At 45.7% G+C, this 59,824-nt stretch overlaps 1 protein-coding gene across 1 annotated transcript; it reads left to right on the forward strand.

Moving 5' to 3' along the window:
• The first annotated feature begins 1,433 nt into the window (after positions 1-1,433).
• ELOVL2 (ELOVL fatty acid elongase 2) lies at positions 1,434-53,998 on the forward strand. Its single transcript, XM_069563070.1, has 8 exons — positions 1,434-1,532; positions 33,149-33,212; positions 39,028-39,215; positions 43,207-43,284; positions 45,756-45,927; positions 48,382-48,506; positions 48,945-49,079; positions 50,894-53,998. The coding sequence occupies exons 1-8, from the start codon at positions 1,530-1,532 to the stop codon at positions 51,011-51,013; spliced, it is 885 nt and encodes a 294-aa protein (XP_069419171.1). The 5' UTR covers positions 1,434-1,529; the 3' UTR covers positions 51,014-53,998.
• The last annotated feature ends 5,826 nt before the right edge of the window (positions 53,999-59,824 follow it).

Genomic DNA, 59,824 nt, shown 5'->3' on the forward strand with positions numbered 1-59,824 from the left:
AGGAGTATGTCAAGGCTGTATATTGTCACCCTGCTTATTTAACTTATATGCAGAGTACATCATGAGAAATGCTGGACAGGAAGAAACACAAGCTGGAATCCAGATTGCCAGGAGAAATATCAATCACCTCAGATATGCAGATGACACCACCCTTATGGCAGAAAGTGAAGAGGAACTCAAAAGCCTCTTGATGAAAGTGAAAGAGGAGAGTGAAAAAGTTGGCTTAAAGCTCAACATTCAGAAAATGAAGATCATGGCATCCGGTCCCATCACTTCATGGGCAATAGATGGAGAAACAGTGGAAACAGTGTCAGACTTTATTTTTCTGGGCTCCAAAATCACTGGAGATGGTGACTGCAGCCATGAAATTAAAAGACGCTTACTCCTTGGAAGGAAAGCTATGATCAACCTAGATAGCATATTCAAAAGCAGAGACATTACTTTGCCGACTAAGGTCGGTCTAGTCAAGGCTATGGTTTTTCCTGTGGTCATGTATGGATGTGAGAGTTGGACTGTGAAGAAGGCTGAGCGCCGAAGAATTGATGCTTTTGAACTGTGGTGTTGGAGAAGACTCTTGAGTCCCTTGGACTGCAAGGAGATCCAACCAGTCCATTCTGAAGGAGATCAGCCCTGGGATTTCTTTGGAAGGAATGATGCTGAAGCTGAAACTCCAGTACTTTGGCCACCTCATGCGAAGAGTTGACTCACTGGAAAAGACTCTGATGCTGGGAGGGATTGGGGGCAGGAGGAGAAGGGGACGACAGAAGATGAGATGGCTGAATGGCATCACTGACTCGATGTACGTGAGTCTGAGTGAACTCCGGGAGTTTCTGATGGACAGGGAGGCCTGGCGTGCTGCAATTCATGGGGTCGCAGAGTCGGACACGACTGAGTGGCTGAACTGAACTGAACATGTGCTTGAAAGCCCCGGAGCCGAGTCAGCGAAGGACGACGTCCTGGCCTCCTGCAGCCCCTTCTTCCCCCAGATCAGCTGCGCTCGCAGCCTCAGGGCTGGGGTCGGGGAGATCGGGGTACACGGGGCTGGCGATGCCTAGAGTCCTGGCCGAGCCTCCGCGAACGTTGAGCAGCCAAGCGCAGCGGGCACCCGCAGGGCCTGCACCTCGCCGCCCGGTCGGTAGGGGGCGCCGGTGTACCGGTGTACGTGTGTGTTTGTGGCGGGAGCCGGGCCTGTACATCGCCGCCCGGCCGGCAGGGGGCGCCGGTGGCGGGGGTAGCCGCCGCCGCCTGGCCCGCGCGCCCCTCCCCCGCCGGCCCGCACGCGCGGCGTTCCGCGAAGCCCGGGAGAGGGGCAGGGGCGGGGCGCGGCGGGCGCCCGAAACGGCTCTGCAGCGGGGGGCGCGCGCGCGAGCCCGAGGGGGCGGGGCGCGGGGGCGGGGGCGAGGCGGGGCGCGGGCGGGGGCGGGGGCGGGGACGGGGCGGCGGGCGCGCGCGGCGGGAGCGCGGGCAGAGGGACGCTGGCTACCCTGGACAGCGCATCGCCGGCCGCCGGGGTCGCCGCGCCGCCGGCCATGGTGAGTGGGCGTCGCGCGCCTCCCGCCTCCGCCGCCGCCGCCCCTTCCTCCTCTCCGCCACCGACGCGCCGGGCGGGAAGGGGGCCGAGCGGCCGGCGGCGGCGGCGCGGGGGGCTGCGGGTTCGGCCGCTGGAACCCGTCGCTGTCGGCGGGCCGGGCCGCGCGGGCCTGGGGAGGGGGCGGCGGACGTTTGCGGGCGGGGGGCGCGCGGGCCGCGCTCGGGCTCCTGTGTCGCCGGCTCCGCGGTACTGCCCGGCTCCTCCGGGCGCCGGCCGCCGCGTCCAGCCCCCTGTTGCATGCACGTGCCCGCCGCGCCGCCCCCCTCGTCTCGCGGCGGCCGCTCCACGCTCCCGGTCCGGTCCGGCCCGGTGGACGGCGCCCCTCTTCGCGCGGGACCGGCCCCGCCGCGGGACTCACGCCGGCTCCGGGGCGCTAACGGTTGAATTCCCGCCTGCACGGAGCCTGCAAGAGCCGGGGGTGTGTCTGCGCGCGGCCTCCCCGGGTTTGCACGGCGGGGTCGGGGTGGGGTGTCCCCGTGTGAACCGGGGTGAGCGGGCCTCTCTGCTCCATTCTCTCCCCCCCCCCCGCCCCGCCCCGCCCCGCCCCGCAACCGCTGTCTCCGCAGGCTCCGGCTCATTTCTCGGTTTACGAGGCTTTCTGCTGGATCTTAGGCTCAGTTCCCGGAGAGAAAGGGGCGTGCGTGCGTGTGTGTGTCCCCGCGTGTCCCTGACCCAGACATCGCCCGAGAGTGTCGGTGGCAGAACCCGATTCCGTGACTTCAAAAAAAAGGAAAGTGTGTGCGGAGCTCAGATGTGAAGTCGCGTACGTCCTCGGTGGCCCCTGTTCTATCTTTGCTTCTCTCCTTCCTCCCAGATGGTCCCCTCTCCCCACTTCAGGTGTCCTTAAAAGAACGCGTATCTCCTTTACCCCCGCTCCAGCTGACACCAGTCAGTCCTAGATTTTTGTCCACCCTCCGCACGCAGTCTCCCTGTGGACGGAGGAGCCTTCTTGCTTGGCCACTCTTCCTAAAAATCCAGTCTTTCCCACTCCACTCACCGCAGTTCGTATGACCCTAGTCAGCTTCATTTTTTTTTCCCCCTGGAGCATCTCTGTTGTTTAACACACTCTCTATTTAGTTTATGGACTTTATTGAGTGCGTTCCCCACCGGACTGTCAGTTTCAGTAGGGCAGAGTTGGGCTTTTTAATTTTTATTTTTCGTCATTTTGTTCACTGCTCCATTCCTGGTACCTGCACCGATGCCTGGCCAATCGCTAGTGCTCCATAAACTGAAAAAAGTAGCCAGCGCGATTATAGATTTATGTATTCAATTAATAGTTGTAATGATGAGAATCACGGGTGATGTTGAGAGGAGACATGTTCTTGGGTGAGAGGGGCTCGGTGTGGTGGCCCTTGACGATAAGAGGAGAGATGGCTGTGCTTTTGGCAGCTTGGCACCTGGGTGGACAAAGTGTTTTTAGGGCTAACTGGCTGTGTCCTTCAGGTTCTGAACCTTTACTCCAAATTATTATGAATTACAACGAGTAAGGGAAATGTCCAAGAAAGTCTCCTTACCTGAATGGAACAGTCAAGGGAACCTAAAAAAGTCAGAATAAAGGGCAAGCCGATACTGCCTGAAGACAAGCATTTTTCAGAAACTTTGGGTCTTCAGAGGAGAATTATTTCACTTGTAAATGTCCAAATCCGAGTCTTCCCACTTGGAAAAAAAAAAAAAAAGCAGTGATGCAGAGTGTGTGAAACTTCAGGGTTTATAAGGTAGTGGTTCGGTTCAGAGACACCCCTCTGGATCCAAGTCCAACATGAACAGTCTCTCAAGGTGTCTCTGCTAATTTGTCTTACTCCAAAACCCATTTTTGTTTCAAGTTCCCTTTTTCCACTTCCAGAGTATAAATTTATGGTAATCCTTTGTTTAAAGCCTGGGAAAGTGTGCTTTTATAATCTGAGCCAAATTGGTTGATAAAATCTACCTGGTAAAGTTTCTGTAAATGATGTGATTTTAACCATCATTGTACAAGTTTGTGGTTCTGACTACGGTCTTGCCCAGATAGGTAGTAAAAAATTAAAGATAAAAAGGAAAGAAAATTTTCTTTCTAATTAAAAACAAGCAACCAACCAAACCAAATGTAAGATATCTCATTTTAATGCAAGTTTATATTTTTAGGAGATTTTGCTATGTATGCCTCCAGTCAAAATATCAAGTCATTTTTTTCTTTTCTTCAAAAGTGTATCAAATCCATTTTTAACGCATCCAGTTGGGTAAGCTTACTTTTTGGCTCTTCAACAAAAGGCTGAAATTTTAGCTCCCTTCAAGACATGTTTTTTTTTTTTTTTCAGTTGAGATATAATTTATCCCTTCAAAACATGTTAATCACAGTTTAGGAGTCTTGTCTATCTAGTCATCTTCAGGAGGCAGGGCCCTTCTGGTTAGAGTTGCGTCCAGGATCACCTCCCTTAGACAGCCGGCTGTGTACCACCTAAGTCATCAGGTTTGGGTGTTAGGAGTGGACGTTGACTGAAGGCACGGAGCTGCACTGGAAGCTCTTCTTTAGGCTCAACATAGCCAAAGTAGGTCAACATTAGTAGTTCCCATAATTCTGAAGTTACAAATTTGCTCACTTGTATTTTTTCTTAACCTTGGAATTAGGACAATGCTGGTATTTCACTACCTCTTAACAATGAACCATTATAATAAATTGCTAGTTTAAATACAGCCATTTAAAATTTAACAGTTTAATAGCAGAATGTCAATTGTTCTGGGGTGGATGTAGCAATTTGGAACCTGAGGCTCGGACTCAACTTCTGGTTTGAATTCCAGCACAGCAGTTAACTGCGACCTTGGGCAGATTAACTTCTCTTGGCTCCAGCTTTTTCTTCTGTGAAAAACAAGATGCTAACGTTATTTCATAAGGTTGTTTGAGGAACAAATAAGATAATGCACTTGGTGCGGCTCATTTAGTGCTGCGAGTGTTCAGTAAATGTTAACTGTTATAATGACATGTTTTTTTCCTTTCTCGCATATGTGTTTGCAGTTGAGACCCTTCTAAATGATGTCTGTGATTCTTCCCAGAATTCTCGTCCCCTTATGTGGTCCTAAAACATTCCTAGTATTGCTCTATATCCATGCCTTCCAGGAGAAATATAATGCAGGCCATATGTGTGATTTAAAATTTTCTAGTAGTCACTTTAAAAAGTAAAAAGAGACAGGTGAAATTAATTTTTAACATACTTTTAACCTAATTCACAAAAATAGTATTTCAACATGTAGTAAGCGTAGAAAACAGTGGGTACTTTTTTTTTTTTTCTGTGTGTAATCTTTAAAATCTGGTATGTGTTTTATGCTTGGAACTTGTTCCATTCAGCCTCACCACGATTTCTCAATAGACACATGTGGTTCGAGGTCAAGGTTACTATGTTAGACAGAACAGCTCTGGGGTGATCCACACCTTCCAGATGTACCTCCTATCTGCTGGGCCCTTTGCACTCGCAAGAACCTCCCTGCCACCTTAAACCCAGCGTTACTGAAAGAGAGCTACTCGCCTTTCAGACTTGCCTCTGGTCCCTCTTGCTGTTAGTAATTCCACCAGCTCTGGCATCTACGGTGTCAGAAATCTGATTCTTAGTTTTTCTCTCTTCTTTGTGTTGTTTATCATCGAATCTCATATTTTAAGTTGAAAATGTCGTTTACTGTCTCCAGCCCCTTTTCCACTATTGCTTTTTCTCCAGGTTTCTTCTTTTGTTGTCTGATTGTTTCTTTACTTGAAGCTTGTTCTTTCATCATCGTTTTCACGTAGCTCAGTGCTGGGGGCTCTCTCCTGGTATTTTCACTCCCTCCCACCTCCCCAGCCCCCTGCTTCCCTTCCCCCAGCCTGCCTCTCTCTCCAAACCACCAGCCTCCACACTCTGTCCATTCCTTCACTGGCTGTTTGTCGTGCGTCACAAATGCTTTCCATTTGATTGCTTCTTTCTGTGTTCAACATCTTTTCCTTTATCAAATATCCAAAGAAATATACTTGCTTTACCTGACAATGTGATACTAAAATGAACCACCCAAGAAAAGCAGCACAGGAAGAGAGAGGGAGGAGAAATATCAACCACCAGCAGCGAAAAGGAAGTTATTTTTGAGCTTCATCTACTTTCTAAGAACTGTCAATGGACCCGGTTAATAATAATAGCAGCAACCAGCACATCAGTGATAACACCCTGAGTTTCTCAGTGCCCTAGCAGGACAGGGCCCCGCCCTCTGTGCCTGGTGATCGAGGCCGCAAAGCAGAAGGAAGGCCTGAATCGGGAGCCAGGAGCCCTGGCCTCTCGTCCTGGGTCTGTCGTGGACCAGCTCTGTGCCCTTGACCGGGTTACTCTGGGGCACTGGTTACTCATCAGCGAAATGGGCTCCTCTTGTTTTCACAAGATGATTTTGTCAGAAGCAAATGGGGCCTTTACACTGGCCGTTCTCTCTGGCTGGGTGTTTCCCCTGCGAGCTGTGTGGTTGTCTTCCTAATACCTTCTTAGTTGGGCTTACCCTAACATCGCTATTTAAAACTGGAGCCTGCTCTCGGCCATGTTACATGCATCTCCTTACGGCTCTCTGCTTTTTCCATAACACTATAACTTTAAAATTTACTCATTTACATAGCCCTGGGAACCTTCTGATCATTTATTACGTTCTGTGCTTTCTTGTCCTTCCTATGTGAAGGCAAGCTTCGCAAGGGCAGGTGTCTGTCGCCGTTGCTCAGTGATGTAGCTCAGGCACCGAGCCTCACCCCTGATGGTCGGTGAATGCTGAGCAGCTGTTGACCAAGTGCTGGCAGGTTCTGCTGGCTCCCCGAGCAGTGCTCCTGTCTCCTTATGTCCCATTTCCCACCTGCAGAGGACAAATTGGGAAACGAACTTTTGCTTTGCAGACATATCCACAGTAACTTCCTTCAAAGGACAGTCTCTCAATGCGTTTTAAATCACCACCATTCATTCAGTTTAGGCCTGTTTGGGTAATATAGATAGTTCACCAAGGCCCAGACGCCCGAGTGACTGTTAGTAAGTGATCCTGTGTGTGTATTCCCACATCTGTATTATACTTCATAATCATTATATTTAAGGGAGGTTAGGTTGTTATTTTTAAATAGGGAAACCTGTAATTTCATAAGTTCTTATTGAAATCAAAATGTGTATGCATTTCTGTAATTCTACTTGCATTTCATAATTTGTAGACCAGGCCAGATTATATTGTTTTTATATAATGAAATCTATAATTATAGATTTAAGTTCTATAATTATATAATTAAGTTCTTTAAAGATGAATAGTTTAATAATAATATAAACAAAGTTGTTATTCATACATTTACTGAATAATTACTTTACATATGTTGCCTTTTTTTGGCTTTGAATTATCACTTCAGTGCACTACAAGTATAGTAATATTTTATAGTTATTAATCAGTAAGATTTTTTAAATGCATTTTTACACACATTATCTGTTTTGAAGCCTCACAAAAGACTTTTGAGAGAGACAAGTCCTGTAGACTACCAATTTACAGGTGAGAAAATTGAGTTTCAAACAAGATAAATGATTTACTCAGGATCACATACTATAGGTAACAAAACCAGGCACAAGCCTTCTGACTCCAAAAATGTCATCTCTTTTGCTAATCCTTATAGCCTTATCCTAGAACCAGTGCAAATGTACTCTTCTCATACAAATATGATGAAAGAAGACCTATTTCTTGTTACTATAGATGAGAAGGGAAAAATCAGAATGACTTCCCCATGTAATTTCTTTCTCATAAATTAAAAGAATAGGTAGCTAGATGGACAGAGATATACATACACACATACATTTAAAAGTAATGAATATACATAAAATCTAAAAGTCTGTTTCATTTGTATGGAAATGGAGCATATAAGGGAAAGACATTTTAAATGGAGGTGATCATGAACAATATATGTGCATGTCAAACCTAATCTACTTACCAGTATAATAAATATGGAAACCCTGAATAGTAGGTAATTCATTTACAAAGGAAGTAAAGTCTGTTTTTTAGTAGAATGAGTGCAGTATTGAGACATTACTCAGACCAACAGCAGCTCTGCACAAGAAGTTTTGGTTCATAATGAGAGTTCACTATTTGAGTTTTTTTCCAATGCTTAAAAGATGTACTGATTTTTCTATAAGGCTCAGTAGAATTTGGTTACTAGAATCTTCGAGTTTAATAACAGATGCTATGGCAACTTGGGAGACCGTAACTTTTTTTTTTGACCAGGTTCAAAAAGTTTATTGACCATTATGCAGATAATCACGATGGTGTGATCACTCACCTAGAGCCAGACATCCTGGAATGTGAAGTCAAGTGGGCCTTAGAAAGCATCACTACGAACAAAGCTAGTGGAGGTGATGGAATTCCAGTGGAGCTATTTCAAATCCTGAAAGATGATGCTGTGAAAGTGCTGCACTCAATATGCCAGCAAATTTGGAAAACTCAGCAGTGGCCACAGGACTGGAAAAGGTCAGTTTTCATTCCAATCCCAAAGAAAGGCAATGCCAAAGAATACTCAAACTACTGCACAGTTTCACTCATCTCACATGCTAGTAAAGTAATGCTCAAAATTCTCCAAGCCAGGCTTCAGCAATACATGAACCATGAACTTCCTGATGTTCAAACTGGTTTTAGAAAAGGTGGAGGAACCAGAGATCCAATTGCCAACATCTGCTGGATTATGAAAAAAGCAAGAGAGTTCCAGAAAAACATCTATTTCTGCTTTATGGACTATGCCAAAGCCTTTGACTGTGTGGTTCACAATAAACTGGAAAATTCTGAAAGAGATGGGAATACCAGCCCACCTAACCTGCCTCTTGAGAAATCTGTATGCAGGTCAGGAAGCAACAGTAGGAACTGGACATGGAACAACAGACTGGTTCCAAATAGAAAAAGGAGTACGTCAAGGCGGTATATTGTCACCCTGCTTATTTAACTTCTATGCAGAGTACATCATGAGAAACACAGGACTGGAAGAAACACAAGCTGGAATCCAGATTGCCAGAAGAAATATCAATCACCTCAGATATGCAGATGACACCACCCTTTTGGCAGAAAGTGAAGAGGAACTCAAAAGCCTCTTAATGAAAGTGAAAGAGGAGAGTGAAAAAGTTGGCTTAAAACTCAACATTCAGCAAACGAAGATCATGGCATCCGGTCCCATCACTTCATGGGCAATAGATGGGGAAACAGTGGAAATAGTGTCAGACTTTATTTTGTGGGGCTCCAAAATCACTGGAGATGGTGACTGCAGCCATGAAACTACAAGACGCTTACTCCTTGGAAGAAAAGTTATGACCAACCTAGATAGTGTATTCAAAAGCAGAGACATTACTTTGCCGACTAAGGACTGTCTAGTCAAGGCTATGGTTTTTCCTGTCGTAATGTATGGATGTGAGAGTTGGACTGTGAAGAAGGCTGAGCGCCAAAGAATTGATGCTTTTGAACTGTGGTGTTGGAGAAGAGTCTTGAGATTCCCTTGGACTGCAAGGAGATCCAACCAGTCCATTCTGAAGGAGATCAGCCCTGGGATTTCTTTGGAAGGAATGATGCTAAAGCTGAAACTCCAGTACTTTGGCCACCTCATGCGAAGAGTTGACTCATTGGAAAAGACTCTGGTGCTGGGAGGGATTAGGGAGCAGGAGGAGAGGGGATGACAGAGGATGAGATGGCTGGATGGCATCATGTACTCGATGGACGTGAGTGTGAGTGAACTCCGGGAGATGGTAATGGACAGGGAGGCCTGGCGTGCTGCGATTCATGGGGTCGGGAAGAGTCGGACACAACTGAGCGACTGAACTGAACTGATGCTGAAGAGTTAGATTAAAAATTAACTCGTGCCTTTCAAGAAGAAATCAGAAGGTGTGCATAAGGCAAAAATCAGTGAGGCCACTTGGAGATTTCTGGAGGGCTCAGCCTGAAAGCGACTCTCCTCTCTGCCTCTGGGGGGTCCATGCGGGGGCTCTCCAGGCACCTTGGGAAGGAGGGCTGCTGCGCTTCCACTTTCTCAAAGGCTTTCATCCCAGGAAGACGCCCTCTCTTGGAGCCAGCAGCTTGCTAGATTTTTTGAAATTACAGATTTCCTGGCTGTTTAATGTTGGTGAAGTTATGCCCGAGAGAGGGTGTCTTGGGTTGTCAGCAAAATACTCTGCTGTCAGAATTGTACCTGGAGGCTGTTTAACATCCCTTTTCTCCACGGGCTGGAGAGTTGTTAGTTCTTTGTATATTCAAGGAAAGCATTGCTGTCCTTTGGCCTCTTATCTATTCCGATTCCTAAGAAGAAATGGCGTGTGTCCCAAGCCATCTTGGGATTTACTGGCTAAAGTCTGTTTCAGACTCAAAGCGTACTGCCTTCACTGCCGTGTTTCTTCAGCAACGGTGTGGTGCTTACCTTGACCCCTTCAAGATCCTCCCTCTCCTACTAAAATGTTTCTGTGGTGTTTTTGGTTTCTTTGTAAATTATATTTACTGTACCATAAATCTTTTTCACTTTATAATTTAAAAGTAAGTGGGTTTGTCCCTGTTGTAACAGATTTCTGAAAAGAACACTGATCTTAGTGGTGCTTGCTTTATGTAAGATAGAACAGGTGTCTGTCATAGTCGTAAGTCCTTGGTACACACTTTGGGAATTGATAGAATTGCATTAACTTTTGGAATTGCGATAATTTTTCTTTTGATGGAAAGAGAACTGTTCTCTACGTTGAGTACCATGTTCTTTGAAATTGACATCAAGGAGATGTAGTACACGCCTCAGTAAGCCTTTGAGTAGGTGTGCCCACTGGTTCATTCATCTGGCACGTGGTTGGTAACAGGCAGTACGCTTGGCACTGTCAGTTTCCATCGAAAAGACAGTTCCTGCTTCAGGAAGTCAGACGTGCAGCGAGAGACTCTTGGGTCCTCCAGCAGGAGCATATGCACAAGTCAGCAGCCGAGATGACCAGTCACTCAGGCCAGTAAATGTGCTTTATGTCTGTGTAACATTTTACCCAGTAAGACGACTTACATGATACGGTGACTAGTTGTCTTCTTTTTAAAAAAAATCTAAACCCTGCAATACAAGGCACGTTTGCTTCAATATCAGGCCAAGAATGTGGTCGGGACCAGGAGGTGGCTGGTAACTGAAGAGCCAGAAATCATCAGGGTCGATAAAGCTGAGGTCAAGATTTGAGTCTGTGACAGCAGCCTACTCAGAAGAGGAGGCAATTCAGTGAGAGGGAAAAACATCAAACCCGTCCTTGGAGAGTTAGCACGGGTGGAAGGAGCAGGAATTTTAAATGTACATCCCCAGACTTGGTGAAGCCACACGTGCGGACTCAGAATCGGAATGCTGGGCTGCGGAATCTGTTCACTTGGAATCCCATGTACATGAATGTGGAAGCTAGTGTTCTAGATGGGGTTCTCAAGGAACGAGGGACACTTTCTAGCAAAGATGGTTAGTGTGTGATCATAAAGGTGTTGGGGGTCAACACTGGATGTTGAGTAGGTCGGATTTTAGTAGGTAGGAAAAAGGAAGGTAGAATTGAACATTCCATTTAGGGATATAACTTGGTAAGGAAGCAGAAAGCATAAACAGGTACATTTGAGTTAAAGCTGTATGCTATGAAACTCCAGTACTTTGGCCACCTCATGCGAAGAGTTGACTCTTTGGAAAAGACTCTGATGCTGGGAGGGATTGGGGGCAGGAGGAGAAGGGGATGACAGAGGATGAGATGGCTGGATGGCATCACGGACTCGATGGACGTGAGTCTGAGTGAACTCCGGGAGTTGGTGATGGACAGGGAGGCCTGGTGTGCTGCAATGCATGGGGTCGCAAAGAGTCAGACACGACTGAGCGACTGAACTGAACTGTATGCTATGAGCAGCTTGTGACAGACAAGGACACATCTTTGCCGAGCCTAGCACAGAATAGGTGCTCAAAAAAGAGTTGAGTTGGAAGGTTAGAGACCAAGGGGATTATGGGATGAATTGAGCCAGATTTTGAAGAGTCTTGAATCTGAGGCTGGAAAGTGTCTTCTAGGTTTTGTAAACTGGATTTTGGAATGGAGAGCCAAATGATGAAAGCATTGTTTAGGAAGAGTAAGCTGGTTTCCATAACAGCTGGGGCTGGAAGAGCCTGGATAAGAGGTTATAAGGGGGCTAGTTCAGTGTGTTAGTTCTCTTATTTTCATGTTGTCAACTTTTGAAAACAACTCTTTCACCACACACTCCTAGGTTCAATTCTCTACTCCATTTATCTCATCTATAAAATATATAGTAACATAAGGTGAATATTAGATCAAGTAAGATAATATATAAGGCCCCTCATAATAGATAAGCTAGCCAAGAGTAAATACTCAAAACTGGTGGCCCACAGAAACTTCATCATATTCATATTTACAAACCTAACTTTTCTCTATGCCCAGGATAGAGATCTTTAAAAATCTAACTTGATTGATATATTTACATTAAAAAGTTTTTCATATTCCTGAGATTTTAGTTTTGACATTCAGGACTTTTTCTGGGGAGAATGAAAAAGTGATAAAGACTTTATTCTTTGTCCTTTTCTTTAGGCTGCATGAATTCTGTTAAATAGTGAAAAATGAAAGGCTAAACTGTGTTCTCATTTCAGAGCAGTTTTTCTCACTGAATGATTCTCACCAACAGATGCAGTCACATAACTGAATGTATTTTGAAAATTGTTTAATGGATTTGAAGTACCATTTTGGAACCTTCTAAGAGTGCCACGTAATCAGATTAAACTTCAGCTATTTTCCCAACTGCCCACATCAAATTGCCTTTGTCTTGAGCCTCTTAATTGTGCTTAATCTAATGGCTTAACCCTTACAAATGTGCAAGAAAACAGATCTTCCGTGCTCTGCCTTTGCCACCAGATTGCCATTACTTCGCATACTAGAACCCTAAATATAGCTGATTCTTAGATTGGTATGTTGTATTGCAAATCATGAGGAAAGAATATATCATATATATATATATGATATACATGATTTTATATATTTACTGCTGCTTTTCCTACTTTTCCCCTATCAGTTTAGTAGTGGAAATTGATTATAAATTTTAGTGTATGTGTAAAACCAAACGAAATAGGTGGATGATATGGGGCTTATTACTTTTCATGATCTAGGAGAGGACAGTGTTAGAAGAGGCTAAGATTGGGTGAGAAAAGTCGAAGATGCGTTGGATATGTTGCGGGCAGGGGACAGACCCGTCTTCCTGGCATGAAGTTGTTGCTTAGAGGACTGGTTCAGGCAAGGCTGGAGGAGGACTTTGAACCAAGTGGAGGGAAGTCTCCAGGTTGCTGGTCAAAGTCCATGATGCCCTTGCACATAAAACCCTTTCCTACCTAGTAGTTGCTTTGCGTTGTATGGTTCATTCTTTTTTAAAAAGAAAAAATAGGATAATTATACCTTCAGTGTGTGAGCAACCTTAGAAGAACTTTCCACAATGTCCCTCTTAGTGATAATCATAGCACCACACGTTTGTATGCTTTTCAGTTTACAGGACATGTTCACGGCATCTCAGTTATAGGTTAATTGCTTAGTTCATGATCTGCCTTCCCCTCTGCAGTGTAAGGTCTGCAAGGGCAAGAACTTTGTACATCTTGCTTACCGCTGCAGTTTCCACACTAGGATGGTGCTAGTGTGCAACAGACACCCAAAGAATACTCACTGGATAAATGGTCAGACGTGTCCAGCAAGAAGAAACAGACTCGGGTTGTTTTATTCAGAGTCCTATGACTAGTACGTGGTGGTTTGAGGATTCAAGCCCACTCTATACCTGTGTCTCATTCTTCTACCATCGCTTGTTTCATTATAGTAATTGACTTTCCTGCTACCCATGGTAATTTCAGCAAGACTGAAAAATCACCAACCATAAAAAGTGACAGATTTGATCACATCAAAATGTTAAATTTTGACATGGCAGAAGACACTATTAGATAGAGATTTTAAAAACAAGCAACAGACCAGGAGAAGGTATTTGCCGTCTGTGTAAGAGTACAGATTGTTATATAGATGACTTTTATAAAATCAGTAGATGGAAAGGCTTCCCAGGCGGCTCAGTGGTAAGGAATCCACCTACCATTGCAGAAGACACAGGAGATACGAGTTCAGTCCCTGGGTCGGGAAGATCCCCTGGAGGAGGAAATGGCAACCCACTCCAGTGATCTTGCCTGGAAAATCTCATGGACAGAGGAGCGTGGCGGGCTACAGTCCATGGGATTGTAAATAATGGTACATGACTGACCACACACACATAAATGCAAACAGCAGATAAGCAACCTGTTAGAAGCGTGGATGGGCAGCCGTTATTAATGGCAGCTCACTGCAGGGGAAACCACAAGTCAATAAACATTGAGAGGCGTGCACAACCGCAGGAGCAATAAGGAAATGCAAATTAAAGCCATGCCACACACATGAACTTGACAAAAACTTTAGGATGCTGACAGCAGCAAATCCTGTAACTTCTCTTAGAGCACTATGGCAGTTTTTACCAAAATTAGACATTTTAATAAACAACATAGCAATTCCCAGAGAAATTCTCACTTATGAACACAAGGAGACTTGGATAAAGCATCATCATTTGTAATAGCCCCCAAACTGGAAATAACCTATAAAGCCTAAAAAACCTATAATGCATAACATTGTAGACTCTTCATAGGATGCGATCCATAACAGCAGTTTCAGTGAGTGAACTGGAATAGATGAAGCTGCAGAAATCAAGTATAATTTATATGCAACCTTACGATGTACAAAAGCAATGTGATTTTTGTTTGAATATCTGTATGTAAATATATAAAAATGGACAAGAAGGCCTTATATCAAAATGATTGCAGTGGTTATATCTGAGGAGGGAATAAGGGACACGGCGTCAGGGAGGCATGCAAAGGCAAGGGCGACTTGATCAATTATGTTTTATTTCTCTGTTCCCAGCACCTGCTAGATGTATTCAGGGAATAGTGAATTAATTTTAAAAGATATGAAACAAATGTAATAGAGTTTTGACATGTGGTACTTATTTTACTCTTCTTTACCTTTTTATGCCTTTCTGTTTTTTTCTTAAGTTGAAAATGGATGTGGGATCTGCATTAGAGATCTGATATGAATAGCTCATGTAGGACAGATGAGCCTCAAGACAGGATGGTCTTCTGTTTGCTGAGACCCTAGTCCATCCTTTTTTGTCTGGCGGAACCAACTCTGAAAGAAAGACCTTACAGGGTCAGACTCGGTCGCCATGCGGTTTTAGAGGACTAAAGGATAAACGGTAGATGGGCCTGTTTGTCGTTCTCAACATTCATCAGAGGAAGAAGGGTGTTTTCCTAGGCGCCATAGAGAGACAATAGCCAGACACCAACAATAGCACCTGATCACCCTTAGTAAGCCAGAGCTCCAGGAACTCTCAGGGGAACCTTTCCTGTATTTACTCATCCTCAGGGCAGACCTGGGAGTTGGTACCAACACCTCCTTTTAGCAGACAGGGAAACAGAGGCAGGCTGGGGAGAGACGCTCGTGTGTCCTCGCAGGAGGCCGTGGGGACGGACTCTGAACGCCTGCGTGCAGCAGCTGTTCACTCTAACTGCTAACTTAGGCAGTGCTGTCTCTGCGAATATTCATGTTGAATATCCCTTGGGTCCTTTTCCTGTGTTATAACTCAAACTAGAATTTCGTTACTCTCCTTTTTACACTACTGCACTTCCTCTTCTAATTTTTTGAAAAAGGACCATAGAAAAAAAAATTTTTTTTTTAAGACATCACTGTTGAGATAAGCCTAAATTCAAGAAGGGACATTTCTCCTATGACGTCACTCCCTCTAAATGATCCAAGGGTGATGGTGGAAAAGAGACACAGACATGACTGTGCTGCTCAGCGGGGGCCTGAAAATGCAGGGAATGAATGAACACCTGTTCAGCGTCTGCTTTGGGCACAGGCCGGTCATAGATGCTTTCACAGATATGACATCCTCTAAGCTTCACGTAAGTTAGGATGCTTATTTTATAGATAGCAAAGATATTACTCCCAGATGATTATCTTGCCCAAGGTTATACAGCTACTTACTGTCAGAACCAAGACTAAAACCCTTGTAAAACCCCCATTCTTTCCAAGGAACCACCCTGAATGCCATGCCGTCTCCTTTAACATAACTCCCACACACACCAGACCCAGGATTGGCTAAAAATAATCACCAGCTGAGTGGGTGGCAAGAAGGCACAACATTCCTCTAAGCGGAGGGTAGTGGTTCATTATTTATTAGCTCATGGAAGTTAGACAAGTTGCTTTATTTCTCAAAGCCTCACTTTCCTGCTCTGTTGAAGGAGGTGAAAATATCTATTTTATAGAGTAGCTGAAAGAATTAAGTGAGATAATAGTATCTAATATGCCCAATAAATATGACAGCTGATTCCTGATAAACACATTCCATTTTCATTTATTATTGCAATTATTGTCTGTGTGTGTGCTATATGCTCAGTCCTGTCTGACTCTCTGTGACCCCGTGGACTGTACCCCACCACGCTCCTCTGTTCATGGGATTTCCCAGGCGACAATACTGGAGTGGGTTGCCATTTTGGGTTGCCATTCCCTCCTCCAGGGGATCTTCCCGACCCAGGGATCAAACCCACGTCTCTTACGTTGGCAGGCAGATTCCTTACCACTAGCGCCACCTGGGAAGATCATTGTCATCTAGTTTCTATGATGAAGAAATCAGTGACATTGGAGGTTAATTCTGAAATTAGGAATTCCTGATTGTTTTAAAATTCAAAAAACATTTTTTTTTTAAAGAAAAGCTCGCTTCCTGACAGCTGTAGGTAACTAATGAAGGAGAATTAATGCTTTCTTTATGAACCAGTCAGTATGTAAAAAGAAAAGAAGAAAAGAGAATCTATACCCATTTTTACAACTCGTAGGCAGTTCTCTGCTGATGGAAATAGTTACTCTGGGCTAAAGCCATTCAATCACAGATCAGCCTGTTTGTTGCTACCAGCTTCTTGCCAAGAGTAAAATCTATAAAAAGTGGCCAAACTGAAGAGTCAGATAAATGTAAAGTTAAATGAAGCTGGAGCTTATCAGAGCAGCCACCGCAAGGGAGGTGTATAGTATATAGCATTCTAGGGCAAAAAGCTATTCTATTCCGGAGTTAAAGCGCTACATCCAAATCTAAAGCAAAACCAAATCCCCAGAGACTAAGCAACTCACACACTGCATTAAGAAGCTCTGTAGTCATCATTTAGTTGATGAAAGAGAAGAGAAATCTATGTCGGTAGATTCTCCCCAACAAAAGTCCAAATTTGGCCCATTTGGAGGGATGGTATTGGGGGAAGTTTTTAGGCACAGGCAAAAGGAATTGGTTATATCAATGGAAATTGGTTACTCTTATTCACAGTAAGGAAATGACAATCCACTCCAGGACTATTGCCTGGAAAATCCCATGGACAGAGGAGCCTGGTAGGCTACAGTCCATGGGATCGCAAAGAGTCGGACACGACTGAGCGACTTCACTTTCACTTTCATTCACAGTAAGAGGTAATAGTTCTATCAAGTTCTGAAAATGTTCACTTCTGAAGGCTCTGTATTTTGCAAAGATATTGACAGACTAACTGGAATAAATCCAGAAGAGGAGGCTGAAGAAAGCGAGGGTCAAGAGTGCCTGTCACATCTGTGGATGGGTGTCTGATAGTTTATGAATTAATGCTAGTGGGAGGAGGAAGAAGGGAGCAGGAAAGGCCAGACAACAAAGTCGGGAGGGAGAACGGGAAAGAGGAGTTTACTGAGGCTTTTGGAAGAAGTGATGGCTTGATATGAAATGTCAAGTATGTTCAGGGCTCTCAGGTGAAAGGAAAACGGTCCTGGTCGTGTGTGATTTTAGAGGAGAGAACTAGGACTGGTGGGTAACTGTTGGATGGAGAAAGATTTTTAACCCAAAATAAGGAATGGTTTCCTAAAAATGAGAAACATTCTAAAAATAGACTGTGCTACCTTGCCAAGCAGTGAGAAGTGTTTCACTAGAGGTTTTCCAGTAGGGTGGGTGGGTTTCTATTGGAATTATTGTGGAAATCAAGCATTTCCGACTTGGCTGCAAAGTTGAATTAGATGCCTTTTCCCCCCCCATATTTTGTGAATGAGGTTCACGGCCACAGTACTTCGTGGTGCCGGTGTCCGGGCAAGAACGGGGTCCCTTAACTCGTGTTCCAGTGCTTTCTGCCACATGAAGATGGTTGCTGACTTTATAGGGAAGCAGTCGTTTTTACTGAGTAAATAAATGTGTGGGCATCTCCTTTAAGAGATCCCGCTGAACTAGGAAAGCCCCTTCTGGGAGCTTTAATTAATAATGTGTGTAACACTGAGTTAGTCCTACATTCTGACACTCTGCTAAGTGCATGCAAGTTACCCTTATGAGACTGACATGAATATGTTTTATTCTAAAAGATTTTATCCTAAGCTAAAATAACTATTGGAAGGACTGATGTTGAAGCTGAAATTCCAATACTTTGGCCACCTGATGCGAAGAGCAGACTCATTTGAAAAGACCCTGATGCTGGGAAAGATTGAGGGCAGGAGGAGAAGGGGACGACAGAGGATGAGATGGTTGGATAGCATCACCGACTCAACGGACATGGGTTTGGGTAGACTCCGGCAATTGGTGATGGACAGGGAGGCCTGGCGTGCTGCGGTTCATGGGGTCGCAAAGAGGTGGACACGACTGAACTGAACTGAAAATAACCGTTGCTGTCATGGAGTTACATAGCTTTGTCTGTGAACATATTTAAGTGACTCTATTAGGAAATTCTTGAGATTGAAGGAATAGCAAGCTAGAATAAGTCCCTGGTAGCTCAGTCGGTGAAGAATCTGCCTGCAGTACAGGAGACCCAGGTTCAGTCCCTGGGTTGGGAAGATCCCCTGAAGAAGGAAATGAAAAACCACCCCAGTATCCTTGCCTGGAAAATCCCATAGACAGAGGAACCTGGTGGGCTGCAGTCCACTGGGTCACAGAGTCAGGCACAACTGAATGACTAACATTTAGGCTTATAAACAGTTAGGTGAAAATAGGACTCCTGCTCACTCAGAGAGAAGAGAGAACCGGCGAAAGCGTGTGTGTGTTGTAAGGGTTTCCCTTTGATTGTTAGCAGCTGCTGCCTCATGCTGCGTGTCCTGGTGGGCTTCAGAGCTCTGTTTTACTGAGACAGTGGACATGAAGAAAATAAACTGCTTCCATTTCCCCGCAATTTCTAGCTTTTCTGGTGAAGAAACCAAGGAGACTTGCTATTTAAGAATCAGCTGCTTGGTGGCTGTCCCAGGGATCTGTAATATAACACCTAACTCGAGTCCAGGATTAACGCGGAAAAGTTGGCTGGTCTCTCGTGTTACAGCCGGGAAGGATTGCTAAGGATTTCCCACCACGTGCTGTGCAGCAGAAGCTCACAGCCCCGCCGGCGTCTTCTGACCTTTTCGCCCAGCCTGCTGCTGGCTGCGGTGGTCTTTCCATTTCCAGCCTCGGGGCTGTTTAAAGCCATGCAAATTAGTTGGTCAGACTTTCTTTTTGAAAAAAAAAAAAAAAAAAACAAAAAACCCAAAAAACAAAACCCTGTCTAACATCTCCGGCTTTGACTTTCCACCTTTATGTAAATCCAACACCCGTTTTCACACAGTCAGACCGCGGAGCTTTTTCTGTCTCTTACGGCTCTAGAGACTAAGTTGGGCCACAACTTGAGAAATAACTAGAAACAACTAGAATCAAGTAAGGTCACTAGTGAACTTCACGTGCTCACATAATCTTCCCGAAAACCGAGCGGCATCCGGTACCTTCTTAAATAGAACTCTGGAATGTGGCTCACCCCTACTTCTACTGCCCAGAGGCGGTACCCTTAGCATTACTGAATTTATCTTTTCTCTTTTAAAGACTGGGAGGGAAAACACTGTGAGCCTGTTATAGCTGCTTTAGCTGGGTTGCGATGATCCCCTGGAGAAGGGAATGGCTGCTCACTCCAGTATTCTGGCCTGGAGAATGCCATGGACTATACAGTCTGTAGGGTCACAAAGAGTCAGACACGACTGAGAGACGTTGACTTCTTCAGTCATGTATTCACTTTAAATATTTCTTCTACTCTATTAAAAGTTACATGGCAGATAAGCATTCAAAAGACCTTGGTTGCATGAAGTTAAACTAAAAAATTATTGAATGAAAATGAGTGAAGTAACCCAGCTTGCTGGAGAAATGATTCAGTGTTCCTCTGAAAGGCTGTAGATTCACTTTCACCGACTTCAGTCCTGTCTGCCCAGTTCATTTCCAAATTACCCTTTGGGCCAACATACTTCAGACACTGGCACCATATATGAAGTTAAAAATATTTTTATTTAGTTATCTAATAAAGTAAATTTTAAACATGTTTTATGTTGATCTCCAGTAGTAGCTTCAAAGTTCTTATATAGGCAAAGAAGAGGACAGCTGTCTTAATTGGAAGCAGAGATAGAGGGTGCGGACCACAGAGAGGGCTTGAAGCATCTGTTGTTTAGCACTTTAGAGAAAATTGAGAAAACACGCTGCAAAATGCTTTCTATTCTCCACTGAATAGAAGCGACTGGTCAATAAGATTAAGGATAGTGAGCCTTCTCTGGTGGTCCAGTGGTTAAAAGACCTTTCCACTGCAGGGGACTGAGGTGCTCTGGGAACTAAGCTACCACATGCCATGAGGCTAAAAACAACAAAAAAAAATTAAGGATGGTAATACTTCATAAAAGTGTTCATCTAACAGACTCAAAACAATAGCTTGGGAAGAACTAGGAGAGATTTGTGATGCAATGCTGTTTTAAAAAACATGGGTGTCAGACTTCTATTTGTGTAATTTTCTTTATTTTGACATGGTATCTTGGCAGAGATAATCGGCTTAGCCATGCATGATGTATAGTTGTAGTCATTTTATCTTCTGCCTTATCTCATCTGTCAAATAGATAATACTTCTCACGGCTCTCTTCTCTCCACACCCCGCATAGAGTTGTCTTGTTTATTTCCTCAGCCCAGTGGTTTGGGAGGCAGTGTTGGCCTGATGGTTGAATGTTGATTGATTAATTAAGGTGACATCCAGAAGGTGTTCAGAATAACATGAGGTACCTAAAATCAGTGTGTAAAATTCTGACGCCATCATAAATACCAGTTCAGTTCAGTTCAGTCACTCAGTCGTGTCTGACTCTTTGCGACCCCATGAATCACAGCACGCCAGGCCTCCCTGTCCATCACCAACTCCCGGAGTTCACTCAAACTCATGTCCATCAAGTCGGTGATGCCATCCAGCCATCTCATCCTCTGTCGTCCCCTTCTCCTCCTGCCCCCAATCCCTCCCAGCATCAGGGTCTTTTCCAGTGAGTTAACTCTTCTCATGAGGTGACCAAAGTATTGGAATTTCAGCTTCATAATCAATCCTTCCAATGAACACCCAGGACTGATCTGCTTTAGGATGGACTGGTTGGATCTCCTTGCAGTCCAAGGGACTCTCAAGACTCTTCTCCAACACCGCCGTTCAAAAGCATCAATTCTTCAGCACTCAGCCTTCTTCACAGTCCAACTCTCACATCCATACATGACCACTGGAAAAACCATAGCCTTGACTAGATGGACCTTTGTTGGCAAAGTAATGTCTCTGCTTTTTAATACACTATCTAGGTTGGTCATAACTGTCCTTCCAAGGAGTAAGCATCTTTTAGTTTCATGGCTGCAGTCACCAATTGCAGTGATTTTGGAGCCCCCAAAAATAAAGTCAGCAACTGTTTCCACGGTTTCCCCATCTCTTTGCCATGAAGTAATGGGACTGGATGCCATGATCTTCGTTTTCTGAATGTTGAGCTTTAAGCCAACTTTTTTACTCTCCTCTTTCACTTTCAACAAGAGGCTTTTGAGTTCCTCTTCACTTTCTGCCATAAGGGTGGTGTCATCTGCATATCTGAGGTGATTGATATTTCTCCTGGCAATCTGGATTCCAGCTTGTGCTTCTTCCAGCCTAGCGTTTCTCATGATGTACTCTGCATAGAAGTTAAATAAGCAGGATGACAATATACAGCCTTGACATACTCCTTTTCCTATTTGGAACCAGTCTGTTGTTCTATGTCCAGTTTTAACTGTTGCTTCCTGACCTGCGTACAGATTTCTCAAGAGGCAGGTCAGGTGGGCTGGTATTCCCATCTCTTTCAGAATTTTCCAGTTTATTGTGATCCACACAGTCAAAGGCTTTGGCATAGTCATGATCCAGCGGATGTTGGCAATTCGATCTCTGGTTCCTCTGGCTTCTCTAAAACCAGCTTCAACATCTGGAAGTTCATGGTTCACATATTGCTAAAGCCTGGCTTGGAGAATTTTGAGCATTATTTTACTAGTGTGTGAGATGAGTGCAATTGTGTGGTAGTTTGAGCATTCTTTGCCATTGCCTTTCTTTGGGATTGGAATGAAAACTGACCTTTTCCAGTCCTGTGGCCACTGCTGAGTTTTCCAAATTTGCTGGCATATTGAGTGCAACACTTTCACAGCATCATCTTTCAGGATTTGAAATAGCTCCACTGGAATTCCATCACCTCCCCTAGCTTTGTTCGTAGTGATGCTTTCTAAGGCCCACTTGACTTCACATTCCAGGATATCTGGCTCTAGGTGAGTGATCACACCATCGTGATTATCTGGGTCATGAAGATCTTTTTGTACAGTTCTTCTGTGTATTCTTGCCACCTCTTCTTAATATCTTCTGCTTCTGTTAGGTCCCTACCATTTCTGTCCTGTATCGAGCCCATATTTGCATGAAGTGTTCCCTTGGTATCTATAATTTTCTTGAAGAGGTCTCTAGTCTTTCCCATTTTGTTGTTTTCCTCTATTTCTTTGCATTGATTGCTGAGGAAGGCTTTCTTATCTCTCCTTGCTATTCTTTGAACTCTGCATTCAGATGCTTATATCTTTCCTTTTCTCCTTTGCTTTTCGCCTCTCTTTCCACAGCTATTTGTAAGGCCTCCTCAGACAGCCATTTTGCTTTTGTGCATTTCTTTTCCATGGGGATGGTCTTGATCCCTGTCTCCTGTACAATGTCACGAACCTCCGTCCATAGTTCATCAGGCACTCTATCTATCAGAATTAGGCCCTTAAATCTATTTCTCACTTCCACTGTATAATCATAAGGGATTTGATTTAGGTCATACCTGACTGGTCTAGTGGTTTTTCCCATTTTCTTCAATTTAAGTCTGAATTTGGCAATAAGGAGTTCATGATCTGAGCCACAGTCAGCTCCCTGTCTTGTTTTTGCTGACTGTATAGAGCTTCTCCATCTTTGGCCGCAAAGAATATAATCAGTCTGATCTCAGTGTTGACCATCTGGTGATGTCCATGTGTAGAGTCTTCTCTTGTGTCGTTGGAAGTGGGTGTTTGCTAGGACCAGTGTGTAACCATCAAAAAAAGCCGTTTTTTTTTCTTCACATACAGCTCAGACTGCATTTTGCCTTTCTGTGACTTCTTTTCCCCTTAGAGCCAGCTAATGGTGCTCAGTTTGCCTTGACATCTGGATTGAAATGTTAAGGAAAAGGTATGATTTTCCTTCACCTTTTAGAAAAGGCTTTACAGGGTGGAGTGTGAAGTAAGTGTCACTGACACTAATGCTTGAAACAAAGAGGATGTGAGTAGGGCTTCATTCAGCAGGAGAGACTCTGCATTGCTCAGTAACTCCCACTATTGGTTTGTTTCTATAGCTTGAAAGAAGGAGAATATAATATAGTCTATCCATGTGACTCATAGACTGTCTCCTAGGATTAGCAGTACACATCTTTTGATGTTACCAAGAATTTACTGAAATGCTGTGGGTATTGTTTTTAAGGTGGTTTTTTTTTTTTTTTGATGTGGACCATTTTTAAAGTCTTTATTAAGTCTGCTACAATATTGTTTCTGTTTTAAGTTTTGATTTTTTGGGCCTAAGGCATGTGGGATCTTAGCCCCCCAACCAGGGATCAAATCTACACGCCCTGCGTTGGAAGGCAAAGTCCTAACCACTGGAGTTCCAGGGAAGTCCCTGTAGATATTTTTAGACCATATAGAAATAGAATACAGATGTAAAAATAGGTAGAAAACAAAGGTGTGATTATCACTTAAAAATGGAAATAAAGTCTGGCCCATGTCTTTTAGAAGAAACCATTGAAAGCTTTGCTTTGTTTTCACTTTGGGAAGGATAGCGCTTGTACATGCAGAACAGCCAACCTGCCTCCCCTCCGGTCAGCACTTGATAACCAGAGCACATACAAACAGAATCTCCTTTCATCACTGCTGTTAATTGTGAAAGAGCTTCATTCTTCCCCATGTGCCCAAACACAGAAGCTGGTACTGTTCCAAGGTGTCCTGAATACAACTATCTGGCCTTGGGTTAAATCTCCAAGGAGTTTGGTATTCACTGACAACTTCCTGGGGAAATAGAAGTTGTAGCAATCATTGCAAATATCTTGCATCGCAGCCTTAGCAGCTTTCCTGGCTCCTCACATACCCAGTATAGAATCCCTGAATGGCTGTATTTTCTAACTGTGAGATTGACTCTTTTTCTGTATAGCAGATTTCATTTTATACACTTGAAATTAAGGCAAGTTATTTAATAATATCTTTTAATGAGACCAGAATATTGTAAAAGAAATAATGTTGGTTCAGTTTTCTTTCCTTATTCTTGGAGAGAAGGCAACAACTTGCAAAATGACTGGCAGGGGAACCTAATATAATCAGGGCACTAATCCGATCATGAAGACCCACCCTCATCAGGTCATCAAAATCTAATTATCTCCCAAAGGCCCTGTCACTGGGGGAGAGGCTTCAACGTACAAATATGAGAGAAACAAACATTCAGTTCGTAACATGCAGACTATGTCACTTGTTTTAATTAGTAATTTGAATAAAGGTGCCGGCACTTTAAAAGTGACTAAGCCCAAAGGGAAAATAAATATTTGGAGTTTGCATAATCTTCAGAGTATAAGGTGGGGCTGGAAATGAAGATAAATTCAAAAGGGATAAAGGTCTAAATTCCATTCAAGTAAAAAAAAATCAGTTGTCTAAGTATAGAAAGGGTAAAGCTTGAATTTGATAGCAATTAACATGAAACATAATGGCAACCTTGGAGAAGGCAATGGCACCCCACTCCAGTACTCTTGCCTGGAAAATCCCAAGGACGGAGGAGCCTGGTGGGCTGCAGTCCATGGGGTCGCTAAGAGTTGGACAGGACTGAAGCGACTTAGCAGCAGCAGCAGCACCATGATGGCAACCTGCTCTAGTACTCTTGCCTTTATTTTTATTTTATTTTTTTTGTACTCTTGCCTTTAAAATCCCATGGACAGAGGAGCCTGGCGGGCTACAGTCCATGGAGTCGCAGAGAATCGGACGCGACTGAGCGTGCACACACACAACATGAGACGTACCTGGAAATGTTTGTTGACAGTGACTAACTGGTGTGAGTGTGAGTGCAGTCTTCTGATACTTTAATAGAAATACAGCATCCTGATCAAAAGGGGCCACCAGTTTCTCTGCAGTCTTCTCTCAGTAGGCCACTTTCAGAATATTGTATTCAGATAAAACAAATATAAGGAAAGGTGATGTTATTTCTGTTTCCACGGTGCAGATGGTCACGTAACCAGTATACAGTTACAAACTCACCGTATACAGCAAGTTTGAGTTTCATAGAGTAGAATATGCAGTGAAATCCTTGGTGCTGTGCTCAGTCACCTCAGTCACCTCAGTCGTATCTGACTCTTTGCGACCCTCTGCCTGCCCGGTTCCTCTGTCCATGGAGATTCTCCAGGCAAGAATACTGGAGTGGGTTGCCATGCTGTCCTACAGGGGATTTTCCCAACCCAGGGATCAACGTGCATCTCTTAGTTTCCTGTGTTGACAGGCAGGCCCTTTACCATTTGCGCCACCTGGGAAACCTTGGTTATAATCAAAGCACGTTTCAAGAGCAGGATCATCAGAGCATGGAAAATTTTTAGTTGTGTTCAGTGAAAGCTTTGAAAAAGAAATCTATGATGATGTCCCCAAACTTCCTTTTATACTGTCTTAAAGAGTGACGCGGTACTTCAGGTAGAGTGAAAGTGAAGGATGATGTAATATCGATGGGTGGTCTCTGAAGGGTCCCCACCCCCAGGTGGTGGTGTCACTCCTAGCAGTAGGACAAGGGGCGGGTGCAGGACGTCACCTGGGTGACCCCCAGCACTGCTCCGGGGGTGGGATGCTGGGGGTGTGGCAGTGGACATGGTCAGGTGGGCGGGGGTTAGCTGGCTCTGGGTTGAGGCTCTGTGATCAGGTAGAGACATTTCGGATGCTCTTTATTCTTCTCTGTAAATGCTACTTTCCATATGGAATCATTTCCCACTAGATTTTTTTCCTAAAGGACAACACCCTTCGCACACCTTGGGGTGTCGTTCTGCTGCTACAGATTCTCTCACACATGTATATGAAAATGCTCCCTGTTTCCCTCTCATTTTTGAAGGCTGCTCTGCTCCTCTCTCCTGCCACCCTGGGCAACCACTGATTTTGTGTCACACAGATAATTTTTTATTTTCTGGAATTTCATGTAAATGGAAACTGTGTAATTTGTTTTTTTGGGGGGGGGAGGGGGCTCTAGCTTCTTTAATGCAACATCATAATTTTGAGATTCATCCACATGTGTTTGCATCAATAGTTCATTCCTTTATGTTGCAGAGTAGTATTTCCTTGTAGGCTATATCACAGTCTATTATCCATTCATCCGCCTGCGTTTCCACATGTAGGACCCGGAGTGCAGCTGTGAACTCGGTACCCAGGCTCTGCTCTCACCCTTTGCTCAGAGTTCATCCTGGGTGACTAACACTGCCCCAGCTCTGTACTTTGGCTTACCTTTTCCTGACCCGGTGGGAACTCTGATTTATTCTTCCAATGCCATTTCATCCTTGTCTTTTTAGACTGCATTCTCAATAACTGTTTTAAAGAACCCAGAACCAAAGAGGTAATTGTCCCTAGGTTTCTGACCTTCCCCGGTTGGCTTTACTTCTGTCTGTCAGAAAGGTCACCAGGAGCCCTGGCCACGAGCATCTCCCAGCTGAGTCGCGTCTCCGTGGGTTGGCTGCTCCTTCCTCTTCGTCTAGACGATGTCCTGGAAGCCTTCAAAACTCGACAAAGCAGCAGCTCTTCCTGGAAGGCTGTCTTTATAAGAGATTTAAGTGAAATCTAGTGTTTTTCCTTTTGTTTCGGGTGTACAGGATAGTCATCTGGTATTTATAGACACTGCAAAGTGAACACCACAGTCAGTCTAGTTAACATGAACAGTGACCATTTTTTTCTTGTGATGATAACTCTGCTCTGTTCAGTTCAGTCGCTCAGTCGTGTCTGACTCTTTGCGACCCCATGAATCGCAGCACGCCAGGCCTCCCGTCCATCACCAACTCCCAGAGTTCACTCAGACTCATGTCCATCGAGTCCGTGATGCCATCCAGCCATCCCATCCTCGGTCGTCCCCCTCTCCTCCTGCCCCCAATCCCTCCCAGCATCAGAGTCTTTTCCAATGAGTCAACTCTTCGCATGAGGTGGCCAAAGTACTGGAGTTTCAGCTTCAGCATCATTCCCTCCAAAGAAATCCCAGGGTTGATCTCCTTCAGAATGGACTGGCTGGATCTCCTTGCAGTCCAAGGGACTCTCAAGAGTCTTCTCCAACACCACAGTTCAAAAGCATCAATTCTTCGGCACTCAGCCTTCTTTACAGTCCAACTCTCACATCCATACATGACCACTGGAAAAACCATAGCCTTGACTAGACGGACCTTAGTCGGCAAAGTAATGTCTCTGCTTTTGAATATACTATCTAGGTTGGTCATAACTTTTCTTCCAAGGAGTAAGTGTCTTTTAATTTCATGGCTGCAGTCACCATCTGCGGTGATTTTGAAGCCCCCCAAAGTAAAGTCTGACACTGTTTCCACTGTTTCCCCATCTATTGCCCATGAAGTGATGGGACCAGATGCCATGATCTTTGTTTTCTGAATGTTGAGCTTTAAGCCAACTTTTTCACTCTCCTCTTTCGCTTCATCAAGAGGCTTTTTAGCTCCTCTTCACTTTCTGCCATAAGAGTGGTATCATCTGCATATCTGAGATTATTGATATTTCTCCCGGCAATCTTGATTCCAGCTTGTGTTTCTTCCAGTCCAGCATTTCTCATGATGTACTCTGCATATAAGTTAAATAAGCAGGGTGACAATATACAGCCTTGACGTACACCTTTTCCTATTTGGAACCAGTCTGTTGTTCCATGTCCAGTTCTAGCTGTTGCTTCTTGACCTGTATACCGATTTCTCAAGAGGCAGGTTAGGTGGTCTGGTATTCCCATCTCTTTCAGAATTTTCCACAGTTTATTGTGAAATATTCAATATTGTTATTATTGTGAATTGGAGTATAATTGCTTTACAGTTTTGCGTTAGCTTCTGTTGCACGACAGTGTGAATCAGCCATGGTGGCTTGCTGTTAGTTGCTCAGTCATGTCTGACTCTCTGCGACCCAATGGACTGGAGCCTGTCAGGCTCCTCTGTCCACGGGATTCTCCAACGAGAATACTAGAGTGGGTTCTGCCATTTCCTTCTCCAGGGATCTTCCTGACCAGGGCTCGAACCCATGTCTCCTGCATTGAGGGGGATGCTTTATCATCTGAGCCACTAGGGAAGCCCAGCCACCAGCCATAAGTATACACGTCTCGCCTCCCCGCCACTGCCCCCAGCCACTATCTAGGTCATCACAGAGCACGGGGCTGAGCGTCCTGTGCTGTGTAGCGGCTTCCCGTGAGCCGTCTATTTTACACACGGTGGTGTCGGTTCAGCATTGTTAACTGTAGTCACCATGCTGTACATTGCATTGCTGGGACTTAATTCTTTTTTAATAACTGAAAGCTTGTACCTTTTGACCCCCTTCACCGTTTCTGCCACCTCCCAGCCCCCACCTCTGGCAACTACCGATCTATTCTCTGTATCTCAGTTTGGTTTTTTGGTTTTGTTTCTTTCAGATTCCATACATAAGTGAGATCATATGGTATTTGGTTTTTTTCTCTGACGTATTTGTTCACCCAGCATCATGCCCTCACGGTCCACCCATGTTGTCACAAATGGCAGGATTTTTCTTTTCTTTTTGTAAAGTATGTTTATTTTTTTTAACTATTTATCTACTTGGCTGTGCTGGGTTTCCGTTGCTGTGCAGGCTTTTCTCTAGCCGTGGCGAGCGGGGCGGCTCTCGAGTCGCGGTGCCTGGGCTTCTCATTGCGGCGGCTTCTCTCGTTGCAGAGCGTGGGCTCTAGGGTGCCTGGGTTTCAGTAGCTGTGGCCCCCTGCGCTCTAGCGCACAGGCTCAGGAGTTGTGGCCCATGGGTTTGTTAGTTGCTTTGCAGCATGTGGGATCTTCCTAGACCAAAGATCAAACCCCTGTCTCCTGTCTTGGCAGGTGGATTCTTTACCACCTTCTTTGGCACCAGGAAAACCCAGGACTTTCCCCCCACCTTGGGAACAGCCTTCTTTCCTTTTTCATTCCTATAGTTATGAACAGTATACTCAAGGACTTTTTTTATGGCTGGATAGTATTTCCTTTCTCGTGCATGGTTCTTACAGCGCATCACTATTAACCCTTCCTATCGTACTTGAGAAACTGACCCCTAGTTACTGATGCCTTGTCTGTTATCCTGTGTGACGATAAGGGCCATGCCTCCTTTGACTTCATATGTCAGCATCTAACATGGTGCTGACACATGGTAACGTCCAGAGAATTGGTTAATAAATCACGAAGCTAATGACCGAAAGAATTCATTCATAGTACCTTTCATTCTGTTCGCTGTTCCTGTCTCCTCCTCTTAGCTTTCCTTTTGTTCCTGTTTTCCTCCACTGTGACTGAATTTCTGAAAGATAATAGAAGTAATACAAGCCTTGTGACTTTTGTCATTGTATTAGATCTGCTGACACTGGAAGATGGATTTTGAACGCTAGCAAACAAACTGGGACAGTTTAAACATTGTGGGTAGATGTGGCGATGGAGAAGATTTCGTTGTTGTTTGTCGTGAGGGTGGCTACATCAGCGAGGTTAACCTTCTTTGCTTGGGAATGAGAGGCCTCTAGACAGGTCTGCCCTATTTGGACAGCAGCACAAATAAGACCATTTCACCCTGAGATGTTAGGTAACCGACCTTTCCCCAGTCTGGAGGTCTCCCAGGATGTCCCTCATGGAAACCAAAGATAAAAACACTATTTAAAATTTTCCAAAGTTGGTTTAGTTCAGATAGTTTTTTTCCCCTAATTTATCTATTTATATATTTTCGGCTGTGCTGGGTCTGCACTGCCGCGTGAGCTTGTCTCTAGTTGGGGCAAGAGGGGCTACTCTGTAGCTGTGGCACACGGGCTTCTCGTTGAGGCATCTTCTCGTTGAGGCATCTTCTCGTTGCAGAGCACGAGCTCGGCAGCTGTGGCTCACGGGCTTAGTTGGTCCGCGGCATGTGGGATCTTCCCGGACCAGGGATCGAACCCATGTCTCCTGCACTGGCAGGTGGACTCCACCACTGAGCCACCAGGGAAGCCCAGTTTAGTCTGTATACTTTCCATAGAGATACGGTGAAATAATAAAGGTCCTAGTTCACCGGTCAGCAAGTCGTGGGTGCTAATAAATGCTCGTCTTTCATCCTCATCCTCCTCCCCAAGCTGCCTGAGGTTCCCAGAGACCTACGTTTCCTTGAAATTGCCTCCAAATCAATGTCACGAATGTGGGACAGACGCAGACAGTAAGTGCTGATCACCAACACACATCTTTTCTGATGCCAGCCAGTAACTCCATTCTCCTCTTTGGCACTTATCATTTTCTTTGAGAATAAAATGCGTTTGACTGCACACTAGCTGTTGATTATGGAGAATGTTCTGTGTGAACTTCCTGACAACCATCCAGGTAACTCACTTGCTGTCGAGAGGCCAGTCTGCTCACTTGAAATCCTCATCAGATTTCCCTTTCCCAGGAACACTGTGCAGTGTTCATCTCTTCCTACCTTTCCTGGAGGAGGTGCTCCAGACCTTAGCGGCAGGGGAAGGGAACACCTGAGCAGGTATTCTGAGCGGTGTGATGGCACTCCAGCGTGAAAGGGAGGCAGCAGTCAGGTGATCAGCCATCAGATGCTTAGCAGAAACTCTCCAGTCCCACCCTGAACCCACTAAAGTGAGGGTAATTAATTTGGGGTAAATTAATTTGTGGAAAATTCTGAGAGAGATGGGAATACCAGACGACCTGACCTGCCTCTTGAGAAACCTGTATGCAGGTCAGGAAGCAACAGTTAGAACTGGACATGGAACAACAGACTGGTTCCAAATAGGAAAAGGAGTGCGTCAAGGCTGTATATTGTCACCCTGCTTATTTAACTTCTATGCAGAGTACATAATGAGAAACGCTGGACTGGAAGAAACACAAGCTGGAATCAAGATTGCCAGAAGAAATATCAATCACCTCAGATATGCAGATGACACCACCCTTATGGCAGAAAGTGAAGAGGAACTCAAAAGCCTCTTGATGAAAATGAAAGAGGAGAGCGAAAAAGTTGGCTTAAAGCTCAACATTCAGAAAACGAAGATCATGGCATCCAGTCTCATCACTTCATGGGCAATAGATGGGGAAACAGTGGAAACAGTGTCAGACTTTATTTTGTGGGGCTCCAAAATCCCTGGAGATGGTGACTGCAGCCATGAAACTACAAGATGCTTACTCCTTGGAAGAAAAGTTATGACCAACCTAGATAGCATATTCAAAAGCAGAGACATTACTTTGCCAACCAAGGTCCATCTAGTCAAGGCTATGGTTTTTCCAGTGGTCATGGATGGATGTGAGAGTTGGACTGTGAAGAAGGCTGAGCGCTGAAGAATTGATGCTTTTGAACTGTGGTGTTGGAGTAGACTCTTGAGAGTCCCTTGGACTGCAAGGAGATCCAACCAGTCCATTCTGAAGGCGATCAGTCCTGGGATTTCTTTGGAGGGAATGATGCTGAAGCTGAAACTCCAGTACTTTGGCCACCTCATGCGAAGAGTTGACTCATTGGAAAAGACTCTGATGCTGGGAGGGATTGGGGGCAGGAGGAAAAGGGGACAACAGAGGATGAGATGGCTGGATGGCATCACTGACTCGATGGACGTGAGTCTGGGTGAACTCCAGGAGTTGGTGATGGACAGGGAGGCCTGGCGTGCTGCGATTCATGGGGTTGCAAAGAGTCGGACACGACTGAGTGACTGAACTGAACTGAACTGAACTGATGGACAGAGGAGCCTGGTGGGCTGCAGTCCATGGGGTCGCTAAGAGTCGGACTGAGCGACTTCACTTTCACTTTTCACTTTCATGCATTGAAGAAGGAAATGGCAACCCACTCCAGTGTTCTTGCCTGGAGAATCCCAGGGACGGGGGAGCCTGGTAGGCTGCCATCTCTGGGGTCGCACGGAGTTGGAGACGACTGAAGCGACTTAGCAGCAGCAGCAGCAGTGACACTATCTATTGTAATAGTAAATGGATGCTAATGTGCTGAAAACGTTTTGAAAAACAAAACATAAAGACAATGGGAAAAATAGCCATAGTACCTAATTTCCTTCCTTGAAAAACGAGTTGTCTTTGTGGTTTTACGTTTAGCTTTGTGAAATACAGTTCAGCTAAATTTTTCTTTAATACTAGGTTGTGTCTTGTGGGTGTAGACTCTCCCTGTGGCTTGCACACAGACATTTCACACATCCTGCAGGTGTAGACCCTGTCTGTGGCTTGCCCACAGACATTACGTGCGTCCTGTGGGTGTAGACTTCCCTGTGGCTTGCGCAGATGTTATGTGCATCCCACGGGTGTAGACTCTTCCTGTGGCTTGCGCACAGACGTTACGTGCGTCCTGCCGGTGTAGACTTCCCTGTGGCTTGTGCATAGACGTTACGTGCGTCCCGCGGGTGTAGACTCTCCACAGACGTTACGTGCGTCCCGTGGGTGTAGACTCTCCCTGTGGCTTGTGCAGACATCACGTGCGTCCCGCGGGTGTCGACTCTGCCTGTGGCTTGCCCATAGACATTATATGCGTCCCGCAGGTGTAGACTCTCCCTGTGGCTTGCACACAGACGTTACGTGCGTCCCACGGGTGTAGACTCTCCCCGTGGCTTGCGCACAGACGTTACGTGCATCCTACGGCCTGTGGCTTGTGCAGACATCACGTGAGTCCTGCGGGTGTAGGCTTCCATGTGGTTTGCACATAGCCCAGGAACTGCAACGGTAGGAGTTGTTTGTGGAGAAGCTTCTACCTCTCTAAGTATCCTCAAAGGAGATGGGACAGTCAGTCACCCTTGAATGTTTGAAGGTTCCAAACTGTCCTCTAGGACTCCTCTTACCTAAGAAATGGAAAGAGAAACTGTTTCCTTCCCAGTCCTTACAGGCTGGTGATGGTGAGGCCGCATCTCTGGTCCACCTCCCGCAAATCTCTGCAGTCAAAAGTCCCCGAGGCCAGGACCCTTGGAGATTCAGTCAGCCGTGTGTTGTTGGCAGTGGTTCATTTTGAGAGATTCCAGAAGCATCTGCTTAAAGCATCTTTTCTTTTTCTTTTCAGGAGCATCTGAAGGCCTTTGATGATGAAGTCAATGCTTTTTTGGACAATATGTTTGGACCTCGGGGTGAGTGAAAACTTGAGAACTCAAGGTGGAAGGAGCACTGTCTAGTTAGAGAAGAGGATGGCGCCCTTGCAGGTGTCTTGTGAACAGTCCAATGCCTACCCCTGAGAGAGCTGCCACCCCTCCCCCTGGGGCCCCTCCACCCCCTGAGACCTGCTGCCCCTCCTCCCTGCCGCCCCTCCCCCCGGGGCCCCTCCTCCCCTGAGAGACCTGCTGTCCCTCCCACACCCCCACACCCCCCCCGCCCCCGCCCTTGTAGGGCCCCCGCCTCCTGCCCTCCAGCCTCTCCCCAGGGCAGGAACACATTGCAGTGCCATCCGTGCCTCTGGTCCCTCCACGGCTGCCATGGTGGCAGTCCTTTCCTTCCAAGCCTGCTTCTTCCTCTCCTCTCTTCCTCCACCTGCCTCCCACCTCCTCACACATGGTCTCTCTGCCCCTCCCTGTCCGATAGACTCCCTCTAGACACGCTGGGCTTTCCCTGCCCGGAGCCACGGTTTGGGCTCCTCGGCTCCCAGCCATCCTGAGGGTCCCGGTGGTTCTTCCATCACCGCCCACTCAGACCACAGGGGACCTCCTGACACAGCTGCCCTTCCTCGTCGTCTGCTCAGTGGCAGCTGCAATAAGACTTCAAAAGCCTAAGTCATATTGTGCAGACTCTAGCTTAAAACCCATCAAGTCTTCCCTGCATCCTCAGGATAAAACCCAGCTCCTCCTGGACCACGCAGCCCTGTCCTGTCCGGCCCCAGCTGTCCACTCTCCCCATGCTCTAGACATCTTTTCCTTCCTCTGAGCGTAAAATTCATTCCTATGCTGCTGGTCCCCACCGTCGGATGGCCGCTTAACCGTCCCCTCCTCAGACAGCCCTTCCCTCACCAGGACGGCGGAGATCTGCCCTTGAAAGCAGCGAATCTTAAACCTCGCATCATGCTCTGTTTCAGCTTCTGTTTATTTCCTTCATGCACTTGATTAATAGCTCTTTCTTCCATGAGGACAGGACCCATGACTGGTATCTCCAGGGTGTCTTAACGGTCCTAGGAACCTATTAGACACTGTATAGTTTGCAAATAAATGAGGAAAGTCTCAAGAACATGCTTTGTTTCCCTTGAGCCTTGCTGGTTCACAGAGCTGGAGAATTTACAAGTTGTCTCCTCAGCATTAGGGGTGGGAGGAGAGGGAAAAGAAGTTTTCCAGTTTCTCAGAATCTTTAAACAGAATCATGCAGAGACACAGGCTGCGTAAACTATCCTGAGTGAGTGACTACTTACATAGTGTTAGTGAGATAATACTCTGATTGTAGGGAGCTTTAAAATAAATACATCTGGGTATTCACATTGTCCTTGGTCTTCATTTTGTTTTCCATCTTCTCCCTGTGATAATGCCATAGGGTGGGCAGGGTGGGATACCGGTCCCCCGCGGTCCGCTCTGTGTGGCGTGCCCTCTGCGGCACTGCTGTAGCAGGCGGTGTCGAGGGCATGGCACTCCAGCGGGCACGCGGGGCTTCTGGGTGACCAGCCAGCATGTGACGTCTACACCAGAGTCTTAACAGGCAGTGTCTGAGCCAAGGTCACACTGAGCTTTGGCATCAGTAAGGTCACTGTCACCTGGAATTATGTGGACGGGAGCAGTTAAAGACAGGATTGCAGTTGTTTGCTCAGTTTTGGTCATTTTTATGGAAACTCCCTTTGCTGCGAGGAGACTGTGAGGTTGACAGTTGACTGCTGGTCAGGTGGCGTCTACGGTGGCAGGAGGCTGAGCCTCCCGGCTGGCAGGCATCCTCCTCTCCCTTGAGAGGTGGCCGGGCTGAAGTCGTGTGGCAAGTCCCCTGGGGAACCGACAGGTGTCCCCAAGCCTTTTCCGACTGTACCCGTGCCATGTGGGCACCATCCAGAGAGATTGTTCTGGGCACATACCTGACCCCGCTGCAGAGTTAAGGTCTCAGGTCCCAACGACGATGATTTGTAAGTGCTGGTCCCGGGTTTCAGTTAGGGCAGTTGTGACCCTCCCTGACAACCGTGGCCACTGTTTACAACGACAGCCTCCAGCGCTGTCTCCTGTGCTTGACCTGACCTGTTGACTGGCATGCATTGAATGACTGTTTCCTTCACCTCCACACTAAGCAGCTGTAAGATGTGAGTGAGACTGAGTAGAAATACAAGGTAGTCTCACCTCTCAGAGTACACACTGTGGCTGGAGCCTGAAACCAGAACCTCTGAGACAGAAAGCACGGAAGTCAACCACGTGTGTTAGTTTCCGGGGCTGTCGTAGCAAAAACCCCACAGACTGCGGCTTAAGACAACAGCTGTCCATTATCTCCCTGTTCTGGAAACATGGTGTCAGCAGAGCCTTGCCTGCCCTGCGCTTCTGGGAGCGCTCTGTCCACACCTCCCACTCAGGGCTTTCCAGCCGCTGCCCTAGAGCTCCATCGCTCCGTCGCCGCTGTCTCTGCCTTCGTCTCCATGTGGCCTTCTCCTGCGCCTCCCCTTCTTATCAGGACACAGGTCCCTGAGCAGGGCCCACCTTACCCAGTACAGCCTTATGTTAGCCGGTTTGTGTCTGCAAAGACCCTGTTTCTCAGTAAGACATCATCTACAGAGACCAGGAGTTTGGACCCGAACACACCTTTCTGGGGGACACTGTTTAACTCATAATACCATAAGCAGAGGCAGGTAGAGTTTAGTGCAAGTTATTTAGCTGTTTTTACTCAGTTTTTCTCTATTGTAAACCAGAGATAATTCCGCCTGTAGGATGGAGTTATCCATCACCTTGACTGTGGTGTTGGCAGCACAGGGGTTTGCATGTGTCCAAACTCATCAGATTGAACACAGAAAGAGTATGCAGGGTTTTCTGTATATGTCAGTGACACCTCTATACAGCTGTTCAAAATAAGATCACCTATATAATTAGATTGCTTTGAGAAATTTAAGTTAACACACATAAAAGGCTTTAGGACTGTGTGTGGCACAGAATCAGTGCTCAGCAGATGTTCATTATAAAACCAGTGCTACAGCCACATGGGCTTCCCTGCCGGCTCAGATGGTTAAGAATCTGCCTGCAGTGCAGGAGACCTGGGTTCGATCCCTGGGTCAAGAAGATCCCCTAGAGAAGGGAACCCACTCTAGTATTCTTGCCTGGGAAATCCCATGAACAAAGGATCCTGGCAAGCTACAGACCATGCAGTCGTGAAGAGCTGGACACAACCGAGCGACTAGCACGCACACTGTCTCCATGATAACATGCCAACTAAAAAATGATTAGTGCTTTGTTACACTGAAGAGCTGTAGTTATGGAAGAACAGGGGGAATTGGCCAGGCCCTTGACGTGGGCCTTGAAGGACACGCAGGCTTTAGATGTGGAGGTGGACGTTAGGAAGAGGCACGGTGTGCAGACCTCAGGACAGATGGTTAGAGCCCCTTGTGCGAAAGGTAACTTGTTAGCTGCAGGAACGCTCCCCTTACCTTGAAGCTGTGTCACACATGGGGGAAGTTCACAGCATCAGTGATGACACAGAGCTTGAGAAGGCACTTGGCTCATAGAAGCTGTGCTCTGCAGGACGGGGTGTGGAGAGCCCGGGGCTGCGTGGGGTGGCAGGGAGCAGAAGGGGAACTGGGGCTCTGGGGACCAGAGGGACTGCGGAAAGGGAGAATCCAGCTCCGACAGCTCTGTTTACAGAGATCAGAGTCAGTGCGCAGTTCTCATAATTCTGGGCCAAACCATTTTCTCTCTCTAGACAACAACAAAAAGGAGCAGAACAGAGAACAAAAATCACTTTGTGCCTCCAGTTATTTTCTAATTACTGACTGTATTATAGTTCTACTGTGTGTGTTTTCTTTAGTTTTTTTTTTTTTTTAATAGTGAAAACTTTTATATTTGGAATTAGCCAGCTGGACTCAGTTTCAGTTCAGTTCAGTCACTCAACTGTGTCTTGACTCTTTGTGACCCCATGGCCTGCCGCATGCCAGGCCTCCCTGTCCCTCACCAACTCCCGGAGCTTGCTCAAATTCATGTCCATTGAGTCAGTGATGCCATCCAACCATCTCATCCTCTGTCGTCCCCTTCTCCTGCCTTCAATCTTTCCCAGCATCAGGGTCTTGTCAAATGAGTCAGTTGTTTGCATCAGGTGGCCAAAGTATTGGAGTTTCAGCTTCAGCATCAGTCCTTCCAATGAATATTCAGGACTGATTTCCTTTAGGATGGATTGGTTGGATCTCCTTGCAGTCCAAGGGACTCTCAAGAGTCTTCTGCAATACCACAGTTCAAAAGCATCAATTCTTCGGCTCTCAGCTTTCTGTATAGTCCAACTCTCAGTTTGCTGCTGCTAAGTCGCTTCAGTCGTGTCCAACTCTGCATGACCCCATAGACGACAGCCCACTAGGCTCCCCCGTTGCTGAGATTCTCCAGGCAAGAACACTGGAGTGGGTTGCCATTTCCTTCTCCAATGCAGGAAAGTGAAAAGTTAAAGTGAAGTTGCTCAATCATGTCCGAGTCTTAGCAACCCCATGGACTGCAGCCCACCAGGCTCCTCAGTCCGTGGGATTTTCCAGGCAAGAGTACTGGAGTGGGGTGCCATTGCCTTCTCCAAACTCTCAGTTTAGATGATCCCAATTTTGTTGTGAACATCCAAGCATCATAGTCCGGAGCCAGTCGAACATATGCCTTCTTCTCTCTCTCTCCATTAGGCCTGATCAGGGTGTTGACCTTGACCATGTCAGCATCAGGGGGCTTCTTCACAGCCTGCTGGATTGGGCGCTTGTTGGCCTTAACACCCACAGTGGACACACGTGTGGTGTGGCCTTCTGTCTTCTTCACAGCTGACTCGGTGGTGAGGGGGAGCTTGACAGTGGCGCAGTGGTCCAGTCTGTTTCTCTTGGGGGCGCTCTCCGAGGACGTGTGAGCTGCCTCGAGCCACAGTGTTCTGGGCCACTGGAAGGTGGGTGACGTCCCGTCTTTGTTTGTGGCTGTGGACACCTTTCAGCACAGCTTTTTTGGCCTCAAAGCCTTTGCTTTGGCTTCGGCTTTAGGAGGGGCAGGGGCTTCCTTCTTCACCTTTGGTGCCATCTTCGTGAAAAGCTTCTTTAGGTTTGTACACGTTCACTCTCCAGAGTAAGGGACACTTGCCTCCTGGCTGTGCGTATTCTTGGTCCACAATCAGATCTGGGTCCTTGGTTTGTTTCCTGTTCTCCATTCTGAACCCTCAGCTCCAAGGCTCATTCCAGCCTCTTGCTGTCGCCCTCCTGTAATCCCGCTGCCCCGTTTGGACCAGCTGGACTCTAACCACTCCTTGTTTCTATACAGTGATCCTAAGCTGACTCCAGGGGGTGTGGGTGTTAGGAGCTAGGGCGCAGTATGGACGTATGCTCTGTTCTGCCTCCCAGAGCCGCTCGGTGGAGGCAGCAGCAAGGTGCAGTGACCCAAGAGCTGGATTCACGTCCTGACTCAGCTGCTAACTGCCCGATGGCCTCCTGCAGGTGCTGGCGCTTTCTGAGCCGATTGTATGGGACATCGTAACACACATGCTTGCTACTTACTGAGAGTAGACACAGAACTCTGCCACTTAGACATCTGAGAACAGTTACTTCCCACCTCTTATTTGTTCACTGTCAGTGTTCGGCCTAAGCCCTGTTCATGCCGTGGAACCTTCCTTAACTGTTTCAGCCCCCACTGGTTTCTTCTTCCTAATGGAACCCGAATCCAGCTTGCTCACGCTGCGGCCCACGGTTCCCTGCTGGACCCGGTGCAACATGCGCACCGCACGCGACGGCGTCTCCTTACTAAGCACGAAGGGTGCTCTGTGGGATTCTCACTGTGTGTTTCTTTCCAGATGCTCGAGTCAGAGGCTGGTTCATGCTGGACTCCTACCTCCCTACCTTGTCTCTCACCGTCTTATACCTGCTGTTGATATGGCTGGGCAACAGATGCATGAGGAACAGACCTGCTCTTTCCCTCAGGGGCGTCCTCACATTGTACAATCTTGGAATCACACTTCTCTCCGCATACATGCTGGCAGAGGTAAGTGTCCGCAAAACAGTTACGTCGGGCATTCCAGAACTTTCACGGTTTCTATCAATACTGATCTTAAATATCTCAAGAAGCTGTTCCAGCGCCTGATATTATTCCTTCCAAATGGGTGGAAGTCTTTGTTTCTAACTTGAATTTTTCTTATTGTCATTTAGACCTATTTCTTTAGTCCTTAGTCTTTACTTGTAGTTTAAAGTCACAGTTTAGGTCTGAATGGGCTTAAAGATCATGTATTATTGTTTTCTCCTTTTATAGATTACGATACTGAGGCTTAGAAAAGTTAAACTGGTTTGCCTGAGGATAGACAGCTATTGAGTAACAGTATTTTTTTAATTAAACATCAAATACAGTTAGTGTGACTGAAATGCAAACATAACATCCCTTAAAGGATGCTCCTTGCATCCCTGGGCCACTGTGTGTCCTGAGGACCAACTCCCAGAGGCCTGGGGTGACATCCCAGCTTGGCTATAGTTGCCCGCATTGCATCATGTCTTCCCTATTCCTTTATAATGTGCCAAACCTGAGTAATTTCACAAGAAAAAGAACAAGTAATGATGGCCCTGCCTGTACAACCAAAGATTATTTACTGTAATACAAGAGAAAATCTTAAAGTGTTAAACCTCGAGAGAGAGAGAGAACTAAAACAGAGTGTTTTTGGAGAAAAATTAGGATAAAATCATTCATAAGTATTGTAAATGGCTAATAGTGGCACACATATAGCTGCCTTCCTGGGGTCCTTGGATTCAGAATGAAAGTAAATTCTTGTCTGAAACATAGGCCCTCTCACCCATAGTTTTTAATCTGTGTTTAATTAGTCTAATATGCACCATCCTAGTAATGGTTAGTAACCACTGTCTGAAATGACTGTTCTGAAACGCTGATTATGGGATTGGAGGCATCAGAGTGCGTGTGGCAGAACTTGGGATCAGAGAGGCCATCCTGACAGCTCTAAAATCACGCCACCTGCGTCTAAAAGGGGAGCATTTATTTTAGTTTCCCTCCTGGGTCAATTTAGTTCACTGGATGAGCTTGCGAGAGAGTAATTTACGGGTTTTTTCCTCCCTGTGCAGCAGGGAGAGGTGCTCTTCCTGGGCCGGGTCTCAGCGGCCTTGCGTCTGCAGGGCCCACCTCGCGGTTCACTCGGTCAATGGTGCGAGCCCTGCTTGGAGCTGTTGGCGCCCAGAGGCAGGAGACCCGAGTGCAGTGGCGGCTCTCCACGTCCTCTGCGGCCCTGGGGGACTCACTCAGCCAGCTTAGCTGTAAGATGGAGACGCGACGTCCGGCCTGCCTCACTCCCTCGTGAGCGTCAGGACGTCAGTTCTGTTCAGCCGGCACTCAGCGAGCACCCGCTCGGTGCGGCCCAGGGGCCACAGCGAGGTCAGAGGTGGTTTCTGTTCTCGAAGAGCTCACAGACTAGCGCAAGTGCAGGAGACAGTCCTGTGAGTCAGGACGAAGTCCACAACAGGCACCGACGGCAGGAATGAGAACGACAGTTCGGTGCCTGAACCGCCACATACATGTACGGGGTTTGTCTCTTTTAGGGAGAAACCCCCGCAAAGAGCTCATTCTCCACTGTGACCTTTAGCTCCCACTCGTCTGCTGTTTCTCTTCGCAGACTTTTCCATCTCTCAGTTCAAAATCGCTGCTGGTGGTTGAGTGCCTTCTAGTCTCCTGACCGTAACCTCTTTCGGGGTTTAAGGTCATCCCCCTTACACTACGTGCTGTATTTATAGACTAGTCAAGGGGTAGCTTACCTTAACCTTGCTAACCTGTTACACCCAGGCCAGATGTATGCTTAGGCCAGGAAGCTGCCCTGAAACCACTAACATTGTTCCAGCAAACACACCCTATAGGCCCTACACGGTGTCAGGTCGAGTCCCAGGCTCTGGAGCACAGCCTTGGCCCGAGTGCAAGAGGGAGCACTGGACCGGGCGGGGTTGGGGAGGCCTCTCCAAGGAGGCGATGGCTGAGCTGCACGCGGTGATGAGAGCAGGCCAGGCGGGTCAAGATCTGGGGAGGCCTTGAGGCTGCACCAAGCTCCAGGTGGTGTTTGAGGACCACGAGAAGCAGCAGTGTGCCAAGGAGAGTGGATGGAAGACTGGTAATGTGAGATGAGGTAGATAGGGGCAGGTTACCCAGGGCCTTGCCAGGAACTTGGCTGTTCTTAGGAGGAGCCATCGGAGGATGTTAATAGAGGAGGGATGGGATCTTCAACATGGAAAATGGACTCGGCGAGTTGGGGCAAGCATGGAGGCAGAGGGTCTGCTTGGGAGCCTTGATGGTGCTACAGTCACAGACACCAGTGGCGTGGACTCAGGCAGTGGAGATGGGGAGTGGATTCTAGTCATATTCTGGAGCGAGTTGGCCCACACCTCCTTAAGGCTGACAGCCCCATTTGAAAGCCTGGTTTCTTCCTCTTCAACACACAGGTTGGGTGCTTCCTGCATACCAGCGTGCCCAGGGCATCAGGAGGGGTCTGGGGTAAGGCACTCTGAGCCTCCCCCAGCCTGGCTGCTTGTTCTAGCACTCAATGTGTCAGATGGTTCTGCAGAGGCGTGGTGGGGAGGGGACAGCCCGGGGACAGCTGACTAAGCAGAGCATGGCCTGTTCTTTCCTACTGTGGCGTTGCTATTACATAAACACGGTAGATGGTAGAGCCCCAAGCTGCAGAACAATAGCCTGACCATGGAGATTTTTAATTAATCTTTCTGAACAAAGTTAAGTAACTTTATTTTGAAAAAGGCTGAAAAAATTTACATATACTTCTAGATACTCCTGGATCCACTGGGGCCTCCCACTGGTTCCCATTTGAAAACAAGCATGGACAGCTCTGGGACCTGAAGAAGATTCAGTCTCTCTTACTTTCCCTGGATTCATTTATCCTGATAATCTATACTTGTCACGATGTTAACTGGGGTGATTTTGTTAGAAGAGAAGCAAATGAGGATATGGAAGACTCACGAAGGTTCTGAAACATCCTCAGTGTTCTTCGAGTTTATCTCTTTTTCTTGGTGTTGAGTTCATTAACATCCCTCCCTCCGTGCTCTAACAGTCGGTACCTTTACACCTTTTTGATAAGATACAGAAAATTATAGGCTTTCACATATAATATCATATGTAACTCAAAGCCAAAGGCCTTATAGTCTAGAATTTCAAGTTTGTTAGTAACAGTGAAAAAGAAGGCAGAAAACTTTTATAGAATTTCCCACAAAGAAAGTCCATTTCCTTAAGTTGTAGAGGGAACACTAGACAAGGACTTAGAAGACCTGAATCCAGTCATCCTTCTGCTACTTACAGTCGGGTGATCACAAGCAAATAGTCATTCAGGACTTTCTCTGTGCCAGGCATTGGACAAGGAATTGTGGTTGCAAAAAATGAGCAAAGAAGGAGGCATAGACTTTATGGAGCTTTGTTTTTTGAGCATAATGGGGAAAACAGATATGTATCAATTATAATCGTACAAATGACTGATTACTACATAGCATAAATACAATGAAGAAAATGATTTAAGAATGTCTGTGAGCCCTGGTTTTCTCATGGAAAATGGTAATAAATACATAATTCATAACATTGGGATGATCCAATAACAAATATTTCTATGTAAGCCAATAAAGTACTAAAATTTTAGTGTAGTTTCTTCACATCTGTTTACATTTAATTCTGTATTTTATTGGTAGAGCATATGATTAGATAATTGCTTACGGAAAATATTGTGTTACTCAAATGATAGCTAAATTCTGTTTTTGGTGGCTGTGAAGGTTAGAAGTAAATCCTGTATTAACCAAAGATTTTAACCACTGATACTAGTTCAGCAGCAAGAAATTAGGTCCTTTGATAATGTGTGTTTGGGAACAGGATTGAGTAAAGCTCATACTGGGGAGAACTCAAACCTTGAATAGATGCCAATCAGAAATATGAATAGGAAGTTGAGTTTTCGTCCAAATTTTTGCACTGATTTTTTCCTCCTTTGTTTCTTTGGCAGCTTATTCTCTCCAGTTGGGAAGGAGGCTACAACTTACAGTGTCAGGATCTGACCAGTGCAGGGGAGGCCGACATCCGGGTGAGTCAGCTGTTTGTAACCATTTCTCACTGAAAAGGAGAGAAAGCTTTCTCCTCCCAGAGACGAGGATGGAGGCTGGGCTTAGATAAGAAGGGGTCTCTGTCCTAGTAGAAGTGCTCACTTGGGGGACAGATGGGACAAACCATGGCACATCCACGCAGTAGATCCCTTTGCAAAGTGGAATGAGGATGACCTCTGTCCCGATGTAGAATCATCTCCAGGATGGAGCTCAGTGAAAACAGCAACCCACAGACCATGCTTATAGTACAGGGCCTCATGTGCAGAAAATGATAGGAATATGCATGTCTTAGCTTTTAGTTTATTCTGCCATTGTTTCTTTTTAAAACCATAAGCAAACACGATGGTTTCCTTTTAGGGGAGGGACCAGGGCAGAGTAGACAGAGGTGGAAATTGGACTTCTCTGAATGTCCCTTGTCTAATTTTCAGAAACAGTAGGTGTTTTCACATAATTATAAAGCAAATTTAAAAAGAATGCAAGGCAGCGTCTCACTCCACATCTTGGAAATAAAATAATTACCCATATATTAAGTTGCTGGCATAACTACCCAAGGAATTCTTTCATGTGCCTTTAAACAGTGTTTTGACTGCATACCCTGAGCGAGATGACCTCAACGGCATTCAGTAATTTGGAGGGGGGTGGGTGCTGCTCTTATTAATAAAAATACTGGTATTCCTTTTTGTGGGACTATTACAGGTATGCTTAAGATAAAGTACATAATAATGTCAATATCATTACAACTGATATTTGAAACATAGAAAAGAGAAACCAAGACTCAGTAATCATAGATTTAAATCAGAAATATCAAAATGAACATTCTTTCTAAAACGTGGTTTTTTAGCTCTGTTCACAGGAAAGGTCTAGTTAGTCTCTGAGAAACCAGCAGTGATACCCACATCATGCTCTCTAAATATAATCCAACAGGAGGGTTTAGTGTTCTTAGAGAGTTGACCGATTCCTGTTCAGCGGGCGGCGGGGGGAAATACATACATGAGAAGAATCCAGGACATCATGTGACAGAGCCAGGAAGCTGGGGTCACGACAAGAAGATGTAAGGGCCAGCTTAAAGGGACTCCCACAGCTAAAGTGGGACAGTATGAGTATCAAAAGGAATACTGACATATTAAATTTATAAAAACTAAACGGGTTTAAAATGACACTAAAAAAAATTTCTTTGTTACCTTTTGAAGGTTACTAGGACACCAAGTAATTCTAGAAAAAAAAAATTGAAAAGAATCAAACATCTACCCTGCCATTCATATGTAAGTTTCCAAATAGCTAAAGAGGAAGAGCTTCCCTGGTGGCTCAAACAATAAAGAAACTGCCTGCAATGCAGGAGACCCAGGTTCAATCCCCTGGGTCAGGAACATCCCCTTGAGAAGGGCATGGCAACCCACTCCAGTATTCTTGCCTGGGAAATCCCACAGAGGAGCCTGGAGGGCTATGGTCTATGGCGGTCACAGAGTTGGACACGACTGAGTGACTAACAACAACCCACCTGCTATGTAAGTTTCCAAATAGCTCAAGAGGAAGAGCTATTTCTATAAAGACAAAAACATGCACATAAGTATAAAAAAAATTTGAAAAGCACCATTTTGCAGCTTATAGTGAAGGGTAATGGGTCCAGACAGCAGTCATCTGTAAATGCTGAAACTACTGGGTGAAAGTTGAGTGGAAGCTTCACGATGATTAGGTCAGGCTGTTAACACCTGAACTCTGTTGATGTTAGTGTCAGTGGGACAATCAGAAGTTGGGTACCTCTTGATGTGATTCCATAGGAAGTACACAGACCCACGCCTGAAGTACAGTTGACCACTAAACCGCGTGAGTTTGAATTACACGGGTCCACTTAATACACAGACTCTCTTCAGTACTAAAGTGCTGTACAACCCGACACGGAGGAACCATGCTACAGAGGGCTGGCTGTAAGTTATGCACGGACGCTGGACTGTGCAGGGGGTCCATGCCATGACCATCCCTTCCTGCCCCGTTGTTAAGGGTCAACTGTAATTTTACCCCCAGCCTTAAACCTGAATCCAGCTAAGCCTCTGTCATTGCTCTTTACAGAAAGTGTGGCGGATAGAGAAACAAGTTTAAACAACACTAGGAAAAGTAAATCACCCAAATCCATACTATTAGGAATTCTATACAACTGATCAAGTTTAAGAAATAAAAGATCGGAAAGAAAACAGTGGAGCACAGAAAGGGAACAGACTTTCGGTCCCCCCTCCCCAGTACTTTGGAAAGATACAATAATTCCTTTCACCAGACGGGGCTGGGTTGCTGGGAATACGGAATAGCTGGCAGCAGGGACGCCGGGTGAGATGGTTCCTGCTGGTCTGAGAGCTGGGCAGGTGAGCCGGGGAAGTGTGGCCTGGCGCCCGCAGGGGCAGGCGGCCCTGGGGGGCGTCGCAGCTCACCCTGTCTTCCTCCCGCTTGACTTCTCGTACAGGTAGCCAGGGTGTTGTGGTGGTACTACTTCTCCAAATTAATAGAGTTCCTGGACACAATTTTCTTTGTGTTGCGGAAGAAAACCAGCCAGATCACCTTTCTTCACGTCTACCATCACGCCTCCATGTTTAACATCTGGTGGTGCGTCTTGAACTGGATACCTTGTGGGCAAAGTAAGTAAATGTTTATCAGTTCTGTGTAATGGGTCTCCTGCCCCCGTCACACGGGGAAGCACATGTTTGCTGGTGGCCGTTTCGTTTCTCATCTTTGATCCTGGCAAAATCTTTGAGTATTAGGATAAATTTTAAGTGTTTTCTCTTCCACGCACCATACGTCTGATGGCAGAAGTGCACGTCCCAGCTGGAGTTACCCCACGCCCTGGGGCGGTAGAAACATAGCACCTTCCAGTCACGACCCCTCAGCTGTGGTACAGATGCAGTCATTTCAACTTTGGGGGCTTGTTTATCCATTCTGAAAAATTAAAATCACGTCCCTCTGACCCACCAGAGCAATGGCTTTCATTTTTTTTTTTTTTTACTGAGACATCAATAAGTATTATATTATATTACAACCCAGGATACTCATATTGAATGAAACAAATTTCATGAAACAGTATTTAGCCTGGCTCTGTGTGATTCACTTTAAAAAAAAAAAAGGAAAAAAAGTGACCTCACTTTTTCAAAAAGCTAATAACTCTCACTGCGCTGACTTTCACAGTTGATGTGCTCTGACCTGCAGTTTGAGAAACAGTGCTCAAGAGAGAACAGTACTTTTCTATTGGTTATTGTTTTATACCCAAGAATTCAAAAGTATTCTATGAAAAATCAGGTGAAACTCAGGTCAGAATGATTTTGTTCTGGGATATAGGAACTTGTAGAGATGATGTTAAAAAAAAAAAACAACTAGGGGTATCTGCAGTACACTGACTATGAAGATGTCAGTTTAAACTCCAGTGTGAAGTAAGCTTGCTGCAGGTGCAGTGGACAGAAGAGACCCTTTTCCACCTCTCCTAGACTGACATACTCCGGTTTGAGTTTAGTTACTAAGAATATAGACTATAATGTAATCAATATGTGGACTAAAATCAATCCCAAAGGACAGCTGTCAAGGGTATTTTTTGTGATTATCAAGTTTCATTTATAAACCACTAAAGAGTCGGACACGACTGAGCAACTGAACTGAACTGAAAACATCTAAAAGTCGATTTTAACCACTGTGTAAAGACATTGCGTTTCATTCACGGGAATTCTATGTGTGTGATAGTTTCTGTTCAGTCTAGAATACTATGAAAATTATAAGCATCAACTACTTTTTAAAAATTAATTGATGGAATTGAAAACTCAGGTTGGTAAAAAAAAAAAAAAAATCACTAATATTGTGCTGCCGGGTAGTCTGAAACTCTGTTTGTGCTTTCATATAAATCCAGTGCCCTGACAAGTCATTCCAGCCAGTGTATAAGGACTTGCTAGATTCCTGGTGCTGTTCCTCTTGTCATATTCACTGATTTGCATTGATCTATCCAAACTGCTAATCCAGGACTGGTAAACCAGGCAGGAGAATTTAAATTAATTAACCCACATATGCGCAGTGCCTTTTAGTTTATATAGTTAACCCCATCACAGCCTTAAGCGGTAATTACTTATACCAATTTTCCAGATAAGAAACAAAATTTACAAAGTAATATATGCAAGGGGACAAAGCTATTTAGGTGGTCCTCCAGCTGCACAGCCTGTCTCCTCTCCCCGGAGTTGGCAGCTCACAGACCAGCCGCCTGGATCCCAGGCCAGCCTGTCACGCTCACCTTGTGCTGCGCCCCGTCCGGAGCCCTTCACCTACCTGGCGTTCTCACACCCTGCTCCCCCGCTCCTGGGCTTGTGCACTTCCTCACCTCTTGCATTTCAATCCTTTGACCCTTAGTTGACCCAACACAGAACTTAGCCCTTGCTCCTTAGTTTCCTGAAACACGACTCACCCACGTGGATGACAGCACCTGTTATGAGTTGACGGCAGGGGATGGGGGGTGCCCCGGCACAGCTCAGCACAGCAGGTACCCAAAAGTGTTAGACACTCCTTGTCCCAGAAGTCCAGGAGGCTTCCCGGCCACTGGGAAAGTCCCCAGCCCACCTCAGCCTCTTCTCATCCTGCGGGACCTTCCCCGATTCACCTTCTGCAGCATCTCCTGGTTCTAGGTCCCTTCCAGGGAGATTCCATTTACCTAATTATGAAGGGCAGAACATTTTCCCTGACTCTCGAGCGCCCTGTTCAGCCATGTACAAAGGCTACAATCATACAATCTGTCTACAATCCAAATGGCTGGAAGGTTTAGCGAAAGCAAACACATGTTCTCTCTCAAATTCTGTTTCCTGGTTAAATGGTAGTCATGACAGAGACAGCATAGCCGTGGCAAAATGGGGAGTAAGCTGTATGGTTTTCAGAGTCCCAGCCAGTCGCAGGTGAGTCCCTCTCTCTAGGTGTCTGGTTGACTCCTGCGGTGATGGCACAGGAATCGGGGTGAGTTCTGTGAGCGCCGTGTTGTTTGTGCGGTTATGACAGGAGGAACAGTACTTGACACAGAACGGCCGGTCCTGCCTCCCAGAGGAACGATAATGCCTCCTGTGCTCTCCTAGGTTTCTTTGGCCCCACCCTGAACAGCTTCATCCACATCCTCATGTACTCCTACTACGGGCTGTCCGTGTTCCCGTCCATGCACAAGTACCTCTGGTGGAAGAAGTACCTGACGCAGGCCCAGCTGGTACGTCCGCCCCCCGCCGGCTCTGCTCTGCCGCGGCTGCATGTTCGGTCCCTGCCCTGGAGGCCGGAGGCTTTCCTGTGGGGGATGAGGCTGCCAGTCTCTCTCTCAAAACGGGCTTTTAAGATGAAACCTTGTTAAAGTGTCCTTCGTGTACGAAATGCATTCTGTGTGTGTGGAATATGCAGCTAGCTCACTCCTTGCTGTGAAATGTAGACGAATACTTTTGAAGTTATTGTCTGCTGAAGCGTTTTTAGCTAAATGGCCTGACCTGATATTTCCCAGAGAAAATTAACAATGGCCAATTTTACACACTTCCTAACTTCCGAGCAAATTCCCGGAGAGGAGAGTGGGCCCCTGGGGCGCCTCCGGAGTTGTCTCGGCCCGGGAGCAGGCCTGCAGCTGCCTGAGCGCAGAGCGAGCCGCCCTTGCCGCCCACAGGTGCAGTTCCTGCTCACCATCAGCCACACCATGAGCGCCGTGGTCAGGCCCTGCGGCTTCCCCCTCGGCTGCCTCCTCTTCCAGTCTTCTTACATGATGACGCTGGTCATCCTCTTCTTAAACTTCTACATTCAGGTACGTTTAAACTCAAACAGTCAACAGCAAAACATGAGGCTGAGCACCTCTGCGTTACGTTTTTTATTTTACCAGTTAAACGTTGCGGAAGTGCAGGCTTGTTGATCAGTTCAGATAACAGAGATGCACAGAGTCCTCCCTGCACCCTCCTCCATAGGATAACTAACCCCTGTTACTGGTCTGGCGGGCATTCTGCCAAACGTTTTTCAATGCATGCCTGTGAAGTTTCGTAAAAAATACTGTGCATTTGAATCTTGTACTTGCACCAGGCTGCCAAAGTCTGACCTCTGAAAGGTAAACACTGTGTATAGTAACACAGACCCAGGAAATCTCTATGAATGGAGGGAACATGGACTAAATGAACCTAACGGTGAAAACCAGTTTCCATCAGCTACTGCAAGGGTGTAGGCTTACTGCTGATTTGAAAACATTCTTTTTTTTCTTTAATTATTTTTTTACTTTACAATACTGTATTTTCTTTTGAGGTGAACCAGGATGAGAAGGTCACATTGACTTTTCCTTAAGTGTCATTTTCTTTTTAACAATTTAAGTGGAAGGGATTTTCAAAATGCAATTTCAGAGCAACTCTGTTCTAAAGGACTGATGGCAGCGGTGACAGCACAGGCCTCAGGTGGTGGTCGGTTTTAAATTGCTCCTCTCTGTGGGCTGCGGAAATAGAACGCTTCATAAGAAAAACGAGGGTATACAGTTTATTCAGAATGGTACTTCTGAAATTGTATTGACTGCATTTTCTCCCATGAACAAACAAGTGCTCACTGACGTTAGTCTGGGTTGACTTTGAGCAAATGTACGGTGGTTTTATACAGAATGCGGCTGTGGGAGCAGAACTTCTGATTGCTTTTCAGCTCTTGTGTTTTGGAATTTGGACTGGCAAGGCTTTGTCTTCCGTGAGATAAAAGTTTCCTTTGAGAATTTCTAAAGAAGCAACCATTGATAGAACCAAACAAAGCCACCCCTCTCCTAAAAAAAAAAAAGACGAATGTTGCTAGCAGACTAAGCAATTTGTCTTGGTGTTGAAACTTGAAGGAATCCATAGTCCCGCAGTGGGGAGCAGTGGTGCTCAGAGCCACAGTCAAGGTCAGTCCTGACCCTGAGTTGGTAACTATTCACTTTTTTTAAAAAAGTGAGATCATATATTTTGTCTGAATAGGGAGGCTGTGCCAAGACACAAATCAAGCCAAAAGCTCAGGTACCAGTACTTTTGAAATAATAGCACTTTTTCACTTGGATTGTATTTTTTTTTTTTAATTTATATCCTTAAGTCATAGTGCATACTTGAAAGTTGCTAAGAGACTAGATCTTAAAAGTTCTCATCACAAGAAAAAATTCTTGTGGGATGGTAAGTATGGTAAATCCTATATGTGGGATGGTAAGCTACACAGTGTGACCATTTAACAAGCATTAAATTATTTACAAGCATTAAATCCTGTTATACACCTGAACTAATGCACTGAATTTCACTTATACCTTGATTTTTTTAAAAAGACTTCCCCAAAAATCATTCCCTCCATGTAAGCAACTAATGCAGAATTTGAATGCTAATCCCATAAAACAATATATCAGTACTAAGCTGATGTGGGTAAGGTAAGACAGCTTTTCACTGGAATTCATGCATTTGTCTTGTTTTTAGTCAGAAGCTTAACAACCATCATTTAACAAATAAGCATTCTTACTAGAAAGTTCAGTACCCAATGAAATCATGCATTGTTTTAGACCCTAAGTCACATTACAGACAAGGTTCTATTAACGAATCCCTTTCTCTTTTTCTCTTCAACATGTACGCATCCCAACAGACATACCGGAAAAAGCCAATGAAGAAAGCCATGGAAGAGGCAGGGAAAGAAGTCAAGAATGGTTTTTCCAAAGCCTACTTCAGTGCAGCGAACGGAGTAATAAGCAAGAAGGCACAATAAGGGTCGCGTCTCAAAGACAAAGCATATATAATAGCCTAACAGATCCGCTTGTTTTAAAGCAAAGACTGAATTGAAAGTTATATATGTTTTAGCATAAACTAATTTCTTTTGAGTTTATAAATCATTTGTACCCAGAATGTATTAATATATTGCTGTTGGGTTGATCTGTTAACTGAAAGCTTTCATCAGCAGTGAGGCGAGAACTCCGCAGAACTCAGAACCGGTGCGCCTTCTCTCCTCTCCCCACCAACCTAGCCCCCCGCAACCCTGCCCCGCCAACCTAGCACCCCACCTGCCCTGCCGACCTAGCCCCCCTCCCGGACACGGTCCCCACCACGCCTTATGCACCTGCAGAGCCAGGACACAGGGAGCGCTGTTTCTCACAGCAAGTCTACAAATAAGTTAGTTTTGTTCAGATTAAAATGTTTAAAACAAAATGTTATTATCTTCTAAATACAGGGTATGCTGTAATCTATATTCAGCAATAATTGTCAGTACACAATCGGTCCATTTGTTCCTTTAGGAATCAACCCCAGAAAATATTAAAATGGTCACATAGATGGACAACCCAACAACCCCTTCTCTCTCTCAAGTCTGTCTTATGTCCAGAATCTCAGATTCCCACAATTACTCCTAATTCTCAACTTAGTGACATGGTAATAGTTTTTTATTCCTTTTTTTCTTTTTTATTTTGAAGAAAAATCTCCCAAACCCTCATAGTGCAGGGGCTCTGGATAGGCCTAGTTCTTCTGTTTTAGCTGGGTTTCCTTAGTTATTCATGTATTCACACCTACATCCTATGTTAAGGTGCCCTGGGTTAGGATAACAGACACTGCTCAGTTTTAAAAGTAGAATCCGAATATGGCTGGCTATCTCCTCTCTGAACAAGGACTCGAGCCCAGTGATCTGCCTCACTGGGCCCTTGGAATGAGCTGTCCCTGGACTCTCTGTAAGTTAGAATTAATAGAGCCTCGACGGGAAAATAGATGCTGACCTTGTCAACGATTTCTTATGAGCCTGCTTGTGAATATTATCCCCAAACAGCTGCTGTTTGTCTTTACAGGTTAGGTTTTTGAAAATAGGAAGAAAGAGAGGGCTGTGGAAAGGTTCCAGCCCTGCCCGCAGTAAAAAGCGCCGGTTTGGCAAAGCCAGCACACCCGTGCCCTGCTGGCGTAACCCAAGCCCCACAGAGAAGCACACAGAGGAAGGCGAGAGGGACCACTGCTTTCTCCCCACGGGAAGGGCGGTCCATTAAATTGTCCCAAGAATAGAAACGGTATTTTCCGAAGATCTGATGCAGATTTACACCCTATAAAATAATTCATACCCTGTAAAAACTAGATTTGCCCACTTTGACACTCTATCTGCTTTCCTACCTTACTTTAAGAAGTTTTTAGGTCGTAACATTGACATTAGAGGCTTAAATGCCCCAACCCATTACAGCACAAAAGGACTTTGTCCTTTGGGGACCATTTCTGTTTTCTGAGCTTCTGTTTGAAAAAAACATTTTTTAAGGGGAAAACAAAAACACGGACTTTGGTGCCGACATGTACACTGACACTTCCAACGTGTTTCTTGTAAACGCCCCACGGGGTTCCGCTGCCCTGAGAGGCAACTGGCCTTCCCAGTCCTCGCGGCAAGGGTGTCGTGCCCTCCAGCCCCTCCTCTGCCAGCAGGCCCATTTCTCCGGAACAGACATCTTCCGTCTGACGGCCACTTTCTCTTGGGTCTTTCTAGTCTCCTAAAGCTGACTTGTTCTAGGGTGCTCAGCCCCCTCCTTCCATAACATCAGGCCTGCACAGCTGTAAGTACCATGCCCTCCCAGAAACTCACTTTAAAACAAGGGCTCGCTTTGAGTATGACTCTCCCTGCTCCCGTAACAAAGTCCACGACAGACTAGGGAGGAAACCCCTTGGAGGAGCTAGACTCTGGTGCAGTTTTAGGTCTCAGACGGGAGCTAAAATGTTATCAAAATGCACTCACCGCAGGTCAAAAGGAGGCTCAGAAGGCAGAGGTCACAGTCAGCTGTTGTCTCCAGCTTCCCCTCAGTCATCAGGCCCCGGCTCTGCACTCAGCCTTGCAGCTGCTGTTCCAGATGCTCCGGTGGGCCCCATCCCCGCACAGCAAGGACAGAGGCATCCTTCAGTCAAGGCAGACGGCCCAGACAGCTGGAAAACACTGATCAAAGGGGAAGCTTGGTTAGTTTACACTCTCCAGCTCGATTTGGATAGAGGCTTCAGGATGCTTACTTCTGACTTGATCTGTAATCCTAGGGAAGCTTCATGAAACACTTGATAGCCTTAAACCATTCAAGGGCTGGTTAAAAAAAATAAATACAGAGTTATGAAGTCTTAGTCACAAAAACTGAATCAGGTAACTCTCTTCACCTGTTATTAAGTGTTACAATTTTAAACAAAATGTTTACTTTTACTGTGATTTTTCTAAAGCAAAAGCTGTTTTTTTTTTAAAAAAAAAACAACTGTATAATTTGTTAGAAAAAAAGGGAAATGTTTTTCCCTCAAATTTCTCCTCACTCATAAGAATGAAACGTAATGTAATATGGTAAGCAGATGTTTATTCCAATTTTTCAAACAAAAGAATGTTCACTTACTGGAATTAAATACAGAAATCTCAACCCATCAAAATTACATACTAAACTATTTAGACATATTGAGGGGGAAGTCCCCCCCACATTGGTAAAGTATTTTTAAGGCAAAAGTTCACTATGATGGACAGAACTTCACTTCTTGTGTAAGAAACCAGTCAGTTCTTTCCAGTATTTCCATTTCATTTTATGTTTCTGGGGACTTCCTTATTTGGAAAATAAGGATACTACTTTTTTTTTATTTTCCTTGGAAAACACTTGTATCTTAAGAACATAGTATCATGACTGAGGTGGCCTGGGAGGCAGAAGAAGCCATTTTTCCTTTGTAGATAAAAAGCATCTGTATGATTGTTGTATAATAAATTGATTTTTACACTAAAGTATGTCATGATTCCTTTTATTCGCTTCAAAGAAGTTAAAATGTGTTCTGCATGCTATTCCAAGTGACCTATTACACAGGAATTTGGTTTTTTTTTAACAAAGTTATATTTTAGCAATTAATTTTGCAGGTGTAATCCATTTCAGTAAGCAGTGGGCTTTTATATAACAATGTCACCTTTATGCAGTATTCATATACCGAGTTGAACTCTTTCAGAAAATGGTCATTCATAAGGAAAAGTTAAGAGTAGACTAGCAGAGAGGATATGGTGGTGGTAACGGTACAGAGTCTACTTGCCGATGCAGAAGACGTCAGAGATGCAGATTCAATCCCTGGGTCAGGAAGATCCCCTGGAGAAGAGCATGGCAACCCACTCCAGTATTCTTGCCTGGAAAATTTCATGGACAGAGGAAGCTGGCGGGCTCCAGTCATGGGTCACAAAGAGTCGAACATGACTGAAGCGATTTAGCATACTGCACAGCAAGCAGAGGATAGAAAGGTTATAACAGAAACAGCTACACAGAATGACCCAGGGAAGAGTGCAGGACTGGCTGAAGAGGCTAGACTGGGCACAAGCAACATGGGGCCACGCTCTGCAGCCCTGGGCACTCTCTCTGCAGAGTCAGGCAGACAGGGGGCTGGTGCAGCATCTCAGGAGTCTGTCTGAAGCCTGAGACAGACGTAAGGTCGTGGGGCAGATCACAGACTGGCATGGTGTCGATGTAGAGCGTAGAGGTTTAATGTGATGTTGACAGCAACACGCAGAATGGTACAAGAGAGGGCTCCAAGTCTGCTTAGGAAGTGGCTTAAGTTCCTGGACAGTAACAAGGATGGGGCAGAATATCCTGAAGAGCAGGAGCGGGGCAGAGTAGGAGGTGGCCCTGGAGAGTGGAAACTTCACCTCACCTCCCCAAACGGGGGCCAGAGACCTCCCCATCACCTCCTGGGGTTTCCTTACCTTAAACAGTGGGTGCAACCAGTTCATTAAAGCCTAGTAACTTGTTGCAAATTAAAAGCTGCTTGTACATGACAAACGTTCACCTAAATAAGCTTCAGTTTCTCAGTATAAAGAAAAACTCAATGTGTTTTTATTATTCAGTTTATTATTACCACTTACTATTTAGGATTTCTTCAAAATCAAATTATATTCACATTAAAGAAGAATTCTAAAAATAAAACATAAAGGGTTCTACTCCAAGGCAAGTTAAAATAATAATCACTCTTACAACACCTAAACTACACTCACCTAAAATATCCCTTGACCTTCAGTAACATGACTTTCAGTCATGGGTTGGTGGGGCGGGGGGGCAGTGGGAAGCAAAAGCTATCGATTTGTAGGTCATTTTTCTGTCTTGAGAGGCAGCACTCAGGAAACACTGGGATGACACCAGGAGGACAAGCAAATATGAAAGTCAAACCCTCACTGAACACTTCGTAAATCAGCCAGTTTGGCTCTTAGAAGCAACCCACTGGGAGCCCATTATAACCCTGTGTGTGGGTGTCCCCAGCTGCTAAGTCACGTCCAACCCTTTGCAACCCCACGGACTGCAGCCCGCCAGGCTCCTCTGTCCTTGGGACTCTCCAGGCGGGAGCACCGCAGTGGGTTGCCACTTCCTCCTGCAGGGGATGGAACCCACGTCTCCTGCATTGGCAGGCAGCTTCTTTACTCCTGAGCCACGTGGGAAGCCCTACTATGACCCCATCTGAAGCCAACTCCCGTCTGACAGTCCAGCCCAGCTGCGGCAGGCACCTTGGCATCTGCACACACCAGGCTGACCCTGAGACGGGGGCTGTGCTCTTGTGTGACCAGTTACCACCACTCATCCTTTTACACTCGGCTTGTTAACCCAGCTGACCCCCAAAGGCATCTGAATTTGACACCTGAGCACTAAAGAACAAAAGGAAAAATTCTTCTGCACGGTTTTGCCTAGACTGAGTTCACACATTTCAAGGGAGATGAACTTCACTTTCCTGTTGACTGTGACCCTAATGATAAATATCACAAGTTGCAAATTTCTCTGAAAGATTTAGGCACTGTCCCAAAGATGGTCCATGTACAGAGCTAGCCTTTATTTTTTAAGTCCAGTTTAATCTTATGAGCCTTGATAAACTCCGGAAATAGTCATGTTCAATTGCAAAATTCATCAAATCTACCTTCCCAGTGCTGTATGTTATTATGGTGATACAGAAGTGACCCAGATGAAATATATGCCCTTCCAAGTTCATAGTCTTATAAAGCAGATGGAGAAACATTTAAATAAAAAATAATAGAAATACGGAAAACCACTTACCGAGAAAATTTTTCGAAAGGAGACAGTGTCTGGGCTTAGTTTTGATGGGTGAGGAATTTTCCAATGAGACAGGGAGGGAACTTAGTCCTAGCAAATCCCAGAGGTTAAACACCTAGCATTCTACCAGGACTCACCATCCTTTCCCAAGGATGAGGCACTTCTCCAGTGCCCCCCATGTGGCTGGCATTGTACTGGGGCTTTGGAATAAAATAGTGAAGAGATCAAACAGGGTCTCTGCTCAAAGAGCTCAGGTTGAGGGTGGAAGATGGGAGGTTGAAGAGGGAGGGGACATATGTATATATCTATGGCTGATTCATGCGGATGTATGGCAGAAACCAACACAATATTGTAAAGCAAGTATCCTTCCATTAAAAAAAGAAAAAAGAGCTCACAACTAGTGAGTACCTCCTAGAGGAAAACAGGGGTTACCTCAAAACTCCAAGAACATGCTGTTGATGCTGTTAAAGGTGTCAGGATTTGGTCTCGCCCTGTCCCGTGGGGAACCAAAGATGAATGCTGAGACCACTGTTTGTGCCTGATTCAGCTCCCAACACCACTCTGCTACTCCTGGCTCGACCCAGAGCGACCCAGACAGCTGAAACGCCATCACCGCATGTGAATAAGCACACTTTGGGAGTCTATCTGAAGTTTTCCCTTCTTTTGATAACAACTGCACTGTGTATTTGTATGCAAGCTGAGAAGCAGAACCGCTAGGTGACAGCCACGTAAATCCCCCAGAACCTGACCTCACACGGCTGCAGGAGTGAAGGAGGAGCCTCGGGAAGGCAGCTATCATCAGGTGTGATGTGGGTGCTCAGCGGGCATACCACAGACATTCGGGAAGAGAATATGGACGTGGGCTGGGGAAGACTGAGAATGAGCCTGAGCTGCAGCCCACGCAGACAGACGGTCACGTGCCTCTGACCTCGGTGGTGAGGGTGACCTGCAGAAGCCAAGGCCTGTGCCCCAGAGCCCTACACACACCTGGCCCAGGAGGAGGAGCTGATAGACGGCTGGGGAAGCACAGCAGCTGCAGGGCCAGCATGTGCCTCAGGGGGAGCCTGCAGACCGGCCATGAGGCAAGCGTGCAAAGCGGCAAGCCCAGTCCTCTGCCCGCAAGCCTCCCCCTGGACCTCCGCCGTGGCCACTCTCACCAGAAAGGTACAGGGGCGTGAGTCACCCTGCCCAAGTCAACAGGTCGCAAAGCCACCATGTCCTGTGGCGACAGTCGAAAATGCCCATGCACGTAGGGAAAGATCCAGCGACCCCAGCTGAACTTACCTGAATCCCCAGCAAGAGAGGTCTCAGTCAACAGTGGCCAGTCCTCCAGATCCGAGATGGTGTCTGCTTCTGCTTCTCTATTATCTGGTCAGTAGTAACAACTGCATCATAAACGGGAGAATCAAACCATTGAAGGACCAGAAACGTTAAGGGCTAGGCCAATTACAGCTGGGCCTCCGCCTCAACAGATCCCAGTTCATGTGGAAACAAGTTTCTCTGGCTTTCCTTGACCCAAGGCGAAGCCAAGATTTTTATCTTAATTAGCATACTCATTTTCTAAAAGCATCAGAATGCTGAACTGACACCTACTGTCCATATGTTCTAACCACTCTGACCCCCTTCCACTTTCCTGCTACACATAGACACATTCACAGACACACACACACAGACACACACACACACACGTACATTTCATTCCGTAGTTGAGGTTCAGCTACACTGGACTGGAGACCTTCTGTATTAGTCAGGATTCTCCAGAGAAAGACAACCAATAGGACATAGATACAAATATCTTGTTTATTGTAATCTACACACTCAAAGTCTTTGGCATAGTCAATAAAGCAGAAATCGATGTTTTTCTGGAACTCTCTTGCTTTTTCCATGATCCAGCGGATGTTGGCAATTTGATCTCTGGTTCCTCTGCCTTTTCTAAAACCAGCTTGAACATCTGGAAGTTCACGGTTCACGTATTGCTGAAGCCTGGCTTGGAGAATTTTGAGCATTACTTTACTAGCGTTTGAGATGAGTGCAACTATGCAGTAGTTTGAGCATTCTTTGGCATTATGCAGAGTACATCATGAGAAACGTTGGGCTGGAAGAAGCACAAGCTGGAATCAAGATTGCCAGGAGAAATATCAATATCAGATATGCAGATGATACCACCCTTATGGCAGAAAGTGAAGAGGAACTCAAAAGCCTCTTGATGAAAGTGAAAGAAGAGAGTGAAAAAGTTGGCTTAAAGCTCAACATTCAGAAAACTAAGATCATGGCATGTGGTCCCATCACTTCATGGGAAATAGATGGGGACAGTGGAAACAGTGTCAGACTTTATTTTGTGGGGCTCCAAAATCCCTGGAGATGGTGACTGCAGCCATGAAACTACAAGATGCTTACTCCTTGGAAGAAAAGTTATGACCAACCTAGATAGCATATTCAAAAGCAGAGACATTACTTTGCCAACTAAGGTCCATCTAGTCAAGGCTATGGTTTTTCCAGTAGTCATGTATGGATATGAGAGTTGGACTATGAAGAAAGCTGAGCACGGAAGAATTGATGCTTTTGAACTGTGGTGTTGGAGAAGACTCTTGAGAGTCCCGTGGACTGCAAGGAGATCCAACCAGTCCATTCTGAAGGAGATCAGTCCTGGGTGTTCTTTGGAAGGAATGATGCTAAAGCTGAAACTCCAGTACTTTGGCCACCTCATGCGAAGAGTTGACTCATTGGAAAAGACTCTGATGCTGGGAGGGATTGGAGGCAGGAGGAGAAGGGGACGACAGAGGATGAGACGGCTGGATGGCATCACTGACTCGATGGACTTGAGTGTGAGTGAACTCCGGGAGTTGGTGATGGAAAGAGAGGCCTGGCGTGCTGCGATTCATGGGGTCACAAAGAGTCGGACACAACTGAACGACTGAACTGAACTGATAAATATCTTGATATACAATTTATATGTGTATATAACATATACACATATATATAACATGCTGCTAAGTCACTTCAGTCGTGTATTGACACTGCTACCCCATAGACGGCAGCCCATCAGGCTTCCCCGTCTCTGCGATTCTCCAGGCAAGAACACTGGAGTGGGTTGCCATTTCCTTCTCCAATGCATGAGTGAAAAGTGAAAGTGAAGTCACTCGGTCGTGTCCGACTCTTAATGACCCCATGGACTGCAGCCTACCAGGCTCCTCCATCCATGGGATTTTCCAGGCAAGCATACTGGAGTGGGATGCCATTGCCTTCTCTGATACACATATATATAACATACAGACATATAAATTGTATATAAAGAGAGAGGGAGATATCATTCAGCAACTGGCTCCCAAAATTGTGGGAGCTGGCCGGTGTGAAATCTGAAGGGCTGGCCATCAGACTGGAAACTCAGGCAGGGTTTCTAGGCTGTAATCTTGAAACAGAAATCCCTTCTTTCAGCAACCTGTCTTGACTCTTAAGGTGTTCAACTGATTAGGCGAGGCCCACCCACTTTATGGCAGGTAATCTGCTTTACTCAAAGTCTACTGATTTTAATGTTAATC

This window comes from Ovis canadensis, chromosome 20 (assembly GCF_042477335.2).
Source record: "Ovis canadensis isolate MfBH-ARS-UI-01 breed Bighorn chromosome 20, ARS-UI_OviCan_v2, whole genome shotgun sequence".
In the NCBI taxonomy this organism is placed as follows: domain Eukaryota; kingdom Metazoa; phylum Chordata; class Mammalia; order Artiodactyla; family Bovidae; genus Ovis; species Ovis canadensis.

Bases quoted from the DNA above. Each gene is read 5' to 3' on its own strand.
- ELOVL2 (XM_069563070.1), top strand. The intron at 39,216-43,206 runs GTAAGTGTCCGC...TTTCTTTGGCAG, and splicing joins CCGCATACATGCTGGCAGAG to CTTATTCTCTCCAGTTGGGA. The intron at 45,928-48,381 runs GTAAGTAAATGT...GTGCTCTCCTAG, and splicing joins CTGGATACCTTGTGGGCAAA to GTTTCTTTGGCCCCACCCTG.